At 36.9% G+C, this 72,089-nt stretch overlaps 1 protein-coding gene and 1 long non-coding RNA gene across 5 annotated transcripts; both read right to left on the bottom strand.

The window, feature by feature from the left end:
- Window positions 1-15,935: 15,935 nt before the first annotated feature.
- Window positions 15,936-32,918, bottom strand: LOC120083759 (uncharacterized). Of its 4 annotated transcripts, none has more exons than XR_016531399.1 (4): window positions 32,670-32,918; window positions 30,781-31,079; window positions 17,667-17,739; window positions 15,936-16,139 (listed from the first exon to the last, which is right to left on the bottom strand). It is a non-coding gene; the product is annotated as an uncharacterized LOC120083759 (long non-coding RNA). The 4 variants fall into 4 exon arrangements; XR_016531400.1 differs by lacking the exon at window positions 15,936-16,139 and adding an exon at window positions 16,232-16,683; XR_016531398.1 differs by lacking the exon at window positions 17,667-17,739.
- Window positions 32,919-66,867: 33,949 nt separating this feature from the next.
- LOC120083916 (uncharacterized) lies at window positions 66,868-67,698 on the bottom strand. Its single transcript, XM_039039824.2, has one exon. It carries the CDS (start codon window positions 67,622-67,624, stop codon window positions 66,962-66,964), a length of 663 nt encoding a protein of 220 aa, XP_038895752.1. The 5' UTR covers window positions 67,625-67,698; the 3' UTR covers window positions 66,868-66,961.
- Window positions 67,699-72,089: the final 4,391 nt, after the last annotated feature.

Here is a 72,089-nt window from a genome sequence, read left to right as displayed (position 1 = left end):
AGAGCGTATACGATAGAAGCTCTTCCGTCTAAACGATCGTCTACCTCACGATTTCTCTAAACGACCGTATACGTTTTTCCTAAATGATTGTTTAGTTTTTCATACACGATCATGTAGCTCTTCTATACGATAAGCACTTCCGCTATATGATAGCGCAGTATTATCTCCACTTGCTTATTGTCTGCACGACGTGTTGTCCTCCATCCTCTACCAAACATACCAAAGCCTACTCTTTGAGTTTTCACCTTGAGGATACCCGGATTTCACTAGTGGTGGTGTCATCCCCGCTGCAATGTTCGTGTTCGTACTGATCGTGCTGTTGCAGTCAACATACTGAGTGTTAGTAGATCTGTTGGAGGGTTTCCACTGCATTGGGTTCAGAAGTTCGAAGAGAGTCTTCAACTGGTATGAAACCTTTCCTTGTTATTTATTGTGTTCTGAGCATGCCGATAATAAGAATAATATGCATAACTGTATGTGTTGAATGTATATATTTTGTATTTCGGTCACTGTGAAATCGGAGCGATTTGAAGACGCTCATGGAACTCTCGATATGAGATCCTTCAATTGGTATCAGAGTCAGGTTACTGATACTCCGATTTCATCTGTTGCAACAAAATGAAATATATATTCATGGTGGGTGCATTTCTACGTTATTTTAATAGTTAAATCTGTTGTGGATATGCCGGATTAATGGATGTTTTCGGGATGATTAGCCTCGGTTTGTTTAAATCCTTTTACATTTGTGGTTGTTTGTAAAGGCCCCGACATTTTTGGCCAATAATAATCGTTATCGAGTCTGTATTCAACATTTGTTTGAAGTTTTCAGTCGTTCATCGAAGTTCTAGGCAAAGTCGTTCGCCGTTACCGTCATCCCACCTTTCTTTGGCACGCACTACATGAGGCTGACCCACGTGCTATCTGCTATCGGATAGATGATGCCCGCATCTATCCACTTGATTATCTCCTTCTTTACGATCTCCTTCATCGCAGGGTTGAGTCTGTGCTGATGTTCGATCGATCCTTTGTGGTTGTCTTCGAGACGAATTCTATACATACAATATGCGGGGCTAATTCCTCGAATGTCTACGAGCGTCCAGCTAGTTGCTCTTACATATTTTCTCAGAATGCTCAGCAGCGCATTCTCTTGGTGTTCATTAAGTGTAGAGGAAATGATTACCGGTAGTTTTTCATTCTGCCCCAGAAAGGCATACTTTAAGTGCTTAGGCAGGGTCTTCAACTCTATTATTGGTGGTTGTTTTAAGGACGGATGCATTGTTTTTCTTTCTTCATTTACTATCGGCTCTTCTTCTTTGGTTGCGATCATCTTATCTTCCTTGTTTTTTTTTTCTATGATCGCATTGCATGTAATAGTGGATGCAATCGCATCTTCATCTTCGTTTTCATCTTCAGGCTTTTCTTCTTCATTCAAGTTCTGTTTATCGTCGGATTCATTAAGGTCTTCTTCATCAGTGTATTTGATGGCACGGATAATTTCGAACTTAAGCTCCTGTCCATCCATGTTCAAGGTAATCTCTCCTTTGTGCACATCAATCTAGGCACGATCGATTGATAAAAATGGTCGCCCCAGGATGATGGGCACATCTTTGTCTGCTTCGTAGTCTAAGATGAAAAAGTCTGCGGGCAATATAAAATTGACGATTGTAACCAGGACGTCCTTCACCTTCCCCTCCGGATGCACTAGAGATCTAGCTGCTAACTGGAGAGTCACAGTCGTGGGCACAAGTTTCCCCACATTCAGCTTTTTGAAAATTGACAGAGGCATCAAGTTGTTGCTCGCTCCAAGTTCGCGCAACACTTGCCCGATGTACAATCCTCTAATGGAGCAAGGTATAGTAAAACTCTCAGGATCGCGCATCTTCGGTGGGATTATAGATTTTGAGCTCTGCGTTAAAGCCACCGTGGCGAACTTACCAGTGCCTCTCTTCTTTGTCACCAAATCCTTTAAAAACTTCGCATATGCGAGCATCTTCTCAATTGCTTTAGTGAACGGAATATTAATATGCAGTTGTTTTAACATATTCAAGAAGTGTTGGTACTGTACCTCATCATTCTTCTTCTTTCTGAGTCTCTGTGAGAAAGGTGGAAACTGTACTCTCATGGTCCCTTGTTCCTTTGGCTCTGAGGTGGATGCAATCTCTAGCTCTATCGCTTCTTTTTTTCCTTCTTCTTCTCGAGTCACCACAATCTCTGGTTTTGGCGCAATTGGAGCAGTCCCGCTAGGCTCCTTCTTCTCCTCTACCACAGTCTTGCCACTCCGCAATGTCACGACTTGACATTGCTCTTTACCTATACCCGATGGGTTGCGTGGGAGTTTCGTTCAACTCGGCAGGGGACCTTGCGGTTTGTTCTTGAGTTCGCTCGCAATCTGGCCCATATGTAGTCCAGGTTACGGATAGACATCGCTTGGTTTTGAAGCACAATTTCGTTCTTCTCAATATATTGCTTCAACAAACTTTCCAAAGATGAAGATTGCGGCGCCTGCGAACTGCTGGCTTGATTACTCGTAAGACCATTGATTTGCGTGAAAAATATGGGTGGCCCTTCTTTTTGTGCCACTGATTGGAGATTTTGCTGCTAATTTTTCCATGCAAAGTTGGGGTGGTTTCACCACCCAAGGTTGTACGTGTTAGAGAATGGGATATTTTTCACAAAATAAATTGACTTTGGGATTTGCGGGCATTCCTCCACTGCATGTCGTTCACCGCAAGTAACACAGCTTACAGTAGTCTGGTTGATTGTGTTCACTTGCCTACTATGCGTTATTGGGCTATTAATTGCGATTCCCTGTATCAAGTTCATCATCGCAGTCATCTGACTCTGAAGTGATGCAATAGCATCATTATTTGTGTCACTATCCTTTATTCACAATCTCTGATCGCTCTCTTTCCAGTCCTCATGATTATTAGAGATGCGATCAAGGATGTTCTTGGCCTCATCATATGTTTTATCTAGAAGACCTCCAGCGGCTGCCGCATTGGCAGCGGTCTGCGAAGCAGGGTTTAATCTGTGATAAAAAAATCTCCATTTGCAAGCAGTCTGATAATCCGTTGTGTGGGTAGTCTCTTACCACCCTCTTAAACCTCACCCAAGCATCGCTGAGCGATTTGTCCATGTCCTGTTCAAAATTGGTTATTAATTTTCTTCTCCTGACATTCTCAGTTGGTGGGTAATATTTCTTCATAAACTTCTCTACCACTTTCTCCCATGAAGTAATCTCCCTCGGTTCGAGAGAGTACGCCCATTTTCGTGTCTAATCACACAAAGAAAATGGAAACAAAGTTAGTCGAACTTCTTCGGTGGAGATATTCGGGAACACAAAAGTGTTGCAGATTTCTATGAAGCTCCGGAGGTGGGCGTTCGGGTCCTCGCCACGTCTTCCTCCAAACTATCCAATAGTCTGGATCAACTGCAGCATCACCGGTTTCATTTTGAATCGTGATCCATCAAGAGCAGGCCTCATGATTCCTGGGGAGAAATCAGGGCGATGCATACCCAAATGGGTCTATTGCAATCGTTTGCTAGAAGGATTGGATTCGCCATGACATTGTTTTCATTTGGTGCTCCATTTCAAGGTTGCTCCGCCATATTGTCTTTCTCTTGTGATTGTTGTTGGCGGCTATCTCTCAGTCATCATCGGAACGTCCTTTCATTCTCTCATTCATAATTCGCCAGAGATTGAAAGCTGCAAAGAAATTGAAAAAATTATCGTTAGCACGTTGTCTTGCCAAAGTCCTTGGTAACGGCACCAAAAACTTGATGCGTTATTTTATGCGTTGAATTTATGAAAGGAATTGCGGTGATGGAAATGCGTTGTGCAACAAGTTTTCTCAGCAGAATCCAAGTATAAATCCTACTGAGTTTCCTGGTAAGTCCAAGGTCGAACTCAAGGACTAAGGAAAACGATATGCGGTGGTAATTCTTAAGATAACTTTGCGGTAACAAATAAATTAATGATTGGTTGGTTTGTTGTTTGTGGTATAAAATGTATGCAGTAGAGTTAAGACAAGGGTTAATAATACGGAAAATGCAATGAATATGCAGGGAACGAGTTGAGAAGGGGTTCAGCTAACACTTCCTAGGATTGTGTTCATGTTATGCGATCATGCAACACCCATACAATAGCAAATCTTTCAGCACAAATGTTACGGCTTCTAGTTCTAGAACGCATGCGATATTTGCAATAAAGTCTATAGAACCTACACATAAGCCTCTATTCTTGTTTCTGCAATGACAAATGACATACATACATACAAGGCGACCGCATAATACCATAACCTATCTCTAGGATGCATGCGATGCATGCTGGCAAACAAAGCTTATCTCTAAGTCCCTATCTCTTGCTTATGCAGGTCTAATTTTACTCTCTCGAGTCTAGATTCTAATCTAGCTCTCTCAAGTCTTAGGTTCTTTCTTTAGACTCTCTCTCGAGTAGCTCTAAAGGGGTGTTGGGCGTAACATAAGACAAGATAATTGCATGCAATAAAGATTCGGTCATGTTAGCTTAGTTCTTCTCAACCTATTCGATAGATTTAGCTACTCATGCGTGCTTGTAAGAGAGTGAACAGATGTAGATAAGCAAGTTCCATTTTATAGATAAAGACTTGAAATACAGAATAACAATGCGAAATAAGAATAAAGAGCCTAGTAGCAATCTCTTGCTTCCCAAGGCTTTTACATTGTTCTTCTCTACTCTGCTTAAAAGATAATCTCGCTCCTGCAAAGCCCTCTCTCTGTTATTCTACGCCTCCAGGGTTCTCTCTCGAGCTGACTAGGGCGATCTTTCGGCATCTCTTCCCTTTTCTCGCTCTGCCTTATAAGTAAAAGAAAAACTATGAACAAGGTTGTTTCTATATAAGGGAAAATTATCTAACTATCCGAACACCTTCACTGAAGGTTGCCTTCGGTATTTATAGACCTTCGGGGTGAAAGGCTTCTTCTCTCTTATGATTGCACTAATGGGATGGCATTAATTCTCTGTCTGATACGCCGAATATTTGTCACCGAAAAGTTGAGTGTACTTGTTACAGTAGTTCGTTAACGACTTATCAACTTAATTCGGAATCGACCGTCATCAACTTTTTGTCCCATCGTGATTTATTACAGTTTTCACCCAGATGCGCCCACCAAGTTGCACCGACTCTATGCGGCAACCTTCTTGAGTAGATATTTGCGAGCGCAAATCACTGCATAGCCTTGCGGTAACGCAATCTTTTGATCGCTCGGCTATTGATTTCTTGTGATCACATTTTTCGCCTTGCGTCAACACATATTCTGCACAAAAATACATAAGTTAACTGTTTTCATGCGATGGACGCATGCAATCGCAATATTATGAATTTAATGCTTTTTAGATGGAATCTTAAATTTTTTATCAACGCAACCCTACATTGTTGTATAATTTAGCATTGTAATAACGTGCATTTCTGCCCGTTATCACACCCCTAAATTTAAGCAATGCTTGTCCTCAAGCATAAGCTAAAGATTTCTTTTAGAAAGTCAACCGCAATCTCTTTTCCTAGATTTCTCAAGGATGCCTCATTCAAATCCTATACACTAAAATTTTCTTAATTCTTATTCAGGTCTCTTCTTAAAATATTTCTAAATTTTAGGGACCGCAAGTTTAACCTTCAAAAAGACTTTACTAGATTCTAGGACATTGCATGATTTTTTTCAGAAAAACTTTTTCACTAGGGTGTTAAATGATTTTTTTTTATCCTTGCATATTTTAGAAATTATTATTATTATTATTATTATTATTATTATTATTTCTCTGACCTTACACTGATCCAAGTGCCTCGCCTTCGTTTTGGCTTGCCCCCACATGTGTCATGCAGACATCCAACTACGAGCAAGGCACTTTTTCTCAGACTAAACTCATGCCCATTTGGAAACGGAGTTGCGGTCATTTATTTATGCGTTGATCACGATTTCTACCTTCGTTTTGACTTGCCCCCAAATGTGTCATGCGGACAAACGTGATGCCAGTCTTCTCCGCGATATACTTTCACTCGTTGCCCATTAACCTTGAATATGTTGATTCTGTCGTCATTGGATAACTCGACCACGCCATGCGGGAATACCTCTCTGACTATGAAGGGTTCGGACCAACGTGATTTTAATTTTCTAGGGATGAGTCGTAGCCACGAATTGAATAATAAGACCTTTTGCCCGACTTGGAGATTCTTTCCGCATAATTGTTTTTCGTGCCAGCGCTTTGCATGCTCCTTGTAGATCTTTGAGTTCTCATATGCGTTAATTCTCTATTCCTCCAGCTCGACCAATTGAAGTTTTCTCGCTTCTCCTGCAGTCTTTAAGTAAAAGTTTAGCTTTTTCACCGCTCACAACGTTTTGTGCTCCAACCCCAAGACATGCCTATTGATTTCTTATAGGCAGTCTTGTATGCCCACAGCGCATCGTCCAACTTTGTTGCCCAACCCTTTTGCAAAGGCCTTTCCACCTTCCTCCAGTATCAACTTGATCTCTCGGTTGGACACTTCAGCCTAACCATTCGTCTGTGGATGGTATGCGGTAGCCACTATATGGAGGATATTATATTTGCGCAGCAATTCTTTGACAGTGTGATTGACAAAATGGGTGCCTTCATCACTTATTATGCCACGTGGGGTGCCAAAACGAGTGAAAATATTCTTATTTAGGAATTTGGAGACTACCACCGCATCGTTTGCTGTGCATGCTACTACTTCTACCCACTTGGACACGTAGTCGATGGCTAACAGAATATACTTGTGACCATTCGAAGGTGGGAATGGTCCCATGAAATCAATGCCCCTGACGTCGAACAACTCCAGTTTTAAAATGATGTTCATGGGCATCGCCTGTTTCCATGAAATGTTACCCGTGCATTGGCATCGGTCACATTTCATCGTGTAATCTCTTGCATCCTTAAATAGTGTTGGCCAATAATACCCACTTTGTAATACTTTCGCTGTGGTGCGCTGGCCTCCAAAGTGTCCGCCATATGGTGAATCATGACATTGCGATAATATTCGTTGATGAGCATCGTCTGGTATACATAGTCTGACCCCCTCTATACAGATAGAAATCTAGTCTGACCCCCTCTATACAGATTTGGCTCATCTCAATAATAATATCTGCATTCATGCCTGAGCCACTTCTTTTGTTGGTCGTTATAATCTTCGGAAAATTGCTCGCAAACCAGATAATTTACCACGTCTGCGTACCATGGCAATTCTTCAATATGAAATAGTTACTCGTCTGGGAACACTGCACTCACCTCTGACTGATTGCGATCAACCTCTAGATTTTTCAATCTGGATAAGTGATCTGCAACTTGGTTCTCCGTCCCCTTGCGATCAATTATTTCTATATCGAATTCCTGGAAGACGAGAACCCATCTAATCAACCTCGGCTTCGCGTCCTTCTTTGTCATCAACTATTTTATCGCCGAGTGGTCAGTATGGATGAGTACTTTTGTTCCCAACAAATATGCTCTGAATTTTTCCAACGCAAATATTACCACAAACAGCTCTTTTTTTGTGGTGGTGTAGCCAGTTTTGAGCAGTATTCAAAGTCTTACTCGCATATGTGATGGGATGTAATATTTTTTTTCTCTTCTGTGTCAGCACTACTCCCATCGCATACCCGCTCGTCGCACATTAATTCAAAAGGAAGTGTCCAATCTGGTGCAATCAACACAGGCGTGGTCGTCAGTGCGTTCTTCAAAATCATGAATGCGTTGAGGCAATTGTCATCAAAGTCAAATTTCATATCGGCCTCCATCAACACAGTCAGCGGTCGTGCTATTTTTGAAAAGTCCTTGACAAAACGTCTGTAAAATCCGACATGTCTCAAGAAACTCCTGATAACCTTTACACTTGTTGGAGGTTGGAGCTTTTCAATTGCTTCAATTTTTGCCTTGTCCACCTCTAACCCGTCCCTAGATACCTTATGCCCTAGCACAATGCCCTCTTTCACCATAAAATCGCATTTCTCCTAATTAAGTACGAGGTTCGTCTCCTCACATCTTTTCAATATCTTCTCCAAGTTGGCAAGACAGACTTCGTATGTGTGCCCATATACAGAGAAGTCGTCCATGAATATTTCTACAGAGTCTTCGAGATATTCTGAAAAGATGGCCATTATGCACCTTTGGAAAGTGCTTGGCGCATTGCAGAGGCCAAATGGTATGCGGTGAAAAGCGAAAGTTCCATACGGGTAGGTGAATGTGGTCTTTTCTTAAACTTTGGGAGCAATCATATTCTGATTATAATCGGCATACCTATCTAAGAAGCAGTAGAAGTCATTTCTAGCTAGACAATCCAACATTTGGTCAATGAAAGGTAAAGGGAAATTATTTTTCTTCGTTACCGCATTCAGCTTGCGGTAGTCCACGCAAATACGCCATCTAGTGATGGTCTTTTGCGGTATCAGCTTGTTATTTGCGTTAGGGACTACAGTCATCCCACCTCTCTTCGACACACATTGCACGGGGTTGACCCACGTGTTGTCTACTACCAGATAGATGATGCCCACATCTAACCACTTGATTATCTTCTTCTTTACGACCTTCTTCATCATAGGGTTGAGTCTGCGCTGATGTTCGATCGATCCTTTTTGGTTGTCCTTGAGACGAATTCTATACATACAGTATGCGGGGCTAATTCCTCAAATGTCTACGAGCGTCCAGCCAATTGCTCTCACATATTTTCTCAGAATGCTTAGCAGCGCATTTTCTTAGTGTTCATTAAGTGTAGAGGAAATGATTACCAGTAGTTTTTCATTCTGCCCCAGAAACGCATACTTTAGGTGGTTAGGTAGGGTCTTCAACTCTATTACTGATGGTTGTTTTAAGGACGGTTGCGTTGTTTTTCTTTCTTCATATACTATCGGATCTTCTTCTTGGGTTGCAATCATCTCATCTTCCTTGTTTGTTTTTTCTATGATCGCATTGCATGCAACAATGGATGCAATCGCATCCTTATCTTCGTTTTCATCTTCAGGCTTCTTTTCTTCATTCAAATTATATTCATCGTTGGATTCATTAAGGTCTTCTTCATCATGGTATTTCATGGCACGGATAATGTCGAACTTGAGCTTATGTCCATTCACGCTCAAGGAAATCTCTCCTTTCTGCACATCAATCTGAGCACGACTGGTTGATAAAAATGGTCGCCCCAGAATGATGGGCACATCTTTGTCTGCTTCGTAGTCCAAGATGATGAAGTCTACGGGCAATATAAATTTGTCGATTGTAACCAGCACGTTCTTCACCTTCCCCTCTAGATGCACCAGAGATTTATCCGCTAATTGGTGAGTCACATTCGTGGGCGCAAGTTGCCCCACATTCAGCTTTTTGAAAATTAACAGAGGCATCAAGTTGATGTTGGCTCCAAGATCGCACAACGCTTGCCCAATGTACAATCCTCCAATGGAACAAGGTATAGTAAAACTCCCAGGATCGCGTATCTTCAGTGGGATTATAGATTGTGAGCTCTGCGTTAAAGCCACCGTGGCGAACTTACTAGTACCTCTCTTCTTTGTCACCAAATCCTTTAGAAACTTCGCATATGCGGGCATCTCCTCAATTGCTTCAGTGAACGAAATATTAATATACAGTTGTTCTAACATATTTAAGAAACGTTGATACTGTACCTCGTCATTCTTCTTCTTTCTGAGTCTCTATGGGAAAGGTGGCAACTGTACTCTCATGGTCCCCTGTTCCTTTGGCTCTTAGGTAGACGCAATCTCTAGCTCTATCGCTTCTTTTTCTCCTTCTTCTTCTCGAATCACCGCAATCTCTGATTCTAGCACAATTGGAGCAGTCTGGCTAGGCTTCTTCTTCTCCCCTACCACAGTCTTGCCACTCCGTAATGTCACAACTTGACATTGATCTTTACCCGTACCCGATGGGTTGCGTGGGAGTTCCGTTGACTTCGCCAGGGCCCCTTGCGGATAGACGTCGCCTAATTTTGAAGTACAGTTTCGTTCTTCTCAATATATTGCTTCAACATACTTTCCAAAGAGGAAAATTGCAGCGCCTACAAACTACTGGCTTGATTACTCGTCTGACCGTTGCTTCGCAGGAAAAATCTCGGTGGTCCTTCTTTTTGCGCTACTGATTTTAAATTTTGCTGCTGATTTTTCCATGCAAAGTTGGGGTGGTTTCTCCACCCAGGGTTGTACGTGTTAGAGAATGGGTTATTTTTCACAAAATAAATTGACTGTGGATTTTGCGGGCATTCCTCCATTGTGTGTCCTTCATTGCAAGTAACACACCTTGCGGCAGTTTGGTTGATTGCGTTCACTTGTCCACTATGCGTTGTTGGGCTGTTCATTGCAATTCCCAGTATCAAGTTCATCATCGTAGTCATCTGACTCTGAAGTAATGTGATAGCACCATTATTTGCGTCACTATCCTTTATTCTCAATCTCGGATCGCTCTCTCTCTAGTCCTCGTGATTTTTAGAGATGCGATCAAGGATGTTCTTGGCCTCATCATATGTTTTATCTAGCAGACCTCCAGTGGCTCTGCATTGGCAGCGATCTGCGAAGCAGAGTTTAATCCATGATAAAAAAAAAATCTCCATATGCAAGTAGTCTAGTAATCTGTTGTGCGGGCAGTCTCTTACCAACCTCTTAAACCTCGCCCAAGCATCGCTGAGTGATTCCTCCATGTCCTCTTCAAAATTGGTTATTAATTTTCTTCTCCTGGCATTCTCAGTTGGTGGAAATCTTTCTTCATAAACTTCTCTACCACTTGTTCCTATGAAGTAATCTCCCCCGGTTCGAGAGAGTACGCCCATTTTCATGCCTGATCACACAAATAAAATGGAAACAAAGTTAGTCAAACTTTTTCGGTGGAGATATTCGGGAACACAAAAGTGTTGCAGATTTCTATGACGCTCTAGAAGTGGGTGTGCGGGTCATCGCCACACCTTCCTCCAAGCTGTTCAGCAGTCTGGATCATCTGCAGCATCACCTATTTCATTTCGAATCGCAATCCATCAAGAGCAGGCGTCATGATTCCTGGGAGAAATCATAGAGGTTGGGCGATGCATAGTCCCGAATAGGCCTATTGCGATCGTTTTCCAGAAGGATTGGATACGCCATGACATTGTTTTCATTTGGTACTCCATTTCCAGGATGCTCCGCCATATTGTCTTTCTCTTGTGGTTCTTGTTGGCGGTTATTTCTCACGTTGTCTTGTCGAAGTCCCTGGCAACGGTGCCAAAAACTTGATGTGTTATTTTATCCGGTGAATTTATGAAAGGAATTGCGGTGATGGAAATGCATTGTGCAACAAGTTTTCTCAGCAGAATCTAAGTATAATCCTACTAAGTTTCCTGGTAAGTCCAGGGTCGAACTCAGGGACTAAGGAAAACGATATGAGGTGGTAATTCTTAAGATAAATTTGCGGTAACAAATAAATTAATGATTGGTTGGTTTGTTGTTTGCGGTATAAAATGTATGCGACAGAGTTAAGACAAGGGTTAATAATACGGAAGTTGCGATGAATATGCGGAGAACGGATTGAGAAGGGGTTCAGCTAACACTGCGTAGGATTGTGTTCATGTTATGCGATCATGCAACACACATACAATAGCAAATCATCTCTCAACGCAAATGCTACGGCTTCTAGTTTTAGAATGCATGCGATATATGCGATAAAGTCTATAGGACCTACACATAAGCCTCTATTCTTGTTTATGTGATGACAAATGACATACACACATACAAGGCGATCGCATAACACCATAACCTATCTCTAGGATGCATGCAATGCATGTTGGCAAACAGAGCTTATCTCTAAGTCCCTATCTCTTGCTTATGCAGATCTAATCTTGCTCTCTCGAGTCTAGATTCTAACCTAGCTCTCTCAAGTCTTAGGTTCTTTCTTTAGACTCACACTCAAGTAGCTCTAAAGTGTACTTTCTACAGTAGTTCATTAACGGCTTGTCAACTTAATTTGGAATCGACCTTCATCAGTTTTCTATCCCATTGTGATTTATTACGCTTTTCACCTGGATGTGCCTACCAAGTTGCGCAAGCTCTATGCAGCAACCTTCTTGAGTAGATATTTGCGAGCGCAAATCACCACATAGCCTTGCGATAACGCAATCTTTTGATGCGTTCGATCGTTGATTTCTTTTGATCGCATTTTTCGCCTTGCATCAATGCATATTCTGCACAAAAATACATAAGTTAACTGTTTTCATGCAACGGACGCATGCGACCGCAATATTATGAACTTAATGCTTTTTGGACGCAATTTTATATGTTTTTATCAACGCAACCCTATATTGTTTTATAACTTAGCACTGTAATAACGTGCATTTCTACCCGTTATCAGCGATCATTTTCTTATGTTCCTATCATCTAGTGCGCGCTGAACGATCGTCTACCTGTTGGAGTTTGCTACACGCTGATGACCTCCTGGCAGTTCAAGACCCGGTTCGCTTGTGAACCAGTTTGCTCGATGAAAACTATAATAGATAGGGTTTTTCATTCCGATTTTCATGGTGTAAAGGCTCATCTCGGTCCATTAATCTTTTGTTTATTACATGCGATGTTGTTTTATATATCATATGGTATGTACATATAGTAAATCCCACCTTAGGTTATGCAATGATCATGCATCATCTCTTTATTGTAATTGTTATAATTTAGAGAAACATGATTTTAATTATGTAAGAGCATGCTCATGCATCATATAATATAAGAGTTATATTTATGCATGCATAAAAAGCATTGACATGCATCATCTTTATACTATAATTGTTATAGTATAAGGGTGAATGGTAGCTTGTTTGCTTGGTTGTTACGAATTATATAAAAGTTATATATAGTAATGACCGAACATTGCATGAAGCATAACACATAGGTTATTTTATAAATGTTATAAATGCCTCGTTGTGCGCAATAGTTTTAGTTGTTTCTTTTTAAGAGTTAAAGAGAAATTAGAACTAAAAGAAATAAGAAAGACATGCATGCTCACTTAGGTTTAATTCAAGGTTTTAAAATGTTTAAAACTTGGATCACATAGACCTAAGATTGCGGTTCTAATATGATTAGCAACCCTAAGGCTTTAATCTTTTAATCAGTTTAATAGGATTAAATTGGCTAATAAAAGGTTAAAGTGTAGCAAATCTATCTATAAGGGACCTTTTATCTAAGGCGGGTTCTGTCTAGGCTGGGGTATTTAAGTTGATGAAAATGTAACTCCTTTACCTGGGAACTTACCTGGAAAGGTGAATTAGATAGATTTGATGCATGCATGCAAGTTAAGGACGGACCATTAAAGTGTTTAAATGTGACTATTTGAACTTGTTTATATTTCAAGACAAACGTTGTTTATGAGCAGAGTTTAAAAAGACGACTTGACTAAAATCAGTAGTCGGATTGTCTAGGTTAATGAATCCCTATGTAGAACATTCAATTGAAGGTACTTGGGGCATAAGATGTTTCACTTAAATCTTTCACTTTTCTTCTTAAGTCCACACCATGAGATCTATCCTTGGCCTCGCGGCACCTTTGGCGTGTCCCCCCAACAGATGGTATTTGGGTAGGTCAATATCAAGGTGGATGGAGAGAATGTTCATAGTAAGTGGGAGCGGGAAGTACGACAGCATATCCCTCGATCTCCCTCGTTAGGTTGAATAAAGTTACTACGCATCGCCTCGAGGCACCCTGGGAGTGTCCCTCCTAAAGAATGGCAGTTTTGCGCGTTTCTTTATTTGATCTCCTGTAAGAGGATAAGGTAACTTAGTCTCTTTTTCAAATCTGTCTTTTCCCTACTGTAAGCGCATTAGGGCGGGACTCTGGCACCCAAAGCGATGGGTTACACTTACATGGAATAGTTAAAGGTTAACGATTCTAGATCGAAAAATGGTGGCTGTTAGGTTCAGTTCCAAGAGTTGGTTCTACCTAATGGTTGAGAATGTCTCATCCCAACGAAGGGACAAATGATCACGCCACCGGTGGCGTTTGTCCTGACTCACTGGGGCATCATTGCAAAATAGAAATCTATAACTTAGGGTACTTGAAACTGTTTTGCAAAACTGATTGGTTTAAAAGTGGTTTAGCAAAATCTAATAAAGTTTTGTTCATATTTTTAGCAACTTTTTCAAATGGCAACAGCCACCTTATCGTTGTTAAGCGCCAAAAAACTAACTGGCGATAATTTTTCAACATGGAAACACATGATCCCGATGATCCTAATCATTGAGGATCTAATGTTCACTCTCACGGAGGCTTGTCCTCCTATTCCAGCTCCAAATGCCGCTCGAAATATTTAGGAGGCATACGAGCGATGGACAAGGGAGAATGAGAAGGCTCGAGCCTACATCTTGGCAAGTCTTTGAAGTCCTGACCAAGAAATATGAGCCTATGGTCTCAGCATGTGAGATCATGGAGTCCTTGCGGGGGATGTTTGGACAACCGTCTGAACAGCTTATGCATGAGGCTCTTAAATACATATTCAACTCCAAAATGCAAGAAGGCACCTCTGTTCGTGAACATGTGCTAAACATGATGGTCCACTTCAGTGTGGTAGAGTTGAATGGGTCTACCATCAATGAGGGCAGCCAAGTTAGCATAATCCTACATTCTTTGCCGGAGAGCTTCCTGCACTTTGTTAGCAATGTGATTCTTAACAAAGTGAAGTATAACCTTACAACTCTCCTCAACGAGTTGCAGATATACCAATCTTTACTGAAAATAAGGAGAGACAGAAGGGTGAGGCAAATGTTGCTTCATATTCAAGGACGTTCCATAGAGGTTCGACCTCAGGAATAAAGTCTGCACCTTCCTCTTCTAACTCTGCAAAGGGGAAGAAGAAGAATGGTGGTAATGGAAAAGGGAAGGCACCTGCTAACCCACCGTCTGTCGCCCCTAGGAGGCGTCCACAAGTTTCTAAAGGAAAGAATTCATGAAACAATCGCGAGAGCCTATACGATAAAAGCTCTTCCGTCTAAACGATCGTCTACCTCACGATTTCTCTAAACGATTGTATACGTTTTTCCTAAACAATCGTTCAGCTTTTGATACATGATCGTGTAGCTCTTCTATACGATAAACACTTCCGCTATATGATAGCACAGTATTATCTCCCACTTGCTTATCGTCTACACGATGCGTTGTCCTCCGTCCTCTACCAAACTCACCAAAGCCCACTCTTTGGATTTTTACTCTGAGTATACCTGGGTTTCACTAGTGGTGGTGTTGTCTCCGAGGATACCTCACGATTTCGTGTTCGTACTGATCCTGTTGGTGTAGTCGACATACCAGTCGGGTGTTGGTAGATCTGTTAGAGTGTTTCCGCTGCATTGGGTTCAAAAGTTCGAAGAGAGTCTTCAACTAGTATGAACCTTTTCCCTGTTATTTATTTTGTTCTGAGCATGCTGATAATTCGAATAATATGCATAACTGTATGTGTTGAATGTATATCTTTTGTATTTCGGCCACTGTGAAATCGGAGCGATCTGAACATGCTCATGGAACTCTCGGTATGAGATCCTTCATTAAGGTCAATGGACAAATAGTCAAGATGTATCATGGAGGAGACTTTCATCACGAGAAAACAACCGTGGACTTGAGGAATCCAGAATGAAGAAGAAACGAGTAGTCCCTGCGTTGATATACGACACAAACTCATCAGGGACGCAGTGAACGTGTCACTTCTCTCTTGTATTACCAACTCTTTCGTTCATACTTTTTACCCTCTTGATATTTAGCAATGATCGCAGTGAACGTGTCACACCCCATTCTAGATTTCCCTTCTAACCTAGAACGAAGCGTGAAGACGTTAAACATCACTTCTCTCTATGACATCTAACATCCCAACTCTTAACATATCCTGTACTTGATCAAACCCAAACTTCCAAACCCATTTTAAAAAAATATCTATGTTCCTTGACAGAGTTTAGGAATTTGATTCAGTTTAAATCAAAATACTATTTAAATGGATTTACAGACCAATAGTAAGAATTATTTTGAACAAAACCTCTCATGACATATAACTCACAAATTCTAGCTGTTCTGAAATACTCTCAAATACATACACAAACAATACAATAGATGTTTAACAACACTAGTGCCGTTTGACGGCTCAGCAAGTACCAGGAACTTGTTGCTACCTGGGGGTGGGGAAAAACATAAAACATGGAAAGCATGAGCTAAATCCCAGTGAGTGGTAGTTTAATATAAACATAAGCTATCACTTTCTAAATCATCAATAAAGTTTATCAAATCATTTAGTAAATCATTGAACAAAGTATAAAAGACTCAACAGCATCTCAAACACGTGCTGGTAAAAAAAGTGGCATGATCAACTCTCATAAACACATTATAAAGCATTCAGTTGTTATCAGAAAATCACACCAACTCTGTACCCAAATACTCGTTTACAACGGCGGGTTACTCTGGACAAAGAATGTCCCCCACGGTGTAAACCAAATCACAAGGTCATACGTGCACACAGAGCTGCCTCAAGGCTAAGCATAAATACACACCACAGGCCCAGGTTACTCTAGACTCCCTAGTATACTCGGGCCACATCTGACCCCAGTGGTAGCTCCCTGATAGCCTGGGTGGTGCTACAGGCGTAGGTTCCTCTGGACTTTCTGGTATACTCTGGCCACATCTGACCCTGGTAGCCCCCTGATCGCCTGAGCGATGCTACTGAAACACATTCAAGTAGCAGGGAAAATAACCATATCTCGGGTATAAGAATTAGTAGTTTGAAACCACTTTCACAAACAATCAGCATTTTTAAATTCAACATCAAGAGGTTTTCATATAAAACAATACAAGTCACAATTGTGTAAACTCTGGTTCCAAACTACATTTTGATAAATCAAGATCGTATAAAACCATCGAGAGTTTAGAAATCACGATTTAAACATTTTTGAAATATCAATCAAGTAAAACAGATCATGCCTTCACATTTCATAAATCATAACATACTATAATATATAATTAGTTTCTATATCAAAACATTCGAAAGTAAACCATTAACTGTTAATCGGCTCCTCCTCAAAATTTTGGTTTCTCCATCTCCCGTTTATCTTGAAATTATATTGGTAATCCTCTAGTTATCATTCACATGACCATAATCCAATTATTTGAAAATTAATCTTCAAGAACAACCAATTTCACTTAAACTTTTGCCAAATCCCTAATTTGATCTAAGGTAGAGTTTGCTTTGTAATTTGGTCATTCAATTGCTCTAAATTAACTCTAGACCTTAAAATTAATCTTCAATAAGAACTGATTTTATTCCAATTTCCCTCAATTTTTCTCATTAACCCTAATTAGGGTTTACTTCAAATTAACCCCTTAATCAACTTCATAGTTGACTCAAGATCCCAATTCTTCAAATTCAAGGTTTAAGGCATCATAACAATACCAATTGGATGCCTAATTATGCTTGAGAAACCTTAATTAACCTAAAATTGATTTTTCAGCTTTTAATGACAGTCAATAGATGACAGACAGAAGTCAAACAGGAAAGTCAACTCTTTCTTCAACCTCCAGCTCAGAAATTTCCAGATTTGACCTCTGTTTTTCCGGTGAGCGTTTCAGATTTAAATTCATCATTTTCCGAAAATTTAAATCTTAATTGGCCTATAAAAACCTTTTACCCATCCTCTTAATTAACTTACCTCAAAGTTTGGACGTCCGAATTGCCCTAGAACTCCCGGAATCGACCAAACTCTCCACGGTACCCCTGTTTTTCTGGCAAGGAAAAGCAGAATTTTCAGAACTTAAAATCAGAAATTCCAGCCAATAACTATAAAATAAAAGACCATAGAACTCTATAAGGACCTTATATTTAACTTACAAATTTTGAGCTTCGAATTAGTCTCTAACTCCACGAATTTGCTAAAAATCCGAGCATCCTCTATTTTCGCGATAACTCTAGCACCACTATTTTTCTTCGTTTTCCTTCTTCTCCGGCCAAATTTCTTCAAATCAAGCCTCCTACGAGCTTCTGCTTTCCTTATTCTTTAATTTTCTTTCATTTTGCCCAATTTTCCTTCACAAGCACGGCCCTAATTCGAAAACAACTTTTTCCTCTTCTTCGGTCGGCCAAACTCAAAACAATTCGAAATTCCCTTTTTCTCTTCTTTTTCTAGCTTCAATTTCCAGTTTAACACGTGCCCAGATGATTAATACTTAACCTCAAAGCCATTCAATAAGAAATTTCAATAGAAAGCACCTTAATTCTTCCAAAATATCTCAAATTCTCTTTTTTTTTCCTCTTCCTCTCGGTTTTCCTATTAATTCACCAATTTTAAGTCAAAATTAGCTGTAACGTCCTTTAAAAAAAATGTTAATAAACCTCTTAATTACTAACCTCAAAATTTCAGCTTCAAATTCGATTTCTATAGCTCGAAAACTTCAAAACACTGAACCCTACTCAGACTATCCGAAATTCAGTCTTAGCTCGACTTTTCCCTTAAATTTCCTTTGATTTTCAGCTAGCTTTTCCCAATAAGTCTTAAACAAGCCAAATTTACTTTCAAAACTCATAAATTACCAAAATTTCACCACATTTCAAGATGTTGATTTTTTTTTTTTTTTAACTTTGAGTTCGACAAATTTGACTTTTGACTTTTACAACTGATTTTGACCTATCCCGAGCATGCCAAATTTATCATCGAATGTCCTTTACATGCTCAACTAGTTCATTACCCTCAAATTATTCCCCGAGTTCTTACTTCCTCTTCCTGAATGAAACAAACGTCAATCCAAATTTTTTTATTTTTAATTATAAATCTTAACAGGAGATCCACATCAAACTTTATCTCAAGTCCCCGAGTTCAATCTTAACTATGTGCTTCCTAATATCCCAAGAAAAAGTAGAAGAAGAGAGGGCTTACAGAACGATTGTGATGGAGCTATGCGATAACCTAAAAACATGCGACCGGTTCAATCAGCCCATCGCAATCAAAGGATCAACCCACCGCAAGAAAAGATGCAATCAAAGATGATGCGGGCAACAGAGTAGATTTGGGGTTTGTGTCTTTCCTTGACTCATTTTATTTCAATTTTTCACTTCTCGCATTCCAAGTTAATATTGCTAAATTCTATTAATGCATCCTCTTTAGTTTGACTCAGTCATGAAATTATGATTACTTTATTTAGTCGCTGCATTTTTCCTCATATCAATTATGACTTCAATGATGAAATTCATGCCTTTATTTCCTACCGCATGTAATAGAGTCTAATTAATTTTTGGATAGTCAATTCATGAAACATTCTAAAATTTAGCAGGCTACCAGTTTTCCATCAAAACGATTTTTACAAAATTTCCTAAGTTCATCGCATGAGTTATTTCGTCTACCAGCAATGAAGACATTGTTGTGTGTAAATTTGGGGGTGATAGTATTTTTATTTTCAACCTTGCTACTTTTAGAATTTCAATCTAAAAAAAAAATTATAACGTTGAGATCGGATCCTGCCTAGTTGGATGTTCGCATGACACCCATGGGGGCAAGCCAAAACGAAGGTAGGAATCGTGATCAACGCATAAACCAAGTGATCGCAACTCCACTGCCAAATAAAGAAATGAGCATGAGTTTTGACTGAGAAAGAGTGTCTTGCTCGTAGTTGGATGTTCGCATGACACCCGTGGGGGCAAGCCAAAATGAAGGCGGGGCACTTGGATCAGTTCAAGATCACAAAAAGAATATCTGAATCACACAAGGGTAAAAATCACTTGGAACACCCTGATTGGAGAAAGTTTTAAATAAATCATGCGATGTCCTGGAAACGAGTAAATTAGAAATATTTTAAGAAGAGATCAAGATTAGAAATTAAGAAGGCAGTGGTTTATGAAATTTGAATAAGGCACCTTGAGAAGTCTAGGTAGGATAAAGGCGGTTGACTTTTTAAAGAAAAACTTTAGTTTATGCTTGAGAACAAGCATTGTTTTAAATTTGGGGGTGTGATAACTGGTAGAAATACAAATTATTACAGCTCAAATAAGTAAAATAATGAGAGAATGCGATGGTAAAATAAGCAATATCATGTCAAAAAGCGCTAAACTGAAAGGAATTGCAATCGCAAGCGTGCATCAATTAAAAACAGTTAATTTACTTATTTTGTGCAGGAAAAATGCGATGGCGAAGGGAAATTGCGATCCAAAGGAACAAGGCGACAACACACTTGAAGATTGCGATCTCAAGTCATGCGATCATATGCGATCGTGAGAAGTTTCTTAAAAATGTGGCCGCATAAAAACTGCGCATCAAGGTGATAGCATAATAAATCATGATGGGACGGAAAGCTAATAATGGTCGAATCTAAATTTAGCTAACAAGTCGTTAAAAGCCACACTATAGCAAGTACACTCAACTTTCGGTGACCAATAATTAGCGCATTAGAACAGGGGAATTAATGCCACCCATCATTGCAATCATTAGCAAAAAAAGCTGCTTCACCTTGAGCTCAATAAATATCGAAGGTCACCAATGTAAAAAAGGTTAACGAGCTTAGGAGTAGAGAATCAGTTAGTCTATTCATGCGCATACTCATACGTATACTTAGAGAATGGAGAAGAGCAAAGAGACGAGAAAGCCGAGAGATCATTCCCGAACAGATCGAGAGACTTTCGGAAAGCGTTACAATGGAGAGAGGGCCAACACTTGCGAGAGCAAGAATACACATCTTGAACAGAGTTGGAATGAACAAAAGCAGTGTAAAAGCCCACGGGAAGAATGACATTGCTTACCGGGCTTCTAATCTCTCAAATTCATTTGATATTTTGTATTCAATACTTTATTTACAGAAAATGGAAATCTCATTTCAATCTATGTTCAATCTCTCCATACCACGCATGAGTAGCTAAATTTCTGAATGGGTTGAGAAGTATATAGCTAACATGACTTAAGATTTACATTTTATGCGATCATCTTGTCTTATGTATGCATCATTCATCATTTCGACATACTTGAGAGAGTAGTTGATGACATGCAGAAATGCATGTCATCTTAGCCCTTTTACTTAGAATTATGAAGGTTGTTAGGCACCATATGCATCGATCATGATAGGAATTCACAAGAATATGAGCTTGTGTCGATCAGCATGTCGAATCTCAGCTAACCCGTTATTTTGCGTTAATTATGCGTTCAATGTTCTATCTTTGTAGCTAATGCAGGAAATGAATGCAAACGCAGAAACCGGACCACCGCATAGACGACTGCATGTGGAGAAACACTCCATTGCAAGGGAAAATGCATCGATCAGTGCATGGATGTTGCGGTAATCAGCCGTATGTGTCCACCGCATGGAAGTTGTGCTCGTCAAGCGAATGCGATCATTGTGTAGAGTTGCGGTATTAAGCGAATGCGGTCATTGACTGATTGCAGCTGTGCGACAATGCAACTAATGGGATCAACACAAGGTAGGTGGAATGAACGCATCAATGCATCTACCTCGAGAAAATCCAAAAATGATGTTGACATTTCACCTACCACGCCGTGAGTGGCAGAGGTTTAGAAAGGACGAACACGACGAATGTCAGACTCAGAGCAGTCCAATTAATGCTGTCGATGACCCAAGCTCTATAAATAAAGGCCAAAGAGCTGAAATTCAATCATCTAAGAGATTATCCCCCAACCGAGGATTTTTCCCGCGATCCAGACAAAATGCGTGAGAACACGCCTGAAAGTTCTTCACCTCCTTCATCCATTCCGAGTGATGACCGGAGCCTTCGACCGGAGTTAGATCTCGAGAGAATCAGTCCTCCGCCCATCCATGGCACCACTGGCAGCCTTGACACACATCCGTTGGAAGCAAAGCTTTGCTTCTAGCCGGTCATTTCTTTTCCTTTCTCTTTCTATAATGTATTGTATGACATTTGGAATTAAGGGATTAATACAATTGTTTTCAATGCATTTCTCTATTCCTTTGACTCCATCTCCATCTTCTTACTTAGCATCTTTACTTTCATTGCAACACTTAGTGGGATTGCTTGGGTATTGCATACTTGGTCATGTGGATTAAGGTTATGAAGCATGTAGCAACCCACCGAGAGGTGTGCCTTACGCGAGTGTGTGAGTAACCTTATTTGCTTAGTGTGAAGCTGCTGCAACACCTGTCTATAGGCTAACGCATTGCTTGTCTATAAGTAAAGTCAGCAACAATCAACTGCCCGGGAAGGTAAGTGGTTGGATGCATTAAGCAAGGTTTGCGTTGTTCACTAGGGATAGTAGCAACCTTGTGTCAACCAAGTTCATGTGATTGTCTTGTAGAATGTATGCTTCATTCGTCCATTAGGGATACTCGAGAGGGTAGTCTAAGGACAGGATCTAGGCTTGGGAAGGTCAGGTCAGAATCTAGGCTCAATCAGTCATGAGTGTAGCATGAGTGCATTAGCTTACGTTGACTAGGGTTGCCCTCGCAGTCACTCTTAAGGGTTGCAATGAAAACATCTCCACATTTTATCTATTTCCCATACATTTATTTCATGTCAAGGTTTGTCGTATCTCTACCTTTGATGCATATTCTCATTACGTTGTCTGTTAAATAGGAGTAGGAGTAGGATTAACGTAGCAATATCCCCTCCATTCTTTTATTCAACTACTCCATGCACATCACCGCAAACATATAGTTACAAGTCCCTATATTCGACCTCGGATTACATGAGAAACTTGTGTTCATGTTATACTTGGAATGAACGCAAGAAAACTTGTGGCAGGATGCATGATCATCGCATACATTCGTTAACGCAATTTTCATTCCAACGCATAACCATCGACGCATGACTATCAACTCATATCTTAGGAACATGCATCGCATACCGCGTCTAAGGGAAGTTGGTTGTCGAGTAAGATTGACTTCCAATTTCCACTCATCAAGTTTTTGGCGCTGTTGCCGGGGACTTGACAGCTAAATGTTTGTTAAGTTTTGTGTCTCTACGAGCAAACTTTTTATCTTGGGATTATTACAGCTTGTGCGACCAGGTTACAAACAATATTGAAATGTAGGCGATGCGCTAAAAGCCAATGTTAACCCCAAGGTAGAAGGGCAATCAGTCGCAAAAGAACTTAAGGCAGTTCTAAGCTTATGGTGGCCAACATGCATCCAACAATTGCCGGAAGTTCTAATGGTCAGGGCAACTTGACCCAAGCAGTTGAGAACCATCTCCTGCATGGAAGACTCCTTGCAGTGACAACACTCTTATTTTTCCAGGGACATCTTCTACTCTATCTTTAACTTGCTTTCTTAGTATAGGTTCTTTATTTTATTATTTTGGATATATGGTTACTTACTTAGTTGTGGTATGTTTTCTCTTGTAGGTGCAACAATAAGTCTCCTCGGTTCGTAGTTTAATGGAAGAATACCTTTCACCCCTTCAACGCATGCCTTCAATCACGTGGATTCCAATGCATGAGCGCATGCGTTGTTCCGCCTAAGGTCTTTTCCTGTTATCTTGTATGCCTTATCCTTTTGAAATTCTCTTTTTCCTGATTGTGTTGTTTTGCGATGTTTCTATGATGGTACGTATAGTTCACCGCATTTTCTAACCAATCAATGCAAGGCATTCTTTACTTCTAATAGCTTCTTCAAATTTTGAAAGTCTTGCGTTTTATCTTGTGCAGACCTTTGTTCAAACATTTATTAACGCATTTTTGTAATTTTGTCTTTATCTTTGCGGTGAGAGCGCTGCCAACCTCTAAGTTTGAGGGTGGCAGCGGTCTCGGAGAATTGCGTTCATTATATTGCAATCATTTGTTTAAAAAAAAAAGTTGAAGTGAGATTTTGAGAATAATAACTCCACTATCAACGCAATGGGGAAACCCTTGTTGATAAGAGTTAAGTTATGAAAGGCACTTGCTCGTAGCTGGATGTCCGCATGACACATGTGAAGGCAAGCCAAAACGAAGGCAAGTCGCTAGGATCAACGCATAACCACAACTTCTCTATCTGTCGTAAGCTTCAAAAGAGACAAGAGTTGAAATTGAATATGGAGCGCAACCGAAGTTGGATGCCCGCATGACACACGTGGGGGTAAGCCAAAACGAAGGGCGTAACTAGGTTCAACGCCGCATTTGAATAAACCATCGCAAAGTTTTGAAGTATTTTGTATGAACGCATTCTCAAAAGCTAAACACAAAGCGGTGAATGAATAAAAGTTTTTTAGCAAAGGCTTGCAGGATTTAACTTAGGCAAGATCTTTTTGAAGAAGCGGCCTAAATGGAGGAGAGTATTGCGATGATGGTCACGGGTGTGTGTAAATTATATTCTGAGAAGCTGGTCATCGCAAAGAAAAGCATGAAGGTGAGTTAGAATTTCTAGAGTATAAGGCATGCTTGAGGACAAGCATGATTTTAAGTTTGGGGGTGTCATCTTAGGCCTTTTACTTAGAATTATGAAGGTTATTAGGCAGAATATGCGTCGATCATGATAGGAATTCAATAGAATATGAGCTTGCGTCGATTAACATGTCGAATCTCAGCTAACCCGTTATTTTGCGTTAATTATGCGTTCAATGTTCTATCTTTGTAGCTAATGCAGGAAATGAGTGCAAACGCGGAAACTGGACCACCGCATAGACAACCGCATGCAAAGAAACACTCCATCGCAAGGGCAAACGCATCGATCAATGCATGGATGTTGCGGTAATCAGCCGTATGCGTCCACTGCATGAGAGTTGTGCTCATCAAGTCAATGCGGTCATCGTGTAGAGTTGCGGTATTAAGCGAATGCGGTCATTGACTGATTGCGGCTGCACGACAATGCAACTCTGGGATCAACGCAAGGTAGGTGGAATGAACGCATCAACGCATCTACCTTGAGAAAATCCAAAGATGATGTTGTCATTTCACCTACCACGTTGTTAGTGGCAGAGGTTCAGAAAGGACGAACACACCGAATGTCAGACTCAGAGCTGTCCAATTAATGTTGTCGGTGACCCAAACTCTATAAATAGAGGCCAAAGAGCTGAAATTCAATCATCCGGGAGATTATCCCTCAACCTGGGATTTTCCCCGCGATCCAGACAAAATGTGTGAGAAGACGTCTGAAAGTTCTTCACCTCCTTCATCCATTCTAAGTGACGACCGGAGCCTTCAACCAAAGTTAGATCTCGAGAGAGTCAGCTCCTCCGCCCATCCATGGCACCATCAGCAACCTTAATGTATTGTATGACATTTGGAATTAAGGGATTAATACAATTATTTTCAATGCATTTCTTTGTTCCTTCGACTCCATCTTCATCTTCTTGCTTAGCATCTTTACTTTCATTGCAACACTTAATGGGATTGCTTAGGTATTGCATACTTGGTCATGTGGATTAGGGTTATGAAGCATGTAGCAACCCACCAAGAGGTGTGCGTTATGCGAGTGTGTGAGTAACCTTATTTGCTTAGTGTGAAGCTACTGCAACGCCTGTCTATAGGCTAACGCATTGCTTGTCTATAAGTAAAGTCAGCAACAATCAGCTGCCCGGGAAGGTAGATGGTTGGACGCATTAAGCTTGGTTTGCGTTGTTTACTAGGGATAGTAGCAACCTTGCATCAACCAAGTTCATGTGATTTTCTTGTAGTATCTATGCTTCATTCGTCCATTAGGGATACTCGGGAGGGTAGTCTAAGGACAGGATCTAAGCTTGGGAAGGTCAAGTCAGAATCTAGGCTCGGGAGAGTCAGATTAGAACACATAATACAAGAGATAGGCACTTAGGAATGAGCACTATTTTTTATTAACGCATCGCATGCATCCTAGAGATAGGATACGATTGAGTGCAGTCACCACAGCGTTGTGTGCATTTTGCATCATCGCATAGGAAAAGAGTAGAGACTTAGGTATAAGCTCTATATACACTTTTGCATTCAACACATGCGTCCTAGACTTAGGAGCACCGCATTTCCATTGGAAAATGACTTGTCGTGCACGAGTGTAGCATGAGCGCATTGGCTTGCATTGACTAGGGTTGCCCTCGCAGTCACTTTTAAGTGTTGCAATGAAAACATCTCTGCATTTTATCTATTTCCCATACATTTATTTCATGTCAAGGTTGGTCGCATCTCTACCTTTCGTGCATATTCTCATTGTGTTGTCTGTTAGATAGGAGTAGGAGTAGGATTAACGTAGCAATATCCCCTCCATTCTTTTATTCAACCGCCACATGCACATCACTACAAACATATAGTTACAAGTCCCTGTGTTCGACCTCGGATTACCCGAGAAACTTGCTTCATGTTATACTTGGCATGAACGTAAGAAAACTTGTGACAGGACGCATGATCATCACATACATTCGTTAACGCAATTTTCATTCCAACGCATGACCATCGACGCATGACTATCAACGCATATCTTAGGAACATGCATCACATACTGCGTCCATGGGAAGTTGGTTGTCGAGTAAGATTGACTTCCAATTTCCACTCATCAGTAGTCGAAAGATAGAATCTAGGCTTGAAAGAGTCAAATTAGAATATAGGCTTGAGAGAGTCGGATTAGAATCGCATAAGCAAGAAATAGAGACTTAGACATAAGCTTTATTGCTATCTACACATCGCATGCACCCTAGAAATAGGAATGATTGTATGTGGTCACCTTGTTTTATGTGTGCATCATTCATCATCGCATAGATAAGAGTAGAGGCTTAGAAATAAGTCCTATCGACTCTTTCGTATACATATCGCATGCGTCCTAGAAATAGGAATAATGGCATTCTGCATTGAGAAATGTAGTACTAAATTTATGTGTAGCATGACTACATAGCTTGTGCACAATCTTAGGAAATGTTAGCTAAACCCCTTCTCAACCCCATCATCGCATACTCATTGTAACTCTACGCGCTCATCACTCTTCGTTCAAACTCCGTCGCATAGGAAAAACCTTAATCAAAACACCATCCACTTCATTTGTTTTTACTACCGCAAGAGAATCAAAGTGATTGTCGCATATTTACATAATAGTCCCTATGTTCGACCCTGGACTTACCAGGAAACCTAAAAGGCTTATACTTAGGTCTTATTAGGGAAACTTGCATGTTCACCGCATAACACATCACAATTTTCAAGCATCATGGTCTTCTTCCAAGAAGGTAGCGTTTGTCGATACAAACACTTTATTCTCACTTGGATCATAGAAGTATCCACCTCTCGTTTTTTGGGGTAGCCTATAAATAGACATACTTTTGAACGAGATTCTAACTTTTTGGGATTTGTCATTAGCACGTGGACTGGACATCCCCAAATCCTGAAGTGACATAAACTGCCTTTACGACCTCTCCATAACTCAAAAGGTGTTTCAAAATCACTCTTTGAGGGAACATTGTTCAATATATAAACTGCAATCTCTACTGTGTATCCCTAAAACGAGTCAGGAAGATGAGCATAGCTCATCATACACCGAACCATGTCCAACAAGGTTCTATTTCTTCTTTTTGATATACCATTCTATTGAGGTGTACCAGGGGCAGAGAGTTAGGACGTAATTCCATGTTCTATCATATAGTTTTGGAATCTTAAGTCCATATACTCTCCACCAAGATCAGATCGTAGTGTTTTTATCTTTTTACCTAACAAGTTTTCAACGTCAGTCTTGTACTCCTTGAACTTTTCAAAAGCTTTAGACTTATGTTGCATTAGGTATAGATACCTGATAATGGGCAGAAATGCACGTTATTACAGTGCTAAGTTATTAAATAATACAGGTTTGCGTTGATAAAATATATAAAATTGCTTCCAAAAAGCATTAAGTTTGTAACATTGTGGCCACATGCGTTCATCGCATGAAAACAGTTAACTTTTGTATTTTTGTGCAGAATATGCATTGACGCAAAGCAAAAAGTGCGATCACAAGAAAGCAACGGTCGAGCACAGCATTACCGCAAGGCTTTGTGGTGATTTGTGCTCACAAACATCTACTCAAGAATGATTGCCGCATAGAGCCGACGCAACTTGGTGGCCGCATTTGGGTGAAAAGCATAATTAATCACGATGGGACAAAAAGCTGATGACGGTCAAGTCTAAATTAAGTTGACAAGCCGCTAACAATAGCAAGTACACTCAGCTTTTCGGTGACAAATATTCAGTGCATCAGATAGGGAATTAAAGCCATCCCATCAGTGCAATCATAAGAGAGAAGCGCCTTTCACCCCGAAGCTCTATAAATACTGAAGGCAACCTTCCGAAGAGGAATACGGACAGTTAGAGAATTTTCCCTTAGATAGAATAGTCTTGTTCATAGTTTTCCTTTTGATTATGAAGGCGGAGCGAGAGAAGGGAAGAGACACCGGAAGATCGCTTAGGGCAACTCGAGAGAGAACCCAGAGGCGTGGAAAAGTAGAGAGTGGGCCGACTCTCGCGAGAGCGAGACTATAATTTGAACATAGAAGAAAAGAAAGTGTAAAAGCCTTGAGAAGCAAGAGATTGCTACCAGGCTCTTTATTCTCATCTTACATTGTTATTTTGTCTTTCAACTCTATATCTATACAATGGAACTTTTTTATCTACATCTGTTCACTCTCTTAAAAGCACGCATGAGTAGCTAAATTTATCGAATGGGTTGAGAAGAACTAAGCAAACATGATCTAGAATCTTCATCGCATGCGATTATCTTTTTTTATATTGTGCCCAACATCCCTTTAGAGCTACTCGAGAGAGAGTCTAAAGAAAGAACCTAAGACTTGAGATAGCTAGGTTAGAATCTAAACTCGAGAGAGCAAGATTAGATCTGCATAAGCAAAAGATAGGGACTTAGAGATAAGCTCTATTTGCCAACCTGCTTCGTATGCACCCTAGAGATAAATTATGATATTATGTGGTTGCCTTATTTGTGTGTGTGTCATTTTGTTATCGCATAGATAAGAATAGAGGCTTATGTGTAGGTCCTATAGACTCATCACATATATCACATGCGTTCTAGTATTTGAAGCCGTAGCATTTGTGTCGAGAGATGATTTGATATTGTATGTGTGTTGCATGATCGCATAACATGAACGCATCTTAGGATGTGTTAGCTGAAACCTTCTCAACCCGTTCATCATATATTCATCGCATCTTCCATATTATCTACTCTTTTCGTAACTCCGCCGCATACATTTATTTTACACCACAACAACAACCCAAAACAACTATTTGATTGATTGGTTACCGCAAAGTCTTCTTGAAAACTATCACCACATACCGTTTTCCTTAGTCCCTGAGTTCGACCCTGGACTTACCAGGAAACTCGGTGGAATTTATACTTGGATTCCGCTGAGAAAACTTGTTGCTCAACATATTTCTATCACTGCATTTCATTTTATAATTTCACCTCATAAAATAACGCATCAATACCCATATCTTGAATAATCATCTATGAAAGAGATGAAATATCCATACTCTCCTCATGCTCTTACATTCACTGGACCATATAGGCCTGAATATATAAGCTCCAAGGTTTCTTTGGCTCTATAACCTTTTCCAGTAAACGATCGTTTGGTCATCTTGCCTTCAAGGCATGACTCACATACAGGCAAAGAGTTCTCTTCTAAACCATTTACAAGTCCACTTTTCACCAACCTCTCAATCCTATTAAGATTGATTTGACCTAACTTCAGATGCCAAAGATGGGCATTTTCTTTAGGAGAAACTCTCGGTATTTTCATAGTTGTTGTTGTTTTAAACATTTCAATATTGAGCACGGCTTTTATAACTAACGGCCTTAGTACATATAAATTATTTTCTATTGAATGAAAACCTAACTCCATTCCATTCTTAAAAATAAATACTTTATTCTCGGAGAAGGAAATGGAATACTTTTGTTCAATTAGACAATAAATAGAAATTAGGTTCCTCTCGATATGAGAAACTACATATACGTCATCCAATAACATATATCGTTTCTTGACTAAAAATAACTTAAGCCTGCCTACAGTAATAGCTGAAACGGCCTCACCAGTACTGATCCTAAGAGTCATCTCTCAAGCTTCCAATTGTTTCCATGAATTAAACCCTTGATGAGAAGAACATACGTGGTTAGTAGCTCATAAATCAACTATCCAGGCAGAATCATCATTCTCTACTAAGCACATCTCTAAGACAAATAAATCATAATTATTTTCTTCGGAGTTCTTTCTTTTCTAGAGAGTAGTAGGATCAGCTTCACAATCAAAAACTCCAAGTTTCATCTCAAAGGACAATCTTCGTCGATGAACCTCATGAAATTTGGCAACAACTTCTTTTTGTGTTAGTCCCTTGACATTCAATATAGACTGGAGATTACTTGGGAGCTAACACTACTGGTTTCATTGTCATCAATCCCCTTTTGCTTGAATTGTGAGAACTTTCGTCCAAAAAATTCTCGCATCGATTGCATGATCTCACGTGCAGTGACCATACTCTCAAACCTTTTGGCCAACGCATCAGGTATGCTTGCCAAAATGTGAACTCAAGCCTTAGAATTAGCCTTCATCCACACCTCATATTCATAACGAACATTTCGTGGTGCATCAGGGGTTGAGACTTGAGAACAAACCTCGGTCATGACAATTTTGAGGTCATTTACCACGAAAAACATTTTAATGAATTCTTTCCACGTCATGTAACTAAAATCGATTAAACTAGAAAAGGGAACTAATGAAAAAACGCTATTTGACATATTTGTTAAAAAAATAAACGCATTGATCTACATTAGATTTTAGCATAACCCTTAAAAACTGAAACTTGTGTCTTTGATATGGTCTTAAGCATTGATAACATGCATTGCCAAAGGTGTGAAGATTAGTAAATTCAAGCTTTTTATGAAACATTACTTCAAGAGGAGATTTACCATGAAGAACCAATGTTGGCAAGCCATTTATCAGAGTTGCGGCCATGAGAAACACGTCCCATCAGAACTTTAGAGGCATAGAAGCTTGTGCTAATAATGCGAGTCCTGTTTCAATAAGATGCCTGTGTTTCCTTTCTGCTCTACCATTTTGGGCTGGTGTATAAGGACATGAGAACCGAGAATCTATCCTCTCATACACAACTGATGAATATGAGTGCATTCACCTCCTTTTTCTGATTGTAACTTTTTAATATATTTGTGAAATTTTGTTTTATCCACCTGCACAAAATGAGTGAAGGCTGCTAGAGTATCAGATTTTTGTTTAAGTGGATACGGCCACACATATTTGCTAAAATCATCTAAAAATAGTACATAGTAGCAAAAACCATTTGACAATGTAACTAGTGCTGGTCCCCAATATCAGTGTGAATGAGTTCAAATTTATCAGACGCACAAGATTGAGAATTAGGAAATGGTAGCGTATGAGCTTTTCCATATCGACAAGATTCGTAAAACAGAGACTCTTCATTAGATTTAACCAACAGATAACAACTATTAAGTATAATTTTAACACTCTAGACAACAAATGACCAACCTGTCTATGCTACACAACTTTAGACTTAACAACATTAATCTTGATTCCATCACCAGACATAACAAATGCTGCTAAATCATTATTTTTGTTCACCAGCTGATTCATATAATGACCTCCTCTTTTAGAAATGTCTACTGACTCTATTGTTGCATCATTTATTCCTCTAAACAATGCTTTACCCATAGCCTTGTCATTACTGAGACAACAATTACCATGAAATTCCATAAATATATCATTATCGTGAGTAAGTTTAGAAACACTTACTAGGTTCTTAGCAATATCAGGCACACAAAGCATATTTACTAGACTAAGTTTGCACTTATCATTAGTCAAGCATGAATTTACTACATGAGATATATTCAACTTATCACCATTACCTACAGTGACCAATTCCTTACCTCCATAGTCAGTAGGATTGGCAATGTTGTTGAAGTTTTCTATTACATGATTGGTTGCCCCATTATTAGCATACCAATTTTTATCACCAACCATTTTTGGAATAGCTATAAACAGATGATTATTCTGTGAGGCTACAAAAGCAGATGGGTTGTTTCCATTTGAAGCAAGGGTTCCATTGCCTTTCCCTTGATTCTGAACAAGCAAAAATTCTCGATCATACCTATGGTAATAGACATCAACTACATGACCATATTTTGAGCACACCTGACATGTAGGTCAACTTCCTCGGCCTCTTTCTCGACCTCTATTTCTATTGAAATTGCCATTATAACCAAAGCTACCTCTCTAACCACTGTATTTTTGTTTTCTGTTGTTACCTTGATTACTTCCTTGATTCTGAGGCTTTGAACTTCCTACTCCTTTGTTATAGACCACGTTGGCTGAGGCATTATGTGCATACAATCCATTAGCCTTTGTTGTGTTTTGATGCTCAAGTCTTTTCTCAAATGACAATAGCTCAAACTGCATATCAAGCCATGAGATATCAGGCTTACTTTGAATCATAACCACCACAGGGTTGTACTCCTCGTCCAGCCAAGTAACACTTGAGAAACCAACTATCTGGTTGGGACTAGGCTACTTGCCTGTGCCAAATTATCATAATTCCTAAATCGTTTCCTACAAAGCTTTTGCACTTTCAAAATCCATAAGTTGTACAACAACTTCAAGGACATAGAGTTGTATAACTAGCCCAAAAGCAGCTAATCTACAATGACCCAAGCTTTATAAAGAGGATTAATAACTTTTTCTGTCACTAAGCTTGATGCTTTGACACTTGCTTCGGCCAATTCACTCATAGATAATGAAACAAACATTGAAGGACAAGGGGTCTTACCTGAGATATTCTCTTCCAATTTATAGCTTCACAGAGTTGGAAGCATCGTCGTCTTCCATAACATAAAATTTCCTCTTTCGAGCTTTACGCTTGTGATTTGATTCAAGAGCTGATTTAACGGTGAGTTGCTAAATCCGGTGACCTTGGGATTTTCGACAAAATTTTCACTAGCATTGACCATTGAGAGCTCTTATACCAACTTAATGTTTGAAGAATTTCAAGAATTAAGAGAATTGCTCTGCATTTCTTGTTTTTATTCAGAGAGGTGCAAAAGTTTCTCTTATATACATTTGATTACCTAATTTACGGTTCCAAAAGAATAATCAGAAATAATACAAATATTCATAAAATAGAGTACAAATGGCCCAATAAGAGAGAAGGGAATAAATTATGTTGCGCTAAAATATAACAATAAGATTCTAAAGTAATTCTTCATACGTGGACTCTTTTGCTGATGAGGACCTTGGAGTGTGAGATGGCATTATTGACTTACTGACTTTGCCAGCTTGGCATCTTCCCTAACATTTATGTCGTTGTATTCTTCCATCTTTTTAAATGAAAGTTGGGTTCCCATAAACAAAAGATTTCCATGTAAGGAACTCAGGAACCCTTGACATCTTATCAAATTGTGTATATCCAGGATGAGGTTTGTTTTTTTTTTTTTGGAATAAGAAATTAATTTAATTGATTGATGAAATAAAGGACTAAGAACCCCAAAGCCTATTGGTATAATGAAAAGAGACTAATGCTCAAAGTACAAAGAGAAGCGTAAAAACCCCCCAAACCTATTGGTGATAACAACAATACTCTCTAATTAACGAGATGGAACTGAAGTTTACCTCTAGGAAGGCCCTTACGTTGAAGGACATCCTGCATGCTCTGAAGATAAAAAAAAAAAAAAAAAAAAAAAAAAAAAAAGAATTTGGTCTCAAGCTATCTCCTCAACAAAGTCGAGTTTACTCAAACTATAGAGGCAGACCTATATACCCTTACCAAAAATAATGTATTCGTAGGGAAATGGTATGCAACTGAGGGAATGTTCAAATTAAGTTTAGACCTTAATAAAATAACATCTTCTATGTATATGTTGTGTTCTATGAATGTATGGCATGCTAGACTCTGTCATGTGAATAAGAATTTAATTAGTAACATGATTAGGCTGGAAATGATACCTAAGTTATCCACGAATGAATTTGATAAATGCAAGTATTGTAGTCAGGTTAAAATTACTAAAACTCTGCATAAATTTGTACTTAGGATTTTTGAGCCTCTAGATTTAATTCATTCTGAATTATGTGAATTTAATGGCATCTTGACTAGGAACAGTAAAAGATATTTCATTACTTTTATTGATGACTGCTCTGATTTTACTTTAGTATATTTGTTGAAAAACAAAAGTGGTGCTTTTGAAGCCTTCAAACTATTTGTTTCTGAAGTTGAGAATCAGTTTAATAGAAATGTTAAAAGACTTCGTAGTGATAGGTGAACTGAGTATGACTCAGACAGTTTTAGTGAGTTCTGTAACTCACATGGAATAATACACGAAAAGACTGCACCTTATTCTCCTGAAATCAATGGAAAAGCCGAAAGAAAAAATAGAACTTTAGCTGAGCTAGTAGTTGCTATTTTACTTAGTTTAGTAGCTACGTCTTATTGGTGGAGTGAAATCATCCTTAGCGTGTGTTATGTCCTAAATAGAATCCCAAAGTCTAAAAACAAAACTTCACCTAACGAAATTCTCAAGAATAAGAAACAAAACTTGTCTTATTTTAGAACAGGGGTTGTATAGCCTTTGTAAGGATTTCAGACCCAAAAATGAGAAAGTTGGCTAGTAGAGCTTATGAGTGTGTCTTTATAAGTTATTCCTTAAATAGTAAAGCCAATAGGTTCTATGATCTAGTGAACCAAGTGATCATTGAGTCAAATGATTCCGACTTTTTTGAAGATAGATTTTCTTTTAAATCAAAGAATAGTGGGGGCTCAGGATCAAGTGGTCTGACCCTAGTTAGAAATCCTAACCCTAGAGAGGAAACCGATCCAAAACCTAGAAGAAGCAAAAGAGCTAGAACTGCCAAAGCTTTTGGGAATGACTTCCTAACCTATAATGTAGAAAAAGATCCTAAAGATCTAAAAGCTGCCCTATCCTCAATAGATGCCAACCTATGGCAAGAAGCCATAAATGATGAGATGGACTCACTTGAGTCAAATAGGACTTGGCACTTAGTAGATCTACCCCAAGATTGCAAGGCAATAGGGTGTAAAATGATTCAAGGAAGAAACTTAGACCTGGTGGAACTATTGACAAATTTAAAGCTAGGTTAGTGGCAAAGGGCTTTAGACAAAGAGAAAACGTAGATTTATTTGATACCTTCTCCCCTATCACTACAATTACCTCAACATGTGTCTTGTTTTCTCTTGTTGTCCTTTATAACCTTGTAGTACATCAGATGGATGTAAAGACCACTTTCCTAAATGGTGAACTTGAAAAAGAGATTTACATGGAACAACCTGAGGGTTTTGTAGTCCATGGTCAAGAAAATAAGGTGTATAAATTAGACAAATCTCTCTATGGACTAAAACAAGCTCCTAAGATATGGCATGAAAAATTTGACGACCTTATCCTATCTAAAGGTTTCAAGGTTAATGAAAGTGACAAATGCATCTACTATAAGTTTGAAAATAATCTTTGCACTATCTTGTGTCTAGATGTAGATGATATGTTGATCTTTGGGTCAAACTTGCACGTCATAAATGATGTGAAATCAATATTAAGTGCAAATTTCGCCATGAAAGACTTAGAAGAAGCTAATGTAATCTTAGGCATAAAAGTGAATAGGTCTGAAAAGGGAATTTATTTGGATCAATCTCACTATATATAAAAGATTCTAAAAAAATATAATTACTTCGATTATAAACCAGTCTGTACTCCTTATGACCCTAGTGTTAAGTTGTTCAAGAAAACTGGTGATAGTGTTAATCAATCTCAGTATGTGAGCATCATAGGCAGTCTTAGATATACTGCTGACTGCACTAGGCCTAACATAGCTTACGCTATAAGATTACTTTGAAGGTTTACAAGTAGACCTAGTAAAGAAAATTGGAATGCTATAGAAAGGGTAATGAGGTACTTGAAGAAAACCAAAAATCTAGGATTACATTATCAAAAGTTTTCCACTGTCCTGGAAGGGTTCAGCGATGCTGACTGGAACTCTCTTTCGATGATTCAAAGGCTACAAGTGGCTATATCTTTAATATAGCAGGCATGAAGGAACTCTTGAAGAAGAGAACCAATGAGTGAAAACAGATCGTTCCAAATCCCATCCTGGAAGAACATCAACATTTACAATCTAACACATAATAGTTATACATTAACTCTAAATTATAGCATGATTCATAAAATTAACACAAAGGGATCGAGTGAACATACCCTTAAAGAACTTTTTTTCTCGTATTCTCTTGATCAATCAGCAAAGCGTCCAACAACACGAACAAACCAGCAAACTGCACGAACTAGTAAACCTCAAACACAATCGAGTAAAACTCAACACTTGACACTCGAACAGCAACTTGACACTACCACGAGCCTACCTTGGTATTCTCGGTATGAGAATCTAGGAGGTGTGAGCTCTGTATGGATTTGTTAGAGAAAAGGAGGATTTAGACAATCGGGTAGACGATCGAGTAAATGGGAGATGGAAGTAGTCTATCGTATAGACTTGGGTACTCAATCATTTAGTAGACGAGTCACTATCATGTAGGTAAACTCAAACGATCGTTTACTCTCTCAACCAAGTTATTGTATAACTTGATTCTTCTTGCGCGTGTAATGTTGTGTTTTTTTTAACAAAATGAAAACCATTTTCACTTTATCTCACTGGTTGCCATAAACTGTCTATAACCAACCACTAAGCTGGTTATTGGAGAATAAATCGAAATCAATTATCTCATAATTAATTTGTTATAAATAAATATAATAACTAATTTATCATATTATATTTATAACCTATAGTTTTAATATCACATCACATGTAACATATAAACCATTGGCATTTAATATAAATCATATTTATATTGATTCCTCCAATTTATGTATTTAATACATCAAATCAATTATATCACATATAATTGAATCAGCTTAACTATATCATATATAATCAAATTCCCTCTTGTTAATTTGAACACTTCAAACTAACCCAAAAACTGATTCTCAACATGAATCCATTAAGCTACCAAGAGGACCTTATGGACCTGTAGCTTGAAGCTCCAATGGTACGTGAATAACTGACTAAACTCTTTAATCACAATATTCACCATCCGTTAACTGCCGGACACTCCAATAAAGACTGACAGCTGCACTCTTCGCACTACAGATATATTTCTATGTCCATTGGATATAACCAATCAACAGTATGATGACCCTTCACAAATCGCTCGTAAGTACAGCTGGGCCAATTACCGTTTTGCCCATGTAGTTACATCTAACTCCTTACGTACCATTGATTCCTCTAATGAACATAGTTACATCTAACTCCTTACGTACCATTGATTCCTCTAATGAACATAGTTACATCTAACTCCTTACGTACCATTGATTCCTCTAATGAACAATACATCATAGTCCTACTATGAGTAAACCCTTCTCGAGCCAAGAGAAAGTGTGACATCACATTGTTTAAGCCCCAAAATCAGCCCTTAAGAGAGCAATTTATCTACTTATCCTTACTTCGGGGAAGGAGTGAATTTCGTCTTGTGTAGCTAAGTTCCCAGCTACACAATCAGAAGAATCCCCAAAGTGGTAGGTTTAAGTCGGTGATCTGGCAAGTCACACCCATGCAAATTAAAGAACCACCTTCAAAGGCAGGATTTTCTAACTCACTTAGGATTAAGGTCATGTTACCTATGGTCATCCTAGTGAAATGAAAGTCTCTGTCATGAACGGCGTTATATAACGAGACTAAACATTTCGTGGTCAGGTCTTATACAAACTCCTTTGTATAGAGCATCCCCGCTCGCATGTCTATACATGAATGGTCAGGACCAGACCATTTGTAGCACTTTACAACACTTGTAACATCTACAAAGTGGGCTACACTCGTAGTGCCACCAGGATAAGGTTTCCCTCCTTTATCCATATACTACAGACCATTTAGGTTATCACTTAAAGCACGATCCAGTTGTATGTCTCCACATATATGCTTAAGTTACAACGATAATCAGGGATCTTAGTTTATTGGTTTGTGGTTAATGTAATTAAAATATCTCATATTTCATAGACTGAAGTGAATAAAATATCTCATATTACAAATCACTTTCTTATTCGTACTACACGATCGTCTTTTCCTCGTCCCTCTACCAATTCCATCAAAGTCCACCCTTTGGATTCTCACTACGAGAGTACTGAGGGCTTCAATTGGTGGTGTCGTCCCTGGTTGTTGTTGGTTCATGCATTGCTGATCGTGTAGACGACTGTGGTGCTATTAGGCGATTGTTTGCTAGATGATAAAGAGAGTAGAGAAGTTCGCTTTCGCTGGACTGAGTTTGATTGAAGATTGTCTTCAACTAGTACGTTTCTCTCAGTCTTTTGTATTTAGTTGTTAAAACATGCCAGTAATTAGTGTTACAATGCATATCTGTTTGTTTGATTGTATGTGTGGTAATTCTGTCACAACGAAATCAGAAAGATCCGCTTCCGCACATGGATTCTCTTGTTTAAGAGTTCCTTCATGGTGGACGTCTCACAAATGTGTCGCCGCCGTCCGGTCGGGCGGGCGTGGCGTGGCATGGCGCTATGTGTGTGTATGAATAAAAATATTATTATTTTTCTTTAATAAAAATATTATTATTTTTATCTCTTTTAATAAATAAAACTGGAAAAACTTGGTCCTTCGCACGTGCGCATCTTCCAGCCGCTTTTTTTGTCCTGCCCTCGCTTTTTCCGGTCGCTTTTTCCAACCCGCCCTCGCTTTTTCCAGTCGCTTTTTATTGGTGCATTTCTAATCGATTTTTTTTTTTTTTGCCTAATTTATCCTGGGGATGACGTGGAAGTATTCTTAACTTGCTTCCACATTTGGGCAGAGCCGCAAAACGTCTTAAAGAGAGCTAGCTCCGCGACTCAGCTTATAGAGCTTCTGTTTTGCAGGTTTTGTTCTTTGCTCGACCGTTGTGACCTGATCATTTACTGCTATTCTATTCATCGTCTAAGGGTCTTTCCGTTTACAACACATAAAGATGAATATAATAAGAAAAAGAAGTGAAAGATTTGGCAAATGTGTGGCGAATGTATCTAGATCAGGTGAGCCGAGTTGAACAACAATCAGATCCGGCAAGATGGAGTTGCACTTCCGTTAGATCCGTGGTCGAGAGAAACAAGTAGAGGTATTCAAAAAACTCTAAGAAAAACAAATAAAACTTCCAAAATATTACCAAACAAACTCCAGCGAGAGGTGACGAATTCCAGCAGCTAGATCTAGCATGTGGGCTACAGATTGGTGAGAGTGAGAAAGAGAGATTGGGAGTCAGCAGCGCGAATCTACTGCTGTGTTGGTTAAAGAGAGTTCGATGGGGAAGCGATGAACCACAGCAAATGAGAAACCCATGACGAACAGAGCGACGACCGATTGACCTACACACGAACGAGAAAACAATGCCAATGATCGGATCGACCTATACGCGAATGGATGACGGACAACAAACGACGGCAAGGGTTTGGAAGGGTTTGGAAGGTGAGGTTAAAGGCCAACACACTAGAAGAAATTCGGACTTTAATGTCGGTTGACAACCGATATTAAAGATAGTGTTATTAAAGCCCTTTAATGTCGGTTGCCTTTAATGTCGGTTTAAAACCGACATTAAAGGGATTCAATAACACCAATAACACAGCCTTCAATGTCGATTGCAACCGACATTAAAGGTCTTTAATATCAGTTGCAACCGACATTGAAGGTCTTTAATGTTGGTTGCAACCGACATTAAAGGTCTTTAGTTATTAAAGCTTGTCGGTTGCAACCGACATTAAAGCCTGTGTTTTTTTTTTTAATTCTTAACCGACATTGAAGCCTGAATCTGTCCGTTTTTTTTTAAATTCCATTGCCGAATCCTTTTTTTTGGTCAAATAAGTTAAAAATAACATTATATGTCTCGTGTTGGGTCAGGAAATGTCCGTCATTGTTTTATATTAAAAAGTATAAAAAAAAATTTGCATGGCGAGCCCATCAATATTTGTCTTCCACCTATGAATTTATCCACAAACAATAATCAATATTTTCAATCCATTACATATACTCATCAATATTTTTCTTCCACCTATGAATTTATCCACCAAAATTTGCAAAACAATACCAGAACCAGACTTTCATAGAATACAACTTACACCAAAGCCATCATTTCTCTCATTCACAAATATCAATTAGTACTAATTCCATGAATACTTAACACCGAATACCCCATGAACACAAAAAATATATTATACATAAATCTTCTAATAATAAATAGATCATGTCTTCCACCTATGAATTTATCCACAAACAAGAATCACAATACCAGAACCAGACTTTCATAGAATACTTACACCAAGCCATCATTTCTCTCATTCACAAATATCAATTAGTACTAATTCCATTCATAAAGATCATGGTTAGATAATTTTACATTCATTCTAAGCTAGCATTTACATTCTATTGAGACAAAAAACAAGAATTACGTCCTTACACAAATCAGCCAACAAAACTTGCCCATTGGGTCCGAATTACATCGATCTCTCCTTGCGTATATGCATCTTTTGTATTGAACTACAAAAAGGAAAAAAAAAAAAGATAAATTCAACATAAGTTTACGTCCATTTATTAAATTAAAGCTAGTACCATATAAAAAATATATAATTTACGTACGAGGCTAGTAATGGGAATAGTAGGATTATGCATTATTTCGTGTTTATACTTTTGCACATAGTACCCGCATCCTACAGAATCTAATTGACGAGGGCACTGCATATAAAGAAGTTAAAAACAATTGTTAAATTGTTATAAAGAAGTCGAATGAACATAAATTGTTAAAAAAAAATGAATTCAAATTTACCTTTACAGGTTTCCATTTTGGAGAAGATCGATAGTGTTGGAGATCGTACTTGGCTTGTCATGTTTTCAATCTACTAAATAGTTTAAAAACATTAGTTAAACATAAATACTTCAATTAAGAGCTAAGAAAGTTCAATTACACTTACATATTTATAACTCCATGAAAATCCTCTTGAACCTTACTTCAAAGATAGTTTAAAACATAAACAAAATTTTCTTGTAGATTGATTACAATCAATATCCAATGATAACTATAATAAGCAACAATTTTGAAATATTAGTACGTGTATAATGCAAATTAAAAATAACTTAAGAACTTGTATCTACTTACCCTGTGTTATATGGAATGAGGACTAATTGATCTTAATTAGTCAATTTTAGTTGATTGGCTAAATTTCTAGATCGGATATCTTGAGACTTCATGTGTGGCGATATTCTTGCTTGATCAATTATTAAAAAAAAAAATTCTTCGTAATATCACGACCACATTCATCCCAAAGATACATAAACAAAGTAAAAGTTATTATTTATCGACATGAAACAAAGTATACATGAGTGAATCTAGATGAGTAATACTTACGCAATGTATGTTAAAATACACATGTAGCCTATTTCAACCATATTGTAATATTGGATCAGATCATCGCAGCCTAAATAAATAAATTTGTCTCTTCCAAATATATGGTCGTCCAAAGTGATACGGATCATGTCTACATCGTTCATGTTATGCATGTCATGTCCGTTCAATAGTTTGATAGTACCATTGGAGTTAGTATATTTGGAGGATTGGCTGAAGCTCTTAATTGGTGAATGATCCTACCATAACCAAAGTTACAAAAATTCAAAGTAGGAAAAATAATAAATAACCAAACTCATATATTGAAAAATAGACATAGTTTTTTCTCGTCAACCATAACTACAAGTTCACGAGGCCATTTTACGAAGTTGTCCATTGCTTGCTTTAAGAACTCTATTTTACCCTTCACAGGAATTGGTATAGGCAAATCTTCTCCAATGACAATGTCAATCAGAACTTTAACAGTTAAGCATGATACATCATCATCAAATGTTGTGGCTACTACAACAATATTATCTACAATACCTATAGCCAAGTTGCATGGTGTCCCCTTAATAAATTTAAAAGAACTCATGTCATGCATGGTTAAGCACGTACAATATGATTAAAATTTAAAAGTCACAACAAATAAATTACCTCCAAATCTTCTTGACATCTTCTCAGTATCTTCTTCAGATGCACTTAGTGCAACACTTCCAACTAATGATTTTGATTGGTGAGATTGTCTGCTGTGATTTCTTTCTTTTGACACTTTATCATGTCGAACATTTTTTTTACTAGAGCCTCCTTCAATTTCTTGGCTCATAGAAGACTTTGGTTTTACTAATTTGAAATATTGAGAATGGGAAACAAAATCACTCATTCCTCTAACACGTCCCCAATGTTCTAACGTACCCAATGCTTCGGTGAGAACATCTTCACCTTCATTAACTTCAGCTAATTTATCCTGTAAGACATATTACAATTTTCACACAATATCTATATCATCTTAAACTTATATATATGTCATCTTAAATTTTGCATAATATATACTTACAATCCGATTGGCACATTCTCGAGTAACTTCATCAAAGTATTCATTATTCTTTCCTTATCTTGCTTCTTTCCATAAAGTCGCCCAATAAGAAGGGTCATTCGATAGGTTTTACATGAACATACATATTTAATTAGCATAAACATATTAGAATCAAATATTTAATTTAAGTCGAATAACTCACTAATTCTTGGGCAAGATTCGCATAGCCCTTCCGAGAAATGTGGTGATTATATACACATTTCGCACGTCTTTCTTTTTGAAGATGACTGATTTTCTGTAAAAAAAATCTAGTTGAAGTTACCTATCAAAACAATGATAATGTTGACATGTAATTTATTGTGAATGACTTACCTCCCATTCTTCACTCAATCGTTCATTGACGAACGATGTCTAATGATCTTGCTCTATATAAGAATATTGTTGGGGTGGAAATTGCAAGATCGAGGGTTCATCCTTAAATGGAAGTATGAACTTTTGAGTCAACATTGTCTTGAAAGTCCGAAACTTCCTAGATGCAGACATTAGTATACAATGTTTATACTTAGAGTCCACATTGATCGACATCTGCACAATGAAAAAAGTAGTTAAACAATAAACTAATAAACTACTATGCACATGAATTAAAAGTTTAGAAAACATACCACTACACAATCAAAAAGTTTGTCTTTTAAATGGTTTGGAACTTTTTTTCCAAGAATCATACGTTATAGGAATTTGTTGTCGAACACAAACTCCTATATAACTCTGCATCTTCTTTGCTCTAGATCCAACCGGTTGTCCATGTTCATTATAATCGATGGTCAACCGTTGCCCAGATGTCCTTATTTGTGCCAACTCAGACATTGTAGTTGGGCCACGTGGTATACTTATTCTGCTATGTTTTTGTGGCTCATATTTCTATCCTCCTCATTGCTATTTGTTGAAGTTTCCATGTCAATCTGCAAAAAAAAAAAAAAAAAAAAAAAACATTACTCACACAAAAAACATATAATCTTAATATTTAAATACATATAACCATAGTCAATGACATACCATGTTTGAGTCGCTGTTTTGGTCACTCGCACCCATGCAAATGATTTACCTTGTGTTACTAAGCGATCATTGAGTCAGTTACTAAGCGATGAAGCTTGCTGGCCAAAACAATCGTCTATGCGATCACTTAACACGGCGACAGGTAAACGATTTACTTTGTGTTACTAAGTGATGGCGGGAAATTGGAAGTCAATTTTACTCGACAACAAAAATCCCGTGGACACAGTATGTGATGCATGTTCCTTAGATATGTGTTGATAGTGGTGCGTCGATGGTCATGCATTGGACTGATAATGCGTTAATGAATGTATGCGATGACCATACGTCCTGTCGCAAGTTTTCTTGCGTTCATGCCAAGTATAACATGAACGCAAGTTTCTCGGGTAATCCAAGGTCGAACACAGGGACTTGTAGCTATATGTATGCGGTGATGTGCATGTGACGGTATAAATAAAAGAATGGAGGGGATCTTGCTAAGTTAATCCTACTCCTACTCCTATCTAACAAACAACGCAATGAGAATATACATGAAAGGTAGAGATACAACAAACCCTGACATGAAAAATAAATGTGTGGAAAAATAGATAAAATGCGGAGATGTTTTCATTGCAACCCTTAAGAGTGACCGCAAGGACAACCTTAGTCAACGCAAGCCATGCGATCAAGCAACACACATACAATAATAAACCACCTCTCGGTGCGAATGCTATGGCCTCTAATGCTAGAACGCATGTGATGTACGTGCAAATGTGCCTATAGGGCCTACACATAAGCCTCTAATTCTTGTCTATACGGTGATACACAAACAAGGCGACCACATATCATCATACCTATCTCTAGGATGCATGCGATGCATGTTGACAAACAGAGCTTATCTCTAAGTCTCTATCTCTTGCTTATGTCGATCTAATCTTGCTCTCTCGAGTCTAGATTCTAACCTAGCTCTCTCGAGTCATTAAGTTCTTTCTTTAGACTCTTTCTCGAGTAGCTTAGCTCTAAAGGGGTGTTGGGCACAACATAAAACAAGACAAACGCATGAACTTGGTTGACGCAAGATTACTCCTATCTCTAATGAACAATGCATGCCTTGCTTAATGCGTCCAACCACTTACCCTGCCGGGCAGTTGATTGTTGCTGACTTTACTCATAGACAAGCAATGTGTTAGCCTATAGATAGACGTTGCAGCAGCTTCACACTAAGCAAATAAGATTACTCACACACTCGCGCAACGCACACCTCTCGGTAGGTTGCTACATGTTTCATATCCCTAATCCACGTGACTAAGTATGTGAAACCTAAGCAATCTCACTAAGTGTTGGAATGAAAGTAAAGATGCTAAGCAAAGAAGATGGAGATGGAGTCGAAGGAATAGAGAAATGCATTGAAAACAAATTGTATTAATTTATTAATTCCAAGATGTCATACAATATAATATGAGAAAGGAAAAGGAAATAACCGTCTGGAATAAAAGATTTGCTCCCAACGGATATGCATCAAGGCTGCCGGTGGTGCCATGGATGGGCAGAGGAGCTGATTCTCTCGAGATCCAGCTCCAGTCGAAGGCTTCGATCGTCACTCGGAATGGATAAAGGAGGTGAAGAACTCTCAGCCATCTTCTCACGCGTTTGTCTGGATCGCGGGGAAAGTCCCTGTATCACAAGGATCCTCCCACCGGATTACTTGAATTTTAGCTCATCGGCTTCTATTTATGGAGCTTGGGTCGCCGACAGCATTAATTGGATTGCTCTGAGTCTAACGTTCGACGGTCCTTTCTGAACCTCTGCCACCATCGGCGTGGTAGGTGAAATGTCAACATCATCTTTTGGTTTTTCTCGAGGTAGATGCGTTGATGCGTTCATTCCACCTGCCTTACGTTGATCCCATTAGAATGTGTTGTCGCATAGCTACAATCATTCAATGGCCGAATTCGTTTAATACCGCAACTCTACATGATGACCGCAATCGCTTGATGAGTGCAACTCCCATGCGATGGACGAATACGGCTGATTACCGCAACATCCATGCGTTGATCGATGCGTTTGCCCTTGCGATGGACTGTTTCTCCGCATGCGGTCATCTATGCAGTGGTCCGGTTTCCGCGTTTGTATTCATTTCCTGCGTTAGCTACAAAAATAGAACATTAAACGCATAATATCGCAAAATAATGGGTTAGCTGAGATTCAACATGCTAATCAACGCAAGCTCATTTTCTTGTGAATTCGTATCATGATTGTCGCATATTCTGCCTAACAACCTTCATAATTCTAAGTAAAAGGCCTAGGATGACATGCATTTCTGCATGTCATCACACCCTCAAACTTAAAATCATGCTTGTCCTCAAGCATGCGTTATACTCAAGAAATTCTAACTCACCTTCATGCTTTCCTTTGCGATGACCAGCTTCTCAGAAAATAATTTACACACACCTTTGACCATCACTGCAATGCTCTCCTCCACTTTAGCTGCTTCTTCAAAATATTTTGTCTAAGATTAGATCCGGCAAGTCTTTGCTCAAAAAATTTTATTCATTCACCGCAATTTTGTGTTTAGCTTTTGAGAATGCATTAATTCAAAAATACTTCAAAACTTTGCGATGACTTATTCAAATGTGGCGTTGAACCAAGTTATGCCCTTCGTTTTGGCTTACCCCCACGTGTGTCATACGAGCATCCAACTTCGGTTGCGTTCCATGTTCAACTCAACTCTTGTCTCGTTTGTTTTGGCTTGCGTCGGACTGAGGAGTTGCACTTATGCGCTGATCCTAGTGACTTGCCTTCGTTTTGGCTTGCCCCCACGTGTGTCATGCGGACATCTAACTTCGAGCAAGTGCCTTTCACAGCTTAACTCTTATCAACATGGGTTTCCCCATTGCATTGACAGTGAAGTTATTATTCTCAAAATCTCACTTCACAAAAAAAAAATTCCCTGGCAACGGCGCCAAAAACTTGATGGTGGGAAATTGGAAGTCAATTTTACCTAACAACAAAAATCCTGTGGACGCGGTATGCGATTCATGTTCCTAAGATATGCATTGATAGTCATGCGTCAATGGTCATGTGTTGGACTGATAATGTATTAATGAATATATGCAATGACCATATGTCCTGCCACAAGTTTTCTTGCGTTCACGCCAAGTATAACATGAACATAAGTTTCTCGGGTAACCTAAGGTCGAACATAGGGATTTGTAGCTATATTTATGCGGTATGTGCATCCGACGGTATAAATAAAAGAATGGAAGGGATGTTGCTAAGTTAATCCTACTCCTACTTCTATCTAACAGATAACGCAATGAGAAAATGTATGAAAGGTTGAGATACAACAAACCTTGACATGAAATAAATGTGTGGGAAAATAGATAAAATGTGGAGATGTTTTCATTGCAACCCTTAAGAGTGACCACAAGGACAACCTTAGTCAATGCAAGCCATGCGATCATGCAACACACATACAATAGTAAACCACCTCTCGGTGTGAATGTTACGGCTTCTAATGCTAGAACGTATGTGATTTACGTGCAAAGGTGCCTATATGGCCTACACATAAGCCTTTAATTCTTGTCTATGCAATGATACACAAACAAGGCGACCACATATCATCATACCTATCTCTAAGGTACATGCGATGCATGTTGACAAACAGAGCTTATCTCTAAGTCCTTATCTCTTGCTTATATCGATCTAATCTTGCTCTCTCGAGTCTAGATTCTAACCTAGCTCTCTCGAGTCATTAGGTTCTTTCTTTAGACTCTCTCTCGAGTAGCGCTAAAGGGGTGTTGGGCACAACATAAAACAAGACAAACACATGAACTTGGTTGACGCAAGATTACTCCTATCTCTAATGAACAATGCATGCATTGCTTAATGCGTCCAACCACTTACCCTCCTGGGCAGTTGATTGTTGTTGACTTTACTCATAGACAAGCAATGCGTTAGCCTATAGACAAACGTTGCAGCAGCTTCACACTAAGCAAACAAGATTACTCACACACTCGCGCAACGCACACCTCTCGGTGGGTTGCTACATGTTTCATATCCCTAATCCACATGACTAAGTATGCAATACCCAAGCAGTCCCACTAAGTGTTGCAATGAAAGTAAAGATGCTAAGCAAAGAAGATGGAGATGGAGTCGAAGGAACAAAGAAATGCATTGAAAACAAATTGTATTAATTTCTTAATTCCAAGATGTCATACAATACAATATGAGAAAAGAAAGGAAAATGAAATGACCGGCTGGAAGAAAAGATTTGCTCCCAGCGGATGTGAGTCAAAGCTGCAAGTGGTGCCATGGATGGGCAGAGGAGTTGACTCTCTCGAGATCTAGCTCCGGTCAAAGGCTTCGATTGTCACTCAAAATGGATGAAGGAGGTGAAGAACTCTCAGCCATCTTCTCACGCGTTTTTCTGGATCGCGGGGAAAGTCCCCTAATCACAAGGATCCTTGTCACACCCCCTCCCAAATTACCCTTTGAATCTAAAAGAGGATATGACTGTGGTAGTTACTAGCTCTGTTGCCAGCACCTACCACCTTAGCCCTCTAATCTAAATGTCAACTTGATAAACATTAATAATGTATGCATATGGTATGCCTCCTTAAGATTCTACAAAATATTATATAAACACATGCATACAGCCATGATATGATATCTAAGGGGAGAAACATTCACAGATGGGCCCAAACATCTCTAACAAAGCCCTAGTCCCTCTCAAAACATGTGTACATAAATAGATCATCAACCTAAGTCTTCTTAATAAGCCGAGTATTTAGGTGGCAAGCAGCAACAAGATCAACCCGGAGGAATCTGACCGCTACCTAAGAAGGAAAAACACAGAAATTCCGTGAGCTTAAAGCCCAGTGAGTGACTATAAAATCGTATAACATTATGCATTACATTACTATAAACATGTAAATATATTAATAAGGTTTTCAAACAATTGTCTCTAAAGGTAGCTTTAAACTATTCTTAGATATCATCAAACATCATTATTCCCTAGTTGAGAACGAGCCTAAATGCTCTAGCTTCCAACGTTTATTACCGACCAAGAGACCCATACTTCAGCCTCTCATTCAGAACTGCCTATGTGCACGTGGCCATACTAAGTACTGTCATACCTTAGGTACTTCCGCTCAGATACCTTCTCAAACTTGTCCTTCAGTATCGAGCTACTAAGATACCTTCTCAAATGTCCTTCGGTATCAGGTTGGTTAGGTACCTTCTCAAATGTCCTTCGGTACCGGGGTATTTTGTATCATCAAGTCAAGTTCTGTTGCCTACCATCTACACAAGAACTCATTCTCTCATAGCCTTCCTCTAGGAAGCATATTTTAACATTAGAACTTAACTATTGTGATGACTACATGACATACCTTGGTCTATGCTACACATATACAAGCCGAGGAACATGCGTTAAGTTATTCTCCATCTACTTTTTGCTTGAGAAAGTATAAATTCATCACTAATGTCACTATAACTTACTTGATTTTATATGCATAAGTACTGGAGACATTAATTCACTTAGTCACTCACTACTCGTCAAGCTCTTAATGGTTTATACGCCTCTCCTAGCTCTTCTTGGCCTGAAAGGACATAATTCCCGGTTAAACTACTTAGAATTCTTAGTAAAATACCTCAATTAATTCATTTATTAAAGGAACTTTCATCAACAAAGACAGCTTTACTGGCAACATCCTCATGAGCGAGGTCAGCGAGATCCTCTAAAGCGATATCTAGATCCTCTAGAGCGATACCAGCGAGATCTTCTAGAGCGAGATCAAGCTTTTCCTGGCAAACTTTCATCCTAGCGATACTCACCTTACCAGCGATACTCAGCCCAATTCCTAGCGAGATTTCCTTCTAGAGCGAGATCGGCGAGATTCTCTAGAGCGAGATCAGCGAGATTTCCTCTATAAGCAAGATCCTTATCCCCATATCTCGCTATAACTCCAACGGTGAACTGGTTGTTTGTTCATTCCAAGCAGCTATCTGCTTATGCACCGATTCCCTATTATAACTTTAAAAATTCATAACTCAAAATCCAGAGCTCTTTTCAAGAAACTTCCTTCTACAAACTTGTTTAGAATTGAGTCAGCAAGATAACCACACAAACTAGATTCTCTCAGTTTTCAAATGGCACCGATTTCACTAAATTTTCTCATGTCAATTGCTGAAACCATGCTTTTGAAGTTCTTCTTCCAAAAACTTCCCACCACCTCCAGAGTTCAAGGGTTAACTGCCACGTCACACCTCATTTAATATGTTTTTCCTTCCCTTCCATCATAACTCCTATAAACAAACATGAATTGCTACTTAGTAAATATATAATATAACATTCCTTTGGCTAAACATGCTTATCTAGGAAACCTAGAGTTCGGGGTTTACAATCCTCCCCCTGGATTACTTGAATTTCAGCTCATTGGCTTCTATTTATAGAGCTTGGGTCGCCATAGCATTAATTGGACTGTTCTGAGTCTGATGTTCGGCGCGTTAGTCCTTTCTGAACCTCTGCTACCATCAGCGTGGTAGGTGAAATGTCAACATCTTCTTTTGGTTTTTCTCGAAGTAGATGCGTTGATGCATTCATTCCACCTACCTTGCGTTGATCCCATTAGAATTTGTTTTCGTGTAGCCACAATCATTCAATGGCCGAATTCGCTTAATACCGCAACTCTACATGATGACCACAATCACTTGACGAGTGCAACTCCCATGCGATGGACGCATATGGCTGATTACCGCAACATCCATGCGTTGATCGATGCGTTTGCCTTTGAGATGGAGTGTTTCTCCACATGTGGGGTCATCTATGCAGTGGTCCGGTTTTCGCGTTTGCGTTCATTTCCTACGTTAGCTACAAAAATAGAACATTGAACGCATAATAATGTAAAATAATGGGTTAGCTGAGATTCAACATGCTAATCGACGCAAGCTCATTTTCTCGTGAATTCCTATCATGATTGTCGCATATTCTGCCTAACAACCTTCATAATTCTAAATAAAAGGCCTAGGATGACATGTATTTCTACATGTCATCACTAAGCGATCGTTTAGTCAGTTACTAAATGATGAAGCTTGCTGACCAAAACGATCGTCTATGCGATCATTTAACGGGGCGACAGGTAAACGATTTACCTTGTGTTACTAAGCGATCGTTTAGTCAGTTACTAAGCGATGAAGCTTGATGACCAAAACGATCGTCTATCTGATCTCTTAACGCGTTGATAGGTAAATGATTTACCTTGTGTTACTTAGCGATCGTTTAGTGCGGGCACGTGTTAAATAATACACGACCATCCCATCGTCATCGCAACCCGATACTCAGCGATCGCGTAACCGATTGTCAACACAATGTGATCAACACTTGATCGCTTACCTGATCATCTATACAATGTGATCATAAGTGATCGTGTACCCTATTGTCTGCACGATTCGATCAACAGCGATCGCGTTCCCCATCATCTGCACGATGCGATCAACCCTTGATCGCATACCCCATCGTCTAACTGACGTGATCAACAGCGATCGCGTACTTCTTCGTCTGCATGATGCGATCAACCAGGATCGCATACCCCATTGTCTAACCGACACAATCAACAGCGATCGCGTACTCCATCATCTAACCGATGCGAACAACGATGATCGCATACTCCATTGTCTAACCGACGCGAACAACAATGATCGCGTACTCCATCGTCTGCACGATGCAATCAACCCTTGATCGTCTCCTTCCTTGAAGAACCACAACGCTTGCTCCGATCTTCTTCACGAACGATTCAAAGCTCAAACAGACTTTGAATACAGACTCGATAACGATTATTAATGCCCAAAAATGCAAGGGCCTTTATAAACAACCGTAAATGTAAAAGAATTAAATAAAATCGAGGCTAACATCCACAAAAACATCCATAAATCCGCACATCCACAGTAATTTAATGATTAAACAGTGTAGAAATGCACCCACCAAGAATGTATTTGCAATTCTTATGCAGCAATGAATTGGAATATCAGAAAACCTTGCTCTGATACCAATTAAAGGAACTCTTATTCAAGAGTACCTACGAGTAGAAGCGGATCTTTTCAATTCATTGTGACAGAATTATCGCATATATATTCAAACATATTTTTATAATGCTAAAGAGATCAAGAAATCATACCAGATGTAGATTTCTTCTTCACAGCGAGTCTGAAGCCCAACCGTCTACCTCGAACAATCACCACTCAGACAGAAGGAAACGCAAAAGACAACACCACTTAGAGCCCTCGGTATTTTTGGAGTGAGAATCCAAAGTGTGGGCTTTGTTCGGATGTGGTAGAATGAAGGAGGAAGAGCGACCGTACACAACGATCAAACAAATGGGAGAAGAGGTCGTCTATCTCATCAGGATGCTTGATCGTTTAGGTGAAGTATACGATCGTGTAGGAAAAGTAAGCGATCATCTAAACAATCGGAAAAGGTCAGCGATCGTATAAACGATCGTGTAGGAAAAGGGTGAGCGATCGTCTATATGATCATTTAGTAAATACTGGGAGCTAAATGATCGCTTAGGAAAAGGTAAACGATCGTTTAGATAATGGCGCGCGATGGTGTAATTGGTATGCGATCGCTTAGCAATATCGTATATGTAAGCGATCGTGCAGTCACTATTGTATAAGCACTGATTTTCTAAACGATGACACTATCTTTTCACAATGTCCGCGCACTCTTATCTCTGGCACACCATCAGCTACTTATAATGCACTCATCCGTTATTTAGAACAGAAGAGGCGCCTTCCCATTTTCTTTATAACCGTCTAATAAATGTGATCTTATCCAATTCATGACATATAATTAATATCATATATTAATTGTAATATTTTACTCTACTAGATATAAATTATTTTATATTCAATTTCCTCCAAATTAATGTATCTCATACATAAAGTTAATTATATCATATTTAATTAACTCGTTCAATTATATCATATATAATCGAACTCCCTCTTGTCAATTTGAACATTTCAAATTGACCCTTGTATCCAAGCTACCAAGGAAACCTTATGAACCAATGGCTCGAAGCTTCAACGGTATGTGAATAGCTGACTAAACTCTTTAGTCACGATATTCACCATCTGTTAACTATCAAGCACTCCACTAAAGACCGAAAGTTAAACTCTTCTTGCCATAGATATATTTCTATGTCCATTGGATATAACCAATCATCAATACGATGACCCTTCACAGATGCTCGTAATTATAGCAGGCCAATTTACTGTTTTGCCCCTGTAATTACATCTTCCTTCTTAAGTACCACTGATCCCTCTAATGAACAATACAACATAGTCCTATTATATATGAACACCTCTCGGGCCATGAGAAGGTGTGTGGCGCCACATCGTTCAAGCCCTGGAATCAGCCCTTAAGGGAGCTATCTATCTACTTACCCTTGTCTCGGGGAAGAAGTGAATTCCATCTTGTGTAGCTGAGTTCTCAGTTCCTAAATTAGACGAATCCCCAAAGTGGTAGGTTTGAGTCGGCGTTCTGGCCACTCGTATCCATGCAAATCAAAGGACCACCCTCAATAGCAGGAGTTTCCAACTCACTCAAGATTGAGGTCATGTTACCTATGGTCATCCTAGTGAAGTGAAGTCTCAGTTATGAACGGTGTTATATAACGAGACGTTAACACTTCGTGGTCAGGTCTTATACAAACTCTTTGTATAGGACGCCCCCGCTTGCATGTCCCCTACACGAATGATTAGGATCAGACCATCTGTGACAAGTCACAACACTTGTGACCATTCCACAAAGCAGGCCGCATCCGTAGCATTACCAGGATAAACTTTCCCTCTTATATCCATATACTACAAACCATTTTGGTTATCACTCAAGACATGATCTACTTGTATGTCACCACATACATGCTTAAGTTACATACAAATAACCAGGGAAATTAAGTTTATTGGTTTGTGGTAAAATAAAAAACATCTAAATGTGCAAAGTCAAGTAGTGAAGTAAATATCATTTATATTATACATCACAAGTCTTCGTACAAAGTTGTTTACAAACTACTGGACACAAGACTTTAGGGCACAAACCCCAACAAAAAGTTGAAACATTTTTTGGGGAAGATGAAGTATAAAAATATGGGGAATTGAGGTAAAAAGTGGATTTTAATTTGAGTCGTTGGATTGTTCAAAAAGTTAAATTGAATGGTGGAGATTTAAACTCAAGTAGCCGTTAGACACAAAAAAAAATGATATTAAATTATTTTTCTTTCTAGATTCATTTTCTTTAAAAAAAAAAATCCAACAAAAAGTAAAACTCCACTCTGTGTCCAAAACTAGTCGTTAGACACAAACATAAAATAATATTAAATTTATTTTCTTTTTAAATTCATTTTCTTAATACCAATCCAAAAATCAAAAGCACACCATGTGTCACTCTTCTATTGCTCCAAGTGGTACCTTTAGATTGGTCCACTTTGATGAAAAAAAATTTGTCATGCCATCGACTCGAAATTTTTCCGTTAAGCCTGTTTCGATCATATCTTCTTCGTTGGAACTCCGATTTGAGTAATTCAAATTACGATAAAACTGGTGTTCCAAACTCTATAAAATTGATAGTTCAAAACACTTAAATTATTAATAAACAAAAGCAGGTTTATTATCAACAAAATGTTAATTAATTAATATGAGTTAAGGGTAAAAATGTCAACAAAATAATCGTGAACAAATGCAAGTATCTATAACTTTTAGTACTTCCAATAAATTTTAAATTTAATTCCTTCGAAATAAATTTTATTAAAATTGATAAAATGATAATAATAGTTATATAAGAAAATATAATACGTGAATATGTTTCCAAAATTTATGTGAAATGGATAATAGATAATAAAAGATCGGGCAATTGTTTTAAATGACAAACTATTAGAAATAGTTTCAAATATAGCTGATATTGATAGATGTCTATTAGTGTCTATCATTATCTATCACTGATAGACAGTGGTATTTTACTGTATTTGTAAATAAGTTAACTCATTTTCTTATATTTGAAAATAAATCTAAAATTTTTTTGGAAAAAATCAATAAATAAACAAAAAATCAGAGATTAAAATTAATTAAAATTGAACAACTTCTAAAATATGTGGATTAAAATGATATTTTAACTTATATTTTTTTATCCAAAATGAACAAATAACAAGACATGAATTTGGAAAATTGTCAGAAATAGCACATTCAAGTTTTTACCTTACAAAACTAGCATCTTTTTTTAAAACTCGTAAAAATAGTTTTTCTCGGTCCATCTCGAGTGAGATCAACCATGAGATTTTAGTTCAAAAATCAACTTTTTCCAACTTATCTATTATTTGGGGTTTTCTCGATACATCTCGCCAGATTATGCACTGAGATTATGTACATCTCAGTGCTAATCTCGGACAAAATAACACTGAGATTCTATATATTTTGAGATTTCTCGGTGAGATCTCGGGCATAATTAACACCAAGATTCATATATTTGAGCTTTCTAGGTGAAATCTCGGGCAGAATTAACACCGAGATTCTATATATATCCCAAATCTTACCCAATTTTTTGAGAATTTTGATATTTTACAAAATTTAAAAATGTTGAATCAATTTCAAAAATCTATTTTGATAATTAGAAAACCCATTTTGAATTTTGGAAATTCATATAATTGTGAAAATATAATTTATGCTAAAGATTTGAAAAATTACGTAATAATTTGATATAGTATTTAATAAATATAACCGAATTTGGAGAGAATTTGAAAACAATATAAGATTTGGTATAAGATTCGGGAAGATTAAATAAACAATTAGCAAATCTCAATGTGTAATCAAGCTAGATGTACCGAGAAGGCCCAAAACAATCAATAAGAAGAAAAAGTTGATTTTTTAACTAATTCAATTGTAAGAAAAAGTTGATTTTTTAACTAATTCTCGATGGTTGATCTCACCCAAGATGGACCAAGAAAAACTATTTATAGAGGGAATAATGACAATGACAAGTTAATAAGAGTTCATATAACAACCCACCAAATTTGTTTGTTAATTAAGTATAAATATGTTCTGTTTTGGAGAGTGCCAAAGAAGTCAAAATAAAGATTTGTTTGTGTGTTTGATTTCAAAGTCCACAATGGTAAAAGACTCCTGAAGGAGAGATGATGGCTAAGTAGAAATGAGAAAGATCTCTCACAATAAGATAAAAAGATATAGTGCTTATTCAATGTTGATTTTTCCAAGTAGTAAAGAACTTTTTCACTTAACTTTGAAACTTTTAATTGGTTAATTATTAAAACTTAATCCTTATCTGAATTTTCTTACTTTATAACAATATCTAAATCAACAAGTTAGGACTCTTTTGATAGATATTTCTTCACTCTCAAATGTCTCTATTATACTAATATTTTGTAAAATCTTTCATGTCAAAATCAATAACAATTTGAGTGGTTTACGTATAAGTAGACATTTTCTCCTTTAAGGATTCCATTTAACATAAATTTCTCAATTCTCTAGTTCAAGATGTGACCTAAAGACTAATATAACCATAAACAGTTCTTTAGTTTAGTTTGGTATACTCATATCCAAATGTGTATTTAATACTTAGATACTTATTGGACGTGTATTGGATGAGAAAACTTCTAATATTGCAAAAATACCATAATCCATTTGTTCACACTTGAAATTTGTCTTCATAAAATATTAGTAGACTCCATGCTAATATTAGTACACCTTCTACTAACACACAAAACTGTCAGGAAAACTCCAAAATACGTCTACATAACCCTTTGCTATGCCACCTTGCCATCAATATTTTTTGTCGGGATAGAACTGTCGAGATACACAACGTCGACACTATTTTGACTAGCGTCAGCATAGAGAGTCTTTGCCAATGCCAAGTCAATAATGGGTCAAAATCTATATCTGTCAACGTCAAGTCAATGATGGATTGAAATCTAGATACATTGGCCCCAAAACATAAATCGTATTTGGCGATAAAATCTTCAACGTAACATTGATCCTGAAAAGACAAAAAGAATAAAAATGAAGTTTTAGATTATATTAACAATTAAGGGTCTCTTTGTATTGACTTGAGAGAAAAGTATTTTTAAAAAAGTCATTTTTATTTAAAAGCTTTTGACAAAAATTGTTGAAAATATAATTCAAAAGCTATCTAAGTGATTGTAAAACACTCCAATTTTTTCAAAAATAACTTATTTTTAAATTAAACACTTGAAAATGCATTTTGAACCCACCCTAAAACTAAAGTACATTATTAACATAAAGAACTAATTAAGAACAAAAACAACCTCCACGAAACTTATACCAAATAATCCATTTGTTATCTAAATCTATAATTGAAAGAACTCATTTCCCACCCTATTTCTTATGTTCAAAATAACATTTCTCACCCTTTCTCATCCTCATATTCAAACACAAGAACACAATTCTAAATTTACATTCAAAACAACAACATTTCTCGCCCTCACATTCAAAACACAACAAAAAATTGCCAAATAGAAATAATAATAATAACAACAAATTGCCAAACGGGATGTCTTTTGATTTTTATCATAAAAACCGAAAGTAATAAAATTTTTGACAAAAGTGTGCTACACACATGATATATATTTTTTTAATCTCCAAATTGCCTCTGTTATGGTCAATTAACCGTTTTTTCGAATATTGTGTAATTACTATACAAATTTTCAATAGAAATACAATGCAAATGGAATCGTTTGTTATGGGACTGGGCATCAATTTTTAATAAAAATATAGTTTAAAATGGAAAAAAAAAATTAAATGTGCATCATGGGCAGCCTTCATCCAAATTCCATCTCGTGAGTGCGTTTGCATGAATAGATCAATCAGTCAAAAGTCATTAGTATAAGGAGTTAGACAAGGGAAAAAAACAGATATTGTTTAGCTCTTTACAAATTATTGATGTATGTTGATGAATGTCTTTTATCCAAATTTATGATTAAATGATAAATCCTCTCAAGTTCTCTTGTTCATCTCAGCATATTTCTGATAAAACTATAAATTAGTGAAAAGTCAAGTACACACAAAATTAAAAAATAAATTGTTTAATGTTACCTTAAAATCAAGGCTCTCAAACCTAGTACATGAAAAATGTCAATCTTCAATGGCATTTCTAAATCGAATAGATGGGTGTGCACCTAACTCTTCAAAGGTGACGTATAGTTTATATTGTTTGCACAGAAAATGACCTATACTCGTAGTTTGCATTTTTCGTTTGATAAAAATCACCACATAAGGTTGGAACAAATCAAACTGGAAATAATTATGCATAAAGAAAAACCAGTTATAATATTAAGATAAAAACAATTTTCTTCTAGGCTCCTTTAGTTGATAGACATTGTTACCTAGGTATGAATATTAAATATATAAAATTTAAATGTCTCTGATAATTAATGTTTATGTTTGAGTATACATGATAATTAATATCTAGAAATTAAATATATGTATTTGATTCTAAAAAAAATAATAAATATATGTATTTGATTCACTAATTTTATATATAGAAATTAAGAACTAAATAATTATTTAATTATAAATGTGAGATAATAAGTAATGTAGTGATAAATTAAATTTAACATTATTTAATATATTGTTATATTAGTTAATTATTTCACTTAATCACTTAAAATAAGAATAGATATTTATTATTAAACATTCATTAAACATACATTTAATTATTTTATTTAATTACTAAGAATAATTAAATAATTATAACTTAGTATTGGTTGAAGTTTATTAAGTCTAAATAATATATTTATATTTAATAATTTATTGCAATTAATAATAACGCTATATTAATATTAATTTATTATTAATAAAGCTATATTTTTATTGTTATCTCCTAAGTAAAAATTTTACTATGTATGGAGAGTATTAGAAAATCTATGTCATATATGTTTAAAAGTTCTTTAGATAATAAATATCGGAAAATTTCGTAAAATAACCCAAAAGGAAAAAACTTTTCTATGGATGAACCTCTTTCTAAAAGCTTTTATATGGCTAACTTTTTTCACATGTGAAATACCAGATATACTCTTACTTTTTAAAACCAAACAAGCATCTATTCCATCTTCGTTTACAAGCCGACTATTTGCATTCTTATTCGCATTCGAGTACTCCTTTCAGTTTTCTCTCAACGTCTCTCTTCGTCTTCAATGTCATTCACTACTCTTCGGTCGTATCTACTCATTTTTGCTTTCATTTGAATTCTTTCTACACTGTTCCAGTAACCTGAAATGTACGATACTCTCGTCTGTCGTTGTTTGAAATCATTTAGTACATGGGTTTGATTGGGGTTTAGGGTTTGTTTAGTACATGGATATAGATCGCATAACTGAGTATAACCGATCGTATAGCTCTATATAACCGATCATATGCTTTATATAATCGACTGATAGCTCTATATAATAGATCATATGGCTTTATATAATCGGTCGTATAGCTCTATATAACTGATCACATGGCTTTATATAATCGATCGCATAGCTCTATATAACCGTTCAAATGACTTTATATAATCGATCATATAGCTTTATATAACCGATCACATGACTTTATATAATCGATTGTATAGCTTTTAATACTACATCACATAGATTCATATACTAGGTCGCGCAGATTTATATAGTAGATCGTATAGCAGAAGCTAAACGATCGTATAGATTTATCTACACGATCGTGTAGTAAACTCTATACGATCATTTAGCTTTTGTTATACGATCATTTAGCCTTTCATACTCGACCTCATATGTTTTAATATCTGATCATATATGTTTTCTATATTGTAGATGGCGCACTCAATTTCAATTGAGAAATATTCTCCTGCTACCATAACTTGTTTGGCCCACATTGGCAAGACAAATGCATTGATTAAGAAGAAATGACAAATACACAGATGGGCATGTTCTGAAAAACATGCTTTGGTCCATTATTGGATGTCAACCTTGTATTCAATGGTCAGTTTGTGCATCATTTTTTTCTAAGGGAGGTCACTGATCAAAATCCAAATGTTGTAAGCTTCAACATCATGGGGAAGAAGGTAACATTTGCACAAGATGATTTTAATTTGATTACTGGATTATGGCCAACAGAGGAAAGATTGGAAAGGGATACCAGCTATGAAAGGCTACAACATCTCATCCTCGGACCCAAGGACGATAGCAAACCAATTCTCTGTAAGGATGTGGAGGCTGCTTTTGAAAAGTTTAAATTTTCGAACGACGAAGATGTTGTGAAGGTTGCATTAGCATGGGATCGTCAATGACACTGAAGTCTTCAGACATTATGACTGGTCCTTGGTCATATATAAACAAACATTGGAAAGTCTCAAGAACATTTTTCATGGGAAAAAGGAGGTACACGAATTAAGGAGACAATCAACTCCCAAACATGTCACATGTTACTGTATAAAAGGATTTGCACATGCATTACAGGTACGTATTGTTCCAATTTATTTCAATATCAATTGATTTATATGTTGTATACTAACTTTGTTGTCTATTTAATCGTGTAGGTATGGGCTTACGAATTGTTGTCCTCATCTAGTAAGTTCATAGCTACCAAAGTTAGTAAGAAATAAATCCCACGTATCTTGAAGTGGACATGTTCGGTAGCACCATCTTGGAAGTTATTGGAAAAGGTTGTCTTCCAACCCAAAAAAGTAAGAATGTGTTTTTGTATACTACTAGGTCGTTTAGCTTACACTACTAAATCGTTTAACTTATACTACTAAATCGTGTACATCTATATAATCGTTTAGTTTATACTGTACGATCATTTATCTTATTATAAACAATCATTTAGCATAAGCTAACGATCGTATAGCTTTAAGTATACGGTTGTCTATCTTACACTGTGTGATCGTGTATCTGAGTAATCCATCATGCTAATGTTAACTACTTTTATATATAGACTATTGTTATGCCAAAACTTATACTGATGGCAGATGAGATGAGGTACAAAGAGGGTTGACTACTAAGGCTCGATGTGACCCAAGTGCTTGAAGAAAGAAGAATAGAGGATCAGGATATATCTGAAGGTGGTGATGTCGGACATGGTGACCATGATTAGGAGTTTGATCACGATGAGGCGACTATGGGATATGGTGATCGTGATGAGCACCATATGACCAACTCCCCCTAAATTCGTTAGTCTCATATGGAGCAACCTGACACACGCAATAAGAGGCAAGTTGAACATGCAAAGAAGTATACAAAATTCTCACGAAAACATAAGAAAAGCAAGTCTTATAGAGTTATACATGAGGAATTATCAGAAATTCGCAACATATTGGAGCATGGTTCATCAGTTGGGTGAGTGTTAGGTTTTATATTCTAAAACTCGTAGTTTGTAAACAATAAACTTATTCTGTTAATCAATAAAAATGTTATTGAAGTTTGATTCAATAAAGTAGTTATTGAATATATGAATTGCTCATTTCGTTTTAGAAATAAATTCAATAAACTTAAGATCTATGGTTATTACATGAGTACTTGAACTTTATGTAAAGACATAAGAGTAGATCGGGTTCGAGTAAATGGCCAAAATGATCTATATTATATGAATAAGATTGGGTACCTTATTTTGGTAACACTATTGGATGTGGCCCATTTTGTAGTTGTTACAATCCTTGTAAAGTGCTACAAGCGAAGTGATCCTATTTCATTCATGTGGAGACATGAGAAGTGGGGGCATCCTATGTAAAAAGTTTGTATAAGATCGGACCAAGAAATAAGTCACTCTTACTTTATAACGTTGTTTACTGTTTAAGACTGACTATTTTAAAACGATGACCTAGGTAACTTAACCTTAATTCTAAGGTAACTATGAACTTCTGTTTATTCGGGACTATCCTTAGATTTGCATGGGTGAGAATTGGCTCAATAACGCCAGCTCAATAAGCCTCCCATTTCAGGAGTAAGACCGGGTAAATAGCTGGGGACATAGGATGCAAGATGAAATTCACTCCTACCTGTTTTTAGGGATAGTAAAGTGATTGTTCCTTTAAGTGCTGACTCCGGGTCTTGAACAAGGGGTTCCACCCTCTCATTGGCCCAAGAGGGACTCGATTTGATGATTGGATCTCAAACCAATTGTTCATTAGAGGATCAATGGGACTTAAAGAATAAGATGTAATCTCGGGGGTAAAATAACTATTAACCCAACCATTATTACGAACAACCTATGAAGGGTTAACTTACTAATTATGGCTATATCGAGTAGACATTATATGTCTACAGTGAAAGGAGTGCAACTACTGTGCTTTAATGGAGTGACCCGGTAATTAAAGAATGGGGGTAAATTTGGTTTAAAGAGTTTAGCCAATTAATCTTAAATCGTTGGAGCCAATGATCTGTAGATCCATTAGGTCCCCGTACTAGCTCACAAACGAAATAAACCTTAGAATAGCGTGATGAGTGAATTTGAAACGTTCAAATTCAAATTAAGGGAATTAATATATATGATATAATTCACATTTAATTACAGAACTAAACAAAATTGGAGAAATTGACTGATATTTGAATTCGATTTAAATATCAAATGACATGAATAGGGATTCATGGTGATGGAATAGGTGTTTAATTAATTTAATATTTGATATTAAATTAATAGAATCAATTAAATTGTTTAATTAATTAAATCAATTAATTTTAAAATTTAAATTTAAATTTTGTGAAAATTCAAATTTAGAAAATCAATTTTGTTTAATTTAATTTTTGGAAAATTAGATTAAAAATTGAATTTTAATAAAAATTCAATTAATTGACTTTGATCAATTTTAAAATAGAAATTGATTTTGAAAATTGAAAAATTCAATTTTAATTTGATTAAAATTGAATTTAATTGAAAAATTAGAAAACCCTAACTTTAATGGGTTTTTTCAACATGAATCATTCTTCCACTTAATTTTCACTTAAATTGATCAAGTAGGAGCTGTCTTGTTCAAAGGCAATCTAATTGCACGAGTCTCTTGAATAAAACTCAGAAGATTGAGCTGAAAAAGAGGCATGCAAGGTGAATTTGGGAGTTGAGATAAATTGAAGAAAGGTTCTTGTTTTCCTCAGCAACTTTCATCTTGTCTCCTAAAATTTCCTACAAATTCTTACTCTTTTTTAGTCCCAAAACTCAATCTAAGGTCCTAGAGAATAATAGGGAAGATCTTCTAGTTGTCTACTTTAGTAGCTGTGGAGATTAGAGCTGAATTTGAAGATCAAAAGTGTTCTTCAAAGGTATTTTTGAAACCTTCTTTTTATTGTATGAACATGCTTAATTTTTAGTAAAATTAATGAATTAGAGTGCTTAATGATCATAAATTCTTCCGTTGCTTGCTCGTTGAAAACAACAGTGAGGAGCTAACTGAGTTTGCAATCTCTATGTCCAAAATTTAAGGAAGGTAATAATTGTGTGTTGTGCTATTTACTTCAAGATCGTTTATATTTGTCTAAAATATCGTGTACTAAACTAAACGATCATTTGGATTTGGATAGGCTATCATTTACATTTGGATAGACAATCGTGTATCTTTATCTTAACAATCGTGTATCTTTATCTAAACGATTGTGTATCTTTATCCGAACAATCATGTATCTTTATCTGCATGATCATGTATCTTTATCTGAATGATCGTGTATCTTTATCTGAATGATCGTGTTTTATTTATTTCTACAAGATAACCCCAATGATCCCAATCATGGTGACCGAGATGATGACGAAGATAGTGACGGAGGGATTGGTCATCATGATCATGGTGATGTAGATCACCAAACAGTTGATGGTGATCAAACTATTGATGACCAAACAGCTAATGGTGGAGAAATTGGACTAACCCCTCTCCACGATCAGTCCATTCCTATTAACGACGAGTAGCCCATGTTTAGGCCGAACTGTTAATGCAGCCAATGCACATGGATGTAGTTGTTGAGGGCCAAACAATTGATGAAGAACGTACGGTCAATGAACCATCAATTGCACTGATCATTGAGGGTCAAATCATTGATGAACCATCCATAGTTATTGAAATTATGACAACCGAAGAACGTGAAGTCGATGAACCATTAATTGCACAGATCCTCAACGAACCATAAATTGGACCGATCATCAACGAACCATCAATTGGACCAATCGTCCATGAAGGTCAACTTCCTGAACAACCGTTCAATGTGCGCCACTTCGACCTGAATTCTCCCATTGAGTTACAAGATGATGTTGAACGGTTGGCAACACAAGAAGAGGTCACTTAAAACAAGGTACGACTATAGTATCAAATACTAACACACTTAAAACACCGTAGTCACTAACTTAGTATGTAATTGTAGGAAGAAGTTGAACGCCCTGAGCACTGTAAAAGGAAGAAGCCAGAAAAGTTTACACTTGAAGAGGTGAAAAGGGTAAAAAGGAGGTTGACTTTCAAAAACCACAACCCAACTCTAGTTTTCCCTAGACAAGCCCAACCATCTCCAAACGAGCCTCACCCACTTGTAAAGGAATTGAAACCACCCACAGGTAATATAAATTTGAACCCATTGGTCCTGGTCCCTGACTTTACCACTAGGATGGTTAGATCATATGACCCACTATCCCCCATCCTAAGTGTTTTATGGTCGGCATACTAGACATAGAGAGCCAAACCAAAAACAAAAAACGAAGAGCGAACAGTGGTGTATACATTCTGGCCAAGGATTTCTTCAAAACACTCAAGAAGAACACATGGGTTCTTGGGATGTAAGTATTTAATAGTTCATCGCTCATTTAATTATAAACGATCGTGTTGTTAATCATGTACGATCATATAGAATGATCTGCACGATCATGTTTTTACTAAGTATACAATCGTGTACATAATATCGATCGTGTAGATTTATCTACACGATCGTATAGATCAAAGAATACGATTGTGTAGACTGATCTACATGATCGTATAGTTTGATCTCAACGATCATATAGTTTGATTTACACGATCGTGTAGTTTGATCTACATGATCTTATAGATAAATTTACACGATCTCATAGATTAATCTACATTTATAATTAACTATACCATTAATTGCTTGTATTAGAAAAATCTCCATGACATCCACTTCTGCTTCTTTCTCTACTTGAATTTCCCCCTCTTCTTCTATTTAAAGAAGCTTGATTGTCTCTGCTCTCTAACTCAAAATTTTTGAAGTCATTAGACTGCCTATTTCCTCTACCACCACGTCTACCTCTTCTTCCACCAGATCTCCCTCTAGAAGAAGTTTGTATATGAAAAGCTTCTTTCGAAGGAGTAGAATCAAACCACTTCAAACTAAGCTTATAGGATTGAAGAGATCCCATTAAGCTATTGATGGAGAGAGTTGACAAATCTTTAGATTTTTCAACTGAAACAACAGTATGCTCATACCTTCTAGTCATGCTTCTAAGGATATTTTCAATGACTTTTTGTCCTTCAATTGGTTCTCCATTTGATCTCAATTGATTAACAATTAAGAGAATACGGTTGAAATTTTTTTTAATAGATTTAACATCTTTCATTCGAATGACATCAAATTCAACTCGAAGTGTTTGTAATTGTACCAATTTTACTTTTTCTTCTCCTTCGTATAAATTCTACAATCCATCCTATACAGCTTTAACAATCGAGACTCTTGATATCCTATCAAAAATATTTTCATCTATAGCTTGATAGATAAAAAAATAATAATAATGTCCTTTATCTTTCTTTCTAGCCTCTCTCAACTCATTAAGTTATTGTGAAAGACCATTCTCACTTTCAGGCTCCAAATATCCTCAACTAACAATATCCCAAAAATCTTGAGATCCATAAAGAACCTTCATTTGTTGATCCACCGTTTATAATTTTTTCCCTCAAAATGAGGAAGTTAAGGCCACATCATGTTGTTGGATGACATCTTTCAACTTTATGTTCTGATATCACTTTAAGATTCACTCTAAATCTCACAAACTTTGAAGAGAAGAAACTTGTTCTCTTATAAAACTCAATAACACACGAGAAGAATATTATTCTCTTGACACTCGATTTTTTTCTATTGATTTGATTGTCTTCCTTCACTTGATTAAAAATGAGGGAAATGAAGCCTTTATATAGTGCTCAAAAGATGTTTTCTAAAAGACACAAAATAAATGAAGTACATGTATACATACCATTCATGTACTTGAACAATTATATGTATCTACAAGTGCATGTATCAAGAAATTAGAAATTCATGTATTTGAAAATATATTTAGAAATGTATTATCCATCATCTATCTAGCTTAATTTCAAACAGAGAGTCGCGCAGATCTGAAAATTTTGGGAGGAAAATCGATGAAAATCTTGCAGGAGAAAGGATCTTTAATCGGGTTAGTCCGGTGAGTCTATGTCGGCACCACATGCTAAAGTTTAGGGATAGCCCAACATGAAAAAGAAGATTCAAAATTTCTCCCCACATGCAATTTCATGCATTGGGATAGCAAAGAAAAGCCGTTGGCAAGACACCTATATTTCGGAAAAATATTTGTTTGTATTTGGAGAAAAACAAAAAATATTAGATTGGATCGATTTTTTATTTAAAAAACCAATAAAAATGGAACCAAACCGACAATATATATACCCTTAAAAATAAACCCTAACATCAAGCATCTTTTAGTATTTTAACCGAATATTATGACGTTTGTAATTTTTTTATTTAAAAAATTACCAAAAAATAACAATCAAATTTCAATCTATTAAAAAAGAAAGACCCAATTTTAATCTAAAATTAGCAAAAACAATAAATTCGAAACAAAAGTATAAATAAAAATAAAAATTTGAAAGAAAAAAGAAAATACCAAAAACTGAAAAATCAAAATAAAAACAACTTTGCTCTTTATTAGACGTTGATTTGAATCTCTTCTTTGTAAAATCATTAGTTTGATTCAGTTCTTGGTTGGCCACAAAATTGATAAAATTGAACAACAAAATCGAACCAATTGTACTGACAAACAATAAATGGAGAAAGTATGAAAAAAAAAATATTTCATACTAATATAATACTAGAAAATTTTCCAAACATTACAATGGACATATTAAACACTATCCGTATAAAATCAATATAGGTCTAACATTTCTTAGACACGTATCAAACACTCAAACTCATTATATAATATAAGCATATAAATGAGTAAACTTATTAACATTCAATTTTCTTCTACAGAAATGATATATTTAAAAAGAAAAAATGATTAATTTATCAAACGTAAAACATATCTTTATTTTATCGGTGTTTTATACCATATCCATGCTTCTTAGAATATAAGATGGCAAAATTTTTCCAACAAGTATTTGATTTCAAAAGGAAGAAAAATAAATAAAAAACCAAAGCCCTGCATGAACATGTTCATACAAGTACCACAAAAATCCACCTAAGTTAAAATGGGTATACATAACCTAAAATTTACTTCATTATGGACAAAAGGGGGGTATATATTAGTTCATCATAGGTTGTCAAATCCCATATTTTCTGGTTGGGGATTCTTGAAAATTAGCTTGATCTTAGTTTTCTAGCCTTCAAAAAGACTATATATCATCATGCTCCCTCTTTTTCTTCTTGCCTTTAGAGGTAGATTCCAAATTATCACTTTCACTTTCTTCTTGCTGCATCCTTTCCTCTTCAGCCACACAAAATGAGATCAGTTCATTGAGAGTCCATTTGTGTTTTTGAGTGTTGTAACACACTTTAAGTTGAGTATATTGTGTAGGAAGAGACATCAAAACAAAGTGCACAAGAAGGTCTTCACAAATCTCTAACTTTAGAGCTTTGAGTTTTGTAGCGAGACTCGACATTTCTATTATGTATTCCCTTATGTTTCCCTTCCCGGTGTACCTCATAACGACGAGCTTAGTCAAAAGGTCTCTTGCCTCTTCATTTTCATTTTTAGCAAAGGATTGCTCTAGTTCTTTTAGGAAAACTTTGGCGTTCATGCTCTCAACAATCAAGTTTTGGTAGACCCTTGGAATTGACCGCTTAATGATCATCAAACTCATACGATTAGACCTATCCCATTTCTTAATTTTAGTATCATTAGGATTATCTGGGGTGGAAATGGGTCGATCCATCCTTAATGCAAGGTCGAGATCCATTAATCCAAGGAAGAGCTCAATATCTTCTTTCCATGTCTTGAAGTTTGCACCAGACAGAGCAAGCATCTGACCAACTTGAGCAGGCATATTAACAACCATGTAACAATTGAAATTCAATCATCAATTTCATAAATTAAGCAGTATATAACAATAGACTTTATGAACGAAAAACTAGATCCTTAATATCAACAACCTAATCTTCAAATCGAGGTATCAACTACTAGATATATTATTCATTGTAACAAATATATAGTTTTTAATATATACATTTGTTCAAGTTAACTTGAAAGCATCACAACGAATCACAGAGAGTAATCACTTGACCCTACTACATTTGGTTGCTAAGAAAACTCATTGAGTTTTAAATTTTAGATAGATAGTCATCACAATTTGAGCCCATCACTCTAAGCCCTTCACTTTTTTTTTCTCGTCCTTATGACTACTAGCTCAACCCATTTTTATCACTACAAGTGACGATGAGTCTATTATCAGATAAAAGTAAATCCCTTTTACGATTATAAATGAAATGATATATACTTATACACATCTTAATTTAAAAATCCCGAAGGATATATCTTGTTTCTTAAATTCTATCTAAGGTCTAGTTATTGTAACAATAGGAAGAGTTACAAAGGTTTAACATAAATAGAGCAATTAGCAAGAGAGACTTGAAGGATGCCAAAAACTTGCTTTAACATGGTTTGATTTCCTCATACCTACATCAATGAAGGCAGCTCTTGAGAATTGTTTTACTTTAAACAAAGATTAATACAAAGAGATAACAAGAAATTGGCTTGTCTTAAAACTATAGAAGAACTCCCTTTAAAGATAAATGCAATCCTTAAGATGAAACATCTCCATTAATGAGGAAGAGATACCACCAAATCAACTTCTCTAAGCTCAACTCAAAAGAGGAGTATATGAAACATCAATTTTGAAATTGCGCTTGAAAAGCCGATCTGTCATGTTATATATCCAACCGATTATGAGAATCATATTATTGAAATGAATGAAGAAGAGAAGGCAATATAATGTATAGCATACTTTTGGGAGGACAAAGCAACTAGTAGTTCAAGAAATGTAAAACCTTTCCACATGTAAACTTGGAAGAACAAATCGATACGCAACATTATTAGGATTAAGGATCCTCGAACAAGAAACACAATAGGAAACACAAAGATAGAACTAGATTGCAATATCAAGAGAAATTACAATATTAAGTCGAGAGACCAATCTCTCTCCAAAGTCCCACATTAGACAATACCAAAATATCCTCCCCCTCCAGGTACCTAACTCCCCTTATTAACCAAGACACCAATATCTAATTAACACTCTACTCTTACTACTATCCTAAATATAAATCTAACTAGTACTTTCACAAACATCCTCTCGACTTTATTGCGAATGAAAAAGAAAATTGTGTATCATCTCAAGAAACCAATCCATAGGCTCAACCAAAGATAGAACAAGATTGCAATATCAAAAGAAATTACGATACTAAGTCTTTCGAGGGTTATCCCTCTCCCAAAGTGCCACATTAGACAATACCAAGATTCCCAAACAAAAAGGTCCCTAACCCCCTTATTAACCAAGAGACCACTATCTAATTACCACTATGCTCTTACTATTATCCAAAATATACCCCTAACTAGTACTCTCACAAACGTCCTCTCGACTTCATTGATAATGGAAAAAGAAAATGGAGTGTCATCTTAAGAAACCAATCCATAGGCTCAACCAATCACCTAAGACAAATAAATGGAACAAAAGGTTTGATATATACTAACTTCATCACATCTAACAAGCTTTAACTTTAGCTTTTTGACTGTTGGTCTACAGAAGGAACATTTTTGTATAGGCTACAATTGGTCTGCTTTGGCATCTCAAGATCAACAGGAAATTGACAACTTAAAGAAGTACAAGTAAACATAGAGTTCATGGACTTAAAGAAAAAGATACTAGGCATGAAAATCTCAAGAAAAGTGAGAGAATGGAGTATTCTAATCTCTCAAACTCTACTTTGTAAAAGCACCTGCCCATGAAATTACATATGCTCTATGTAAAATCTACAATAACTTCAATTCCTATAGGTCAATACTAAAAGTTTTCATCTCAACAGTCACCTAATACTTTGACATTATCAATTCTATCAATTAAAATGTTTCTTGTATTCTGTTAATCACCCATGTTCAACAGAATGTTAATTTTGTATTGTTTAACTGTTCAGGTTAATCTCTCAAGTTTCAAGGTAAGAATAATTTTTTTTACAAATCCTACTCTGTTTTCTCTAATTTTCATCCTTGGGATATTAAAGAAGGGGGAAAACAAGTGGATTTATAGTTTAATACTTCAGAAAAAAGGGGGAAATTTGTAGTTGTGGAATTGTAATTGTGAACTGTTTTTTAATTGTATAATTGAGGTGTTTTATTTGTAGTTCTAGTTTAAAAAATAATAGTGATTGGAATGCATTATAATTAATGTTGTTAATCAATTTTATTCATTTACTTTTCATTATTTAATTATGTGATTTTGATCTAAGCATGAATATTCAAAAATAATAGTGATTGAAATGCATTATAATTATAGTAATTTCAACTACTTGAAAATCATTTTTATACAATATTCAAAATCATTATAAAACATGTCTTCTAATCCTACGATATTAATTTGATATCATCCATCTTAAATATTTTTTTAAATAGAAAAAACTGCCACAATAAAATAAGGAAATTTTTGTATTGTCTTATGATTGATGACCCGCCCCTTACAAATTTATGATATATAATCTTTTGCTTACGTTTCATTATCAGATTTTGCTTATGTCATAAGTCAGTATCAGAATTTTGTTTAAAGTCATAATCCACTATTACATTGGGATGAACATGTGTATCATCCTAATACGCTATCCCGTGATCTTCGATCCTTTTTAGAAAAAATCTAATAAACGGTGAGAAAATTAGAAAAATACAACAAATATATTATGACGTAAGTAAAAGATTATATATCATAAGGTTGTGAGAGACAACCCTCTCCAAGAAGGCTCAACCGTACAAATTCCTCCAAACGAAAAAGAAACGACTTGAAAGAAAAATAATTTTAAAAAAAAATTAAAGAAGAAGAACGAGGAAAATAATACGAACTTGAAGAAGGATGGTCGATGCGCTGCAAAGAGACGTGATTTCGCCGCCGAACGCCGCCGCTAATGTTAACGGAGGGGGAGACGGGTATTTATAAAGGAAACTTCTTAACAGCCCAATAGAATTTTGTGATGATAGAGACGAGTTACGATTTTAAATCTCGTCTTAATCCCCAAAATTTAAAAATTTCTATTGTAATCTCTCAAAAAATATATATATATTATAATCTATATAAATAGAATCACTTTAATTTAGTTAAAAAAAATACGGTTGCATTTGGAAAAGGGTAAGGAATAACTCTAAAATATTTTTATCTTTCACCCTTTTGAATAAAAGTTTAACATTTCTCTTTTGATATCCAAATTATGGATTTTTTTTTTTACCTAATCTTTTCGAATCTTATTCCAAATCTTATGTCTTTTCAATTTTTTTTCTAAATTTTCTAACATTTCTCGAAATTTATATCAAAACTTATAAAATTTCTTTAATAATTATCTAAATTTTCAAATATATTCCCCAATTATCTAAATGTATTTTTTAAAGGACCTTTTTAAATATAAAAAATATTTAAAAATATTTACACTAACAAAAAAAATTTATACTTTGTACTTTTTGAACTTTTTACTATAGAATGTAAATATTTTTTGGATTTTTCGATTTAGAAGAATTTCTCATTTTCAAATGTGCCTCGTGGTGATTATGGTGTGATATTTGAGAAATATTAGATAAGATTTGACAAATATATACAAGATCTCAATTTTATCCTAACCGAGATTCAAGGCACAAAAGAATCTATAGTTTGAATATAGGATAAAAAGAATTGTAATTTGAACGGGTTCTAGACATGACTAAGGATCCTCATCGTCATTCTCCAAGTCCATGTAAATTACCTAGTCTTGAAGAAGTGATGTTACAATCAAGATTCCTCAAGTCTCTCAACCGAGACAGCAATTTGAGCAACTATGTCATTTAAACTTTGCATCTCAATTCTAGTCTTTATTTCGAGATCAATGAAGGCTCTCCAACTAGAAGCACAAAGTTTCTTTGTTGCCTTTGGAGATTTTCCTGTTATAATATTAGCAATCTTCTTAACCATTTTTTTAAGGACTTACATGTGTTTGAAGTTTGAGCTTGCATTTGTGTTCAAGATGCAGTAAGTTTCGATTATACCAGTCTCTTACTATCATTCTTGGTTTCCATAGCCAAAAGATTCGTCCCATCTAAGATGATCGAGACCTTAACTTAATTGACATTGATACCCTCTCATGGTATAACGACTTCAGGTCTCACAACAATTGAGGGTATGCTTGTGTAATATGTTTTATAAGTGAATAAATCCTAATAGCCCTAAAAGTTTTTCATATTTCACAAATAACGCTCTTTCTTGTTTATTTGACCTATCCTATTGATATCCCGACCGAGATCCC

Source organism: Benincasa hispida, chromosome 8 (genome assembly GCF_027475165.1).
Source record: "Benincasa hispida cultivar pf3 chromosome 8, pf3_genome.v1.1, whole genome shotgun sequence".
NCBI classification, from domain to species: domain Eukaryota; kingdom Viridiplantae; phylum Streptophyta; class Magnoliopsida; order Cucurbitales; family Cucurbitaceae; genus Benincasa; species Benincasa hispida.
This window is presented reverse-complemented; position numbering and strand designations above follow the sequence as displayed.

Bases quoted from the DNA above. Each gene is read 5' to 3' on its own strand.
- LOC120083916 (XM_039039824.2), bottom strand. From the start codon at position 67,624: ATGGTTGTTAATATGCCTGCTCAAGTTGGTCAGATGCTTGCTCTGTCT.